This window comes from Ixodes scapularis, unplaced genomic scaffold (genome assembly GCF_016920785.2).
Source record: "Ixodes scapularis isolate PalLabHiFi unplaced genomic scaffold, ASM1692078v2 PGA_scaffold5__190_contigs__length_132052651, whole genome shotgun sequence".
NCBI classification, from domain to species: domain Eukaryota; kingdom Metazoa; phylum Arthropoda; class Arachnida; order Ixodida; family Ixodidae; genus Ixodes; species Ixodes scapularis.
In genome coordinates, this window is record NW_024609880.1 from 43,981,364 (window position 1) to 44,053,452 (window position 72,089).

Here is a 72,089-nt window from a genome sequence, read left to right on the forward strand (position 1 = left end):
ATGATAGGTATAGCCTACCGTTTGAAAATACGCAGCCGCAGACTCCTCAACGAGGGAAATAAAAACAAACGTGGCGTCGTCATCTAGCTTTGCCATTTCATCTGAAACTACAGCAACAGGAATAACACTAATGGCTCAGCGGATTCCGAAAAGTGTGAAAAGAGTGCGCAGACACCCGTGGTAAAACGAGGCAAAGAAAAAAAAAAAAAAAACAAAAAAAAAAAAACGAGTATTACTGAAAGGAGCGCAAAACGAACTATTCCGTCACCTGTGGAGCGTTCGTGCTGGCAGGACGAACAACGAACCCTCCGCGCCTACGCCAAGTATGAGGACGGCGCCACGAGGCGTGAAGAAGGGATGACGTAAATATATGACGTGATGCGCGCTCCGCGGAGGAACGTGGCGGATTTCTCCTTCGTGGGAATACTCTTAAAAAGAAGGCATAATCCATTTCACCTTGGTCGCGGCGCCAGTATTGTTTCGAGAATTGCAGCTGCGAAACGCCGCACCTTTGACGCTTTTTTTTTCCAGTCCATACACGTGTGCGTATAGCCGACAAACTTCAATAAAAAAAACGGCAGATGTGAGCAAGGATATTGTTCGCGGTTGTTTTCACTGCGGAGACGAACCAGCGAGGCGAGCCATGGGCTCCACTACGACCAGTACCGGATTAAGGCATTTGGGGGCCCTGGGCTAAGGGTTACATGAGGCCCCTTGTAATAATAATATTAGTAACGTTGGTGTGGCTGAGGATGATGATGACGATGATGATGATGATGATGATGATGAGGATGATGATAGTGGTGGTGGTGGGGGGGGGGTGTTAACAATGACGACACAATTGTGTATATTTTATTACCTTGTGAAATGTAGATATACTTCATCTTATGATTATTGTCGATCCTTTTCCAGATTCGCCAAGTCAATGGAAATCAAGTTTTCCTTGTTGGCTATGAGGCGCAGTCGATTAATAACTAAAAACTACTTCGCAAATAATCAACCGCTCTAGCACTTTACAATGCATTAATTTTTGGTACAGAACTGAAATCAATGACTCCGGAAAATTTTAAGACTTTTCGTTCACATCCTGGAGCTTCACGAAGAAAAATATAGAGCTTAAGTTTAAAATGTTAACTCATTTCATGAACTTGTTTGTTCTGAACTACAGTTAGATTTATAGAGAACGCGTCCATTCAAGTTTACAAAAATTTATCATTATGTCGACTTAGCTGACCCTTTTGCTAAGATGTCGAGTGCCATCACACAAAAATTGAGTTATGCAGCCGCCGAAAGCATTCCTGCCCAATTCCCATTACAAAAAAACAAAATTTCGCTTCCTCTAAATGACATGTCTCGGAACTTGACAACTGCCACGAACATTTACTTATTTTTGTAATTGCTCCGAATGACTGGAAGTCTTCTAACTAGAACACCGGCACCAATACTTCAAGACCACCGCTGCGGACGTTTGTACTCAGTGGCCTTGGTGGGAGCATGATGAACAGGCCACTGAGTTTGTTTGTCTTTTCTCTGCAGGTAGGATTTATTTGTAAAACTTTTTCTCTTAGATCCGACAACCGATTTTTACTGCTGCTACCTTGCCCACTGCTTATTGTTACACCTTGTTTTTCCTAGCTAGATTGACTTAGAGTTTTTTTTCTTTTAACCCTGCTCATTCGTAGCGGCGAAGTTGAGATGAACCCCGGCCCTGATGATGATACTCAAACCCTTCTTTAACAAATCCTGGAAGGGCAAGCTAAAATTGCCGCGGACATTACCCAAATAAAATGTAATCAGGCATCTCTGCAGACTAAACTTGATGGTTTCGAGGCACGCGTTGCTGTTATTGATTCCAGTTTATCACAACTACCGGCTCTTCATAAAAAAGTTGCAGTGTCTTCAGGGTAGAATAGGTGCTCTTGATGTTGCCGTTGCCCAGCTGACAGATAAGAACAAAAGCCTGGAATATTGTTCTCGTAGGAATAATAGGATTTTTTTCTGTATTAGTAGACGCTGATAATGAATCGCTCGGGTCTTTACTAAACTGTGTTGCCGATCTTTTGTTTTCAAGGCTTTCGGCTACCTGGGATGGTACTTAACGCTGTCATCGTCTTGGTTCTCATATCTAGGATAAAATTAAGCCTATCCCCTTTTGGGTGATATAACACCGTCACAAAATTTTAATTTTTAAAAACGCACGGAAACTGAAGGGCACCCGTTTGTTCATTAACGAGGACTTCTCCCCACCCATACGTAACTTTCGTCGCACTAGAAGACTAGACAACGACTCTAGAGCAGTAGCTTGCAGTCAGTGCCCGTCGAAACGTTTGACGGGCATCTCAAGAGCCGGCTCCCTAAAACGCCCGCCGGTGATTATGGAGATGGTAGACGGAAGGTCTACCGGCACCTTTTTGCTTGTTACAAACTTATCGTTCTGAAGTAAACTCCATATGGAGTTTCGCTAAAAGGCTGAAAACAACACCTGTGTACGATATGTGTGTCACTCGAGTAGTCTTTGGTCACATTTGCTTAACTTCCAGCCTACCATTGTCCTAAAACACACCAAGGGGGCCCCAGTACAAGGGAGAACTCCATGACCGTCTATCCCTTAAGCTTCAATAAAAAGAACCTCAACGGAACCTCCAGCGTCGACAGCTTTGCCCCCTCCAGCATGGGCATGGGAGGCCACTTTACATTATGTTGCTCTGGCACACTCTTGTACGAGCTCACAAACGGCACCTTATCTAGAAATGGCAACTCTATGGCATCCCTATATCCCGGCTGAAGAAAAGGAAGGAAACGAGAAAGCCAAAATGCCAGAAGTTTTTATGACTGTTTTTTTTTTCTCTTGGTCTGAGATGTCTTACTGAGCTGCAGCCCCCTTAGCCCGTTACTTAATCCGGCACTGGCTACAATATTTAAGACAACGGGCACCAGACAATATTTACCTTTTCTTGTTAGCACTGTCCAAAGATGTCCTTGGGTCGCCGTGATGCTAATTAGCTTTAGCTTTAAATTTATTGTTTCGCACCGATGAAGAGGGGAGGGAGAAAAAACAGACCGGTACCACCTGGAAACGCTTGTTACAGCCTTAATCAACACATAACTCATTATACGTAGTTGAGTGTTCGGCATTGTAAAATATACTAACAAAAGAGTGGTGATCATCCGACACTAACCACCGAATTCACAAACCTAACTTCGATTCAGCGGCGCCTCCTCTTCCTCGAGGAAGGCGCGAGGGCCGGCGCTGGCAAATCGCGACGAAGGATCCGCTGTCGCGATTGGTGAATTCGGCGGTAAATTAATATTCAATTTGACTTTTTTTATTGTAATCAAATTTAGGAGCACGAAGTGTATCGAACATGGGTCATGTATATGTTATGATTAGGGTTCCTTTTATTCGGTAAACACCGATAAACCCAGAAAATGAACACCCGAGTCAGTTTCATCAAAAACGGAAAAAGAAAACCGACAAACCCCGAGTTCGAGCTGTACTTGAGGGAAAACAAATGAAAGACGTTTACAACAACCTGTAACGCCGAATTAGAGCGCAGCTCTTGAGGAGAAGGATGGAAGGGTACTGAGGGGAGGGTATACCTCTCCTCCCTCCTCCTCACCTCGTCATCCTGCCTGCAACTCCTCCTCCACTCCTCCCTCCTCTTCCTCCTTTTCGTCCTTCTCCTCCCCTCCTCCTTCACCTCCTCCACCCCTCATCCCTCAAGCTTCTCCCCTCCTCCTCCTCTCTCCTCCCCCTCCCTCCTGTCCTCCTCCTCGTCACTCCTCAACTCCTTCTCATCTTCCCTCCTCCTCCCCGTGCAGTGCACTACGGGAAATGTCCCATAAGGCACCGCGCGGGACTCTCGTGACGTCACACGTGACGTCACACAGGACGTCACGAGTGACGTCCCGAGGGTCCCGCGCGGTGCATTATGGGACATTTCCCACAATGTACCGCGTGGTTACGCCGACGGCGAAGTCAATGCCGCCGCTAAAGCCGGAAACGGGAGCCCATAGAGCTGCGCTCTAAAAAAACTCGAGCTTTGTGAGAAGATATTTTGATGGACACCTTCATTTTCAGCTCGCCCGGAACACAGCCTCCAATGAACCGCCCTTGAAACTACTATTTTAGAGCGCAGCTCTTAGGGGCCCGTTTCCGGCTTGAGCGGCGTCGCCGTCGCCGTCGCCGTCGCCGTCGGCGTCGCCGTCGGCGTAACCGCGCGGTGCATCATGGGAAATGTCCCATAATGCACCGCGCGAGCCCCCCCACCGGGGTCACGTGACCTCGTGGGGGGTCACGTGACCCCCCCGAGGTCACGTGACTCCCCTGAGGTCACGTGACCCCCTCCTCAAGGTCACGTGACCCCCTCCTCGAGGTCACGTGACCCCCCGAGGTCACGTGACCCCCGCCGATGTCGCGTGACCCCCCGATGACGTCATCGTCACTGATGACGTCACCGGCATCCACATCGTCATCGTCATCATCACTGATGACGTCACCAGCATCCACATCGTCATCGTCATCATCACTGATGACGTCACCGGCATCCACATCGTCATCGTCATCATCACTGATGACGTCACCGGCATCCGCATCGTCATCGTCATCATTACTGATGACGTCACCGGCATCCACATCGTCATCGTCATCATCACTGATGACGTCACCGGCATCCCCATCGTCATCGTCATCATCACTGATGACGTCACCGGCATCCACATCGTCATCGTCATCATCACTGATGACGTCACCGGCATCCACATCGTCATCGTCATCATCACTGATGTCACCGGCATCCACATCGTCATTGTCATCATCACTGATGACGTCACCGGCATCCCCATCGTCATCGTCATCATCACTGATGTCACCGGCATCCACATCGTCATCGTCATCATCACTGATGACGTCACCGGCATCCACATTGTCATCGTCATCATCACTGATGACGTCACCGGCATCCACATCGTCATCGTCATCATCACTGACGACGTCACCGGCATCCGCATCGTCATCGTCATCATCACTGATGACGTCATCAGTGACGTCACTGATGTCGTCACCGGCATCCGCATCGTCATCGTCATCATCACTGATGACGTCATCAGCGACGTCACTGATGACGTCACCGACATTCCCATCGTCATCGTCATCATCACTGGTGAAGCCATCAGTGACGTCACTAATGACGTCATCGGTACCCGCATCGTCATCGTCACGGATGACGTCATCAGTGACGTCAGTGATGACATCATCAGCATTGGGGGTCACGTGACCCCCAAGGTCACGTGACCCCCCCCCCTGGTTAGTTTACCCCCCCCCGTGCCCTTCCCTCCTCCTCCTCAAGAGCTGCGCTCTAATTCGGCGTTACAGGGAGTTGTAAGCGGCTTTCATTTTTTTTTATCATTATTATCGGTACGAAGACATTTTCCAAGTATATAGTACGTGCATATTTCTTGAAGGTTGGGGAATATTTTCCGTGCACTATTTTCTTCCACATAAACCCTGATATTCCCCGATCTTTTTTAGAGCGCAGCTCTTAGGGGCCCGTTTCCGGCTTGAGCGGCGTCGCCGTCGCCGTCGCCGTCGCCGTCGGCGTCGCCGTCGGCGTAACCGCGCGGTGCATCATGGGAAATGTCCCATAATGCACCGCGCGAGCCCCCCCACCGGGGTCACGTGACCTCGTGGGGGTCACGTGACCCCCCCGAGGTCACGTGACTTCCCTGAGGTCACGTGACCCCCTCCTCAAGGTCACGTGACCCCCTCCTCGAGGTCACGTGACCCCCCGAGGTCACGTGACCCCCCGAGGTCACGTGACCCCCGCCGATGTCGCGTGACCCCCAATGACGTCATCGTCACTGATGACGTCACCGGCATCCACATCGTCATCGTCATCATCACTGATGACGTCACCAGCATCCACATCGTCATCGTCATCATCACTGATGACGTCACCGGCATCCACATCGTCATCGTCATCATCACTGATGACGTCACCGGCATCCGCATCGTCATCGTCATCATTACTGATGACGTCACCGGCATCCACATCGTCATCGTCATCATCACTGATGACGTCACCGGCATCCCCATCGTCATCGTCATCATCACTGATGACGTCACCGGCATCCACATCGTCATCGTCCTCATCACTGATGACGTCGCCGGCATCCACATCGTCATCGTCATCATCACTGATGACGTCACCGGCATCCGCATCGTCATCGTCATCATCACTGATGACGTCACCGGCATCCCCATCGTCATCGTCATCATCACTGATGTCACCGGCATCCACATCGTCATCGTCATCATCACTGATGACGTCACCGGCATCCACATTGTCATCGTCATCATCACTGATGACGTCACCGGCATCCACATCGTCATCGTCATCATCACTGACGACGTCACCGGCATCCGCATCGTCATCGTCATCATCACTGATGACGTCATCAGTGACGTCACTGATGTCGTCACCGGCATCCGCATCGTCATCGTCATCATCACTGATGACGTCATCAGCGACGTCACTGATGACGTCACCGACATTCGCATCGTCATCGTCATCATCACTGGTGAAGCCATCAGTGACGTCACTAATGACGTCATCGGTACCCGCATCGTCATCGTCACGGATGACGTCATCAGTGACGTCAGTGATGACATCATCGGCATTGGGGGTCACGTGACCCCCAAGGTCACGTGACCCCCCCCCCCCCCTGGTTAGTTTACCCCCCCCCCCCCCCCCGTGCCCTTCCCTCCTCCTCCTCAAGAGCTGCGCTCTAATTCGGCGTTACAGGGAGTTGTAAGCGGCTTTCATTTTTTTTTTTCGGATACCAAAACTGTGTACTGAAAAGACCCCGAATCCGCGGAGAAATATAAAACACCGAAAAAACACCCCTGAATTTGAAGAATAATAAACACCTAAAACACGGCACCCTATACTCATTTTCACCTCAAGAAAAATGAAGCTTTGCGCATTGTTCATACGCCGCGTGAAGAAGTTCTTTCGAGATTTAGTTGTCGGAGGAAGAAGCGATCTCGATAAGATAACATATATCTAACTTAAAATGCACCTACATGTATCTTAACTCACTTCATAAAGGGGCAAATTAGTAGCGGTCCGCGATGAGCTGGACGTTTTCTCTTCCGGTTTCTCAGGTGAAAACGGGTATAGTTATGATTTGTTATGTCTGATTAGAGGCAGCCTTGGGTGATTTAGGATGTAATGCACGCACGACGCACTCATGTGCTTTGTCAGAAGGATCAAGACAAGCTAGATGTTTTTCAGGAATAAAGTGTGTGAGCTGTACAGGTCTGCATTGGTTTGCTTCTCCCAAAGGTGCGTGTAGAACATTGATTTCTTCGTACTCGTTGATTGCTAGGAGCCCGTTACCTGGTACCACTGCCAAGTGCTCGCCGTCGTAGTGGTCCCTAATAACCTCTGCTCGTGCATTTGTGCGACGATGCTTTTTCTGCGTTCAAAGCATCACCCGCACGCTCGAAATCTTTGAAACAGGAAGAATCCAGAAAACAGGTGCCCGATAAAAGCTGCCTGGAATAGGAAAAAAAAATCGACACATTTCATACTTCTTGTATTGAAATATTTTCGTTTTGAATGTTTTTAACAGCTGGTAAGGATGCACGACGGGGTCATTTTCATATATTGGCGGGACGGGCATGTTAGCAATATATTCTTGAACACACTCCATATTCCTTTCGATTGTTACTTTACTTAGAATCGTCGCTTTTTTACACATCTGCTGTGGAAGAGAGGTTTGGGCCTTAAATACAAATCCCGGAAGTCGCATAGACGCAGAGCCGGTTGAACCTCTAGCGTACATTATAATAATTCTATGGTTGTGACACTCTGCGACACGCAGCGTTGGCAATGCTGACGCAAGCTGCGGAGCGGGTATGATCTAATACTGATAAAGTCTGGGGGAGGGAGGCTGAGGTAGACACTCTCGATTTCGGGCCGGCCACTTTGGTCCGCACAAGACAAGGGTGTATGACTGAAGCCAAAGCAGCGCGGGCACAGGTTCATGGAACGCGGAGCGCAAGTTCGGTTGCTTCGTTTTCAGGGGTCGTGGTGACGTCAGAATGCCAAGCTCTGATTGCCTCGGATTTGAAGGATAATGAGTAGATTTTAAAGCAAGCTGCATTGAGGACTTTTAATCAGAGCCGATAAGAACTCGGCATTTTGGCGTCCCCTCAACCCCTACAAAGGAAGCAGACAAACTTACTCTTTGATAGCTTCCTCGATCATCCACACCGGTGCGCAACGGGCACCGAGGTGCGCCCCGTCATTTTCGATCAAGTGCCCTGGTGCGCACCGGACGTCCTCGGTCGAAAGAGCCGGCCCGCCCGGTGCAGCTTTTTGTTGCCCCAACGCGCACCAAGAGAATCGAGGGTGCGCCGGGGTGCAGCCGCATCAGACATTCCGGCCAGGAGCGTGAACCGAGGAGTTGGCGGGAAGAGCAGTAGCGGAACCTATCGAGATGCTGACCTTGCGAAAACGAACACTCCTCGTAGCCGCACTCGATAAATACCTCAGCTCTTGAGAAAGCGAGTACGATGAGCTTCTTACAATCGCTGCGATTACCGGTGCATGCGGCGTGGCAGGGAGTGCCGGAAAGTTATGCACTTCGTTGAAAGCGTTGTGAGGCGTTTCAATGACACCGAAGTACGGCTATTATCTGGTGGTACTTCTTCTTGAACCAACAAGGATGGGCAAAATATGCCTGTGCAATTGTCACCGGCTTCGTGACTCAATCAACAATCATGTTTACGATGTTCATTTGTCTGGGACCGCTAAATCCGCTAGTACAGAACCAGGAGCAATTGACCGCTGACAAGGACCGCGCGTGGACGAACGCAAGAAAAAAAGAAAACATAAAAAACTCAATTTAACGCATGGTGGCCCTCGCTGCGGTGCACCGGCACTGCGAAGGTTGTCCTCGATGCGGCACAGACTGCCCGCTGCACCACCGAGGAGCGCTGTACTCTGTCCTGGATTTGTGGCGATTCCGGTGCGAGTTGATCGAGGATGTTATGAGTGTGCTCCACGGTGGCGGTAGGGAATTTTCCTAGACCGTTTCCGCCTTTTCGCAGTGCTCTCCGCAATTCTACTACAAAACTCACATCTCTGCAGACAAGGTAGCGGCGCGCATACGCAGTAGCTGCGTCTTTATTGTGGACGGTGGGAAGTAAAGAGCGGTCTGCGAAAAGTTCCTAATTAAGAGCTTTAGTCAATCGTTCAGACGGCTCTAAAAATATTACCCGATATCCCACCGATGCCTTTGCGCATGCATCGTTTCGTCATCACATATTGTTGTCGGATGCATGGGAATAGTATATACGAAAACTTTCTAATACCTCTCAAAACAAATAAGGGAATTTAATAGGAGCTAGCTGTACTAAAGCGACGAGGTGCTGCTGGGTATGACCGCGCTTGGCGTGCCAAGCAGATGCCTAAGGAGAGAGAGCGACGTTTTTCTATGTGCGGAGAACTTAAAGCGGGCTCGTTCTGGGCTCACGGAAGGTCATGCGAAGAAGCGAAAAGACGACAGAACGTTGTTTTCGGTTAACCGCTATAGCAGTGGTATCCAACTCATTTGAGTGCTCGGGTGAGATACCCCGCACCTGAAAGGTCGAGGGCTAACGTAAGAGGAGAAGGGTGGAGACCACGTGCTTTATGGTTCTTGTGAACTCACAGACTTGCCATTGACATCTTTTGATTTGATATGTTTATAAAACTTCTTTGGGCCCTGACTGACCTTAATTAAATTATATGACACCGCCCTGTCAATGTGCTGGCAATTTTAATATAACAAGTATACTGTCGTTCCCGTTGCTATATTTGGCCAGATATTAACCAAGCTCAAAATGTCTCTAAAACAACAATCAGTTACTATGACAGTTGTTGCTTTCGTGACAATTTTTACTACACCACTCGAGCACATACTTGTCTTTTAATGGCGATATTCTTTTAAAGGTGAAAACTCTGAGCTCGTAGCTTTACCTTTGGCAGTTGCTCCTGCTGATTGAGAGTTCGCGCGGCCGAAACTCTTCCTTCAACGAATAACTTCCGCTTGCAGCCTAGAAGCGGAATCGTTGAACATTAGAAAAAGCTGGGAAGCAAACATTAAAGCTAAAGAAAGGGCACTTGAACACAGATAAGTATAAACTATGTGAATGAGCTAAAAGAGCAAAGCTGCTTTTCGAGCGAAAAATAATCGACGAGATGAGATCACTATGGCGCATGCCATTTCTAAAGCTCGAGACACGGGAACCGGGACTCGTAGCCGGTTGCCTGCAGTCCGCGTCCCAGCGAGTAGCGGGCCGCATGCGGCCAGTGTGTTTGAGACCCCAGTGCTATAGGGTGCAACGCAATTTTATCAGCACAAATGACCTTCATAGAAGAGAAGCAGTGCTATTGCATTTCGACGTGGTCTACATCGTAGCACCGCGGAGATATAGCCCCCTCTTTTTAGAACTTTCGGCGTGACAGGCACACTATAAAGCCTCTATAAATACCTCAGAGCCGACCCAGCAACTGCGTGTCGCATCTTGACGGTTGGCTACAAGCCTCTCGTCTGCGTGTGTTATTTGTCTCTTTAACAAACCCAAGTGCCGGAGCACTATTTGTCTGCTCCAATGAACCGGTGAATTTAGCCTATTATAACTATTTAACTTAAGTATGTGAATTCAAATGAACAACAAAAGTTTCATTCATAAATGTTAGGTTATATATGATGAGGCTTGATCGATTATGTGCATATTATCGTGCTCGCTTCCCTGGAGCTATCTGAAAAAAAGCTGTATAGCGAGAAGAAAACGGTGACTTAAGCAAAGATTGCTTGGTTTTATTTGGTGTGGACGCCTTTTGTACCTGTACCAGCGGTCAGGAAGAATAAAATCCTGATGAAGGTCAGCGCTGTGGAGTGTTTCTTTTTGCGTCTCGTCTATTTCAATACATTTCTTTTAATACAGTCTGAGTTAATTGTTCTCTAATTTTAACTCGCCACGCCTGCCCTTTCGTCCACCGTAGTCGCCATGATTCACACCAAAAACAATTTTTTTTTTAAGTTCAATGTTGTTTTAGTCTCTTTCAGTTTAAATACGTGGCTGTCTTAGAAGCACAGCAATGGTATATCAACATGGAATAAGTCTACAGGCCTGAGCAGAGAATACATGGAAGTCTACGCAGCTGTGTGGATAGACGCCTCTGAAATGTGCATCTTGGGCTCTCGGTCTCACGATCAAGCGGAAATTTAATAAATATCCATTCAGCTCCACCCCCCCCCCCCCCCCCCCCCCTTAACGCATGGCGCGTGCGCGCCGGCACACGCAACCTGTTTGTAATATTTCATGAGAACTGGCGCTTTCCTGGTTCGGTCGGTAATATAGACTATTTTCTTTGGAGACGCCACCAGGTGGTACCCCAGTCTTCGACGTCCCAGCGAGCTTCCAGTTTATGAAAGGAATGAACACAGCCCTTCCTAACACCGCTGCTTGAATCGTCGATGAAACATTTAACCACCAATTCTCTAGGCGAACGCAAAAAAAAAAAAAAAACCAAGAAGCGCAAAATCTGTTCAATTTTTTAGAATATCCTTGTAAACCAACTTGTCTCCTCCAAGACGAAAAATCCCACAGCCGAAAGCCCTCGCTAAATCTCAAGCCTTTTTGCCCGTTTAGCATCGATGCATTCAAGCACTGGTATCATAAGTAATTAAATAGGCTTGGAAAAAGCGGAGCGACCGGAAGTCGCTTGGGACTCAAGTAGCGGTTCATGTTTGCGAATAGTAAAATATCCATTCAATCAAAGCCTTGTTTTTCCAACCCCTATTGAGGGACAGGACCCGCTTGCTGGTCACACCACGGATCTGGATGTCCGCATCCCAGCCTGGTTTAGTGCTGAGATGAGAAAAAGTTATGTGAAAACCTTAGCGCATTCTATTTTGAGGACAGAAGAGATGGTGCGACCGACTCCGAGCTTCGGTGAACACGTTCTGTTTCCTTTCAGCTCCCTTGGTTACGCTCGCACTGGCAATGTCGGTGTCATCGTAAGCGCGGCTGGTTCAAAATACTGCTATAAAACTACTTCCAGCACCCCCCCCCCCCCCCTTCCATAGTGCCGGTACCTACAGGTGGTTTGAATCCTTCCCAAAGTTACCCATGGCACCTCAATTTCCCCTTACTCCGAGGCTGTACTAGAACTGTGCTTGGAACGCGCCTTTCACTGGTGTGTTGAGCGTCCTATCCTGCACATACATTAAAAAAAAAGGTCCAGAAGTGGCAACAAATGACATCATGAAAGCCGGTATGTTATGTCTGATGTCGCGATCCTGGAGATTGGTGCCATACTCCATGTCAGTAGTTGCGTGCTGTGCAGGCGAAGGCAACGCCAGCCGAGGGGAGAAAGGGCAAGCACTAGAAAGGCTAATGCAGAAGAAAGAAACCTCCTCTCCTCTAACGTTTCCTAGTGCTCTCCCTTTCCCTCCTCGCTCTCCAGTGCCCTCCTCTCCCGTTCCGCCTTCCTAGTGCTGGCCCTTCCTATCTTAGCCAGGTGTTGCATTCGCCTGCACTGCACACAACTAGTGACGCGGAGTGTGAAAAGTACGAGCAACCGCCAGTGTCGCTGTCGTCGCAGCGTCCCACTTCCTAGCAAATGGCTGCTGATACTTTTCCGGACTGCCAGGCTGGAGAGCGACCTACAGGAGAAGATGCGTCTACCACGTCCACCGCCGCTATATACTGTGACTCTGACAGTCAGCGAAGATCGCAGTCGTGAATCACACGACATGTCTATGACGTCGTCATGCTGAAACCTAGGTGCCAGTTTTTAGACGCGGTAAGCACACCAGTCGGAGACGCGTCTTTTGCACCAATAGATACTTGCAGCATCTCACATATATTCCCAAAAAAGGTTTTTTCTTGTTTTTTTTTTTTTTTACACTCGAAAATAATATGTGCCGACACCTGTATCGCTGAATTCATATGCGGCTTTTATTTTTTTTTTTTTACGCAGGTAATGATATATTCTCGTGCATGATTTGTTAAAAACTCTACCCACCATATAAGTTAAGAATGACGACGCTTCAGCCGTCTTGGTGCTGACAATTATTATTGACAGTTATCTGAAGACTTATACGAAAAGGTAGAAAACACTTTTTAGTCCCACAGATATGTTAGCACAGTCGGTAACAGAGCAAGACGATATCGCAAGTGCTTCCTGACGCCGTGTTTAAAGCTCAGGAATTGGCATAATGGAATGTACCTTTTCCACATACCGACGGCACCAGGCGGTGGCTGCACGAACTAAAAATCGAGGAAGTGACCTACCTGCGCTACCAATTGATAGTGGGAGCTACGCTACCAGTTTCTTCGCTCACTGAGCTGCAGCGCGTGCCAAGGGGACTTTGAAGAGGGCATCCGTGGCGTCCACCTAAACCTCGTGTTTTTCTTTCTGTGCGATTTCTTTTTTTGTGTAACAGAATTATATATAGGCTGCAATTAAGTTTTCGACCCCCTGATCCACAACCTCCTTCCGAATTTCGTCGATATTTAGTGCCGACTTCCGCCGCTTGGCATCGGGCGCTCGCGCGTGCGCAGAACGCTTCTTGGAAAAGGTCCATTGTAACAATCTCCAGTGGCGCTCACTCTGCACTAAGCACGAAACTGACAGCGCCCACAAGAAAAGTCGCGCAGGGCCGATACTCTCTATTCCGTCTCACTAAAACCGTGCAGTGCAGCCAAAGCTACACGGGTTGAGAGCGTATCCCAACCAGTTCAAGATCAGGGAAAGGAGGAACAGGAGAGAAGGGTAGGCCATCCCAGCCTCTCTCTCCTGTTTCTCCTGTACCGCCTCTTGATCAACGAACACCTTACCTGGTTTAGAAGCTTAAATGCTAATTATGCTCTACGGTGTTCGAGGTATTGGTGGATTGTTAAAATATTTATAAAATAAAGAGGAAAGTTAAATCTGATGCTTCCACGCCATCAATGCTCAAAGAGTTGAATCCTGAGTTATCTTTATAAGTTTTAGTGATGTTCTGTACATTAATCCGTAAATATAAAAGTACAAAGTGCGCGCATGAATAAAAAAAAAACATAAAGCAATCGAAGGTTACAAAAAGGTGCTGTTGCTCACAAAAGATTGGTACCTTTCTGTAGCTCTTGTTTGTGTTTTGGCGTGTTAATACCACGTTGGGTGATTAACTGAATGCCATAAAATGGTAGATTCGAATAAGGTTTATGCGGGCGAACGTAATTTGAGTCATTCTCAAAGTTTGCTGAGCTAAGTTGAAAAATAATGCAGATTGATTTTTATCAGTTTTGATTTTTTTATATTTACAAGTGAGTAAACAAGAAAGGTTTCCTAAACTATGATTAGCCTGCTTGCATAGTATTGTCATGATTGCGTAAAATAAATATAGATACAATCCGTATACGGAAAACAATTTGTGATGTAAGTAGGCCTCCAGATCGTTGCTAAATATTGCCACGCGCGTCGGCGGGAAGCTTGCTCGCGATTTGCTGATAAGTATTTTCCCAACGCCGCTGTATCATGCAGAGTGTCGTTTGCCAAGGCGGTGAAGATGTGTTAAAGCCCGTTAAGCGTATGTGTGTTCCACCCTCGGTGAAGACATTATTTTTCAAACTACGCACCAATACTTTGCCCGTGAAAGCGTGGCTTAAAGAAAGAGGCGTAGATGTGCCATGGTCGACTGACTGTCTTCTATGCAAACAACCAGAAAGCATCGAACCTTTGTTCATTTTTTGCTGGGACGCAGATTTTTTTTTTTTTTTTGCTTTTTTTTTTTTGGTGGGGGGGGAGGGGGAGATGCTTCAGCGCAGTTTCAAAAAGCAATTGAGCATTTCCCCTTCAGGTATCCGTATCTTGAACGTGACTAACGATGACTGTGTCCCACAACTTATGTTTTTTTGTTGTTGTTGGGACTTTGTAGCATATAGCGATCGCGCATGGTAGTCAGGCATGCCGACGTCAATGCGAAAGAAGTGCGTTTTTATTTCTTCGGCCTGATTGAGCAAGGGGAATGTGTTTTTCCACCCGCGAGTTCAAGCCCGAGTGGCTCGGCATCTGTAAAGTGCTTCGTGAAATGCGCACCTTTTAATATGCCCTGTAAAAGTCTTGCAGTGCACGTTTAATGTTAAGTGACTTGTGATACTCACCTTTGCAATAGAGAAAAAAAAATCGTGCGTGACCGAGTGGTTACCTCGCTTGACTGTCGCGCGGAAGGTGTACATATATATATTGTTATAGGTTCGATTCCCAGTCAGTGGACTTTCCTTTTATTCATTCTTTCAACTTGGACTTCTGGTAAATTCGAGAACATTCTCTTCTGATTAAGTTCCGAATGTTCTACGCACCGAAAGTTCTACACTGAATGATCCAGAAACCTACGAGGGTGCATAAGCGACTCCGTAAGGCGAGCGGAGTCAGTCTCGACCCACCGCTCGATAGCGCTGTTACGCCGACTTCGACGCTCGCGACACTCTGCTATTATCTTCTATTCCCTTCTTGTTTTAGGCACAAGTTCGCCCCATTCAGCGTGTATTTATTCTTGTTTATTTATTGTACTTTTGGTCACTACCCATGACAATATTAACATGCAAAACAAACGTCAAGAAATTTGGATGGTAACAGTTTCAGTTTTGGGTATTATGCCTAACAACCTAATAAATTACAATGCGTTTCTTATTCTTTATTGAAAAAATGTCCACGCGCCCCGGGTGCATTTTTCTTTTATGATATGTCCTGGTTAAGCAAAAAAGCTCTTTAGATGAGCCTCCGAAAGTTTCCTTAAAAACTTCGTTTTCGCTTTATTTTATTCAACCTTAATTAAATCTACGTTGGTTCATAAATAAATTTTAGGTAAGTTGAAATTCTTTTGCATGAATTTGTTCTTCTTTCCTCGCTTTATAATAAAAAAAAATATATTCGACAAGTCTCAGGAATTCGAGAGGTTGCGATATTTCGAGGACGCGAACATTAATACGGAATGCAATGAGCTAAAGTTTAGTTGTTTTTTTTCAGTTTTACCAGGGAACGGAGTTGCGAAATGTAACCATCTGTTCATATAAATGAACTCCTCATGGTAGGCGAGAAGAGAAAAATCTCATCGTGAAAGCGTCCCAAGCCAGCCAAAAGATGAAGTTTCTTGCACATCCACTTCAGATGTTCACCGCCCTCGTGGGGCTGCATTTGGCGGTTAAAAATCGTTTCATAGACGAATACTGGCAGCGGTCTGTACAGCTCGGAAGCTTTGAAAATGCTTGGGAGGTGAGTACTTTCTTCTAGAGATGATGTTTTTCTCGTTAACGCGATATAATGACCGCCTGCCTGCAGAAGGGGTTCTGCCGCACGTACGTAATATCCCCTATATGAATCATACTAAGCGCGATAACCTTCAAGAAAAGGAACATAATAAAGCGGGCATAAACCCGAGCAGGTGTGTGACGAAGATCAGGCGATATAAAATAGACTATAATTCCTTTCTACGGTACTTACCTTGCCAGCTTTTATCTCATGCGTGTTTTTGCAAGAAATAATTTTTTTTTAAAGTATGCAACAAAAATAACTAATACTTTTTGTGATGTACCGGTTAATTTGGGATAATGCGAGAATGAATTTATTTTATTTGTTTTGGATACAATCGGTTGGTGTTGCGAGAAGCGTCTTGTCGGGTCTGCGACCGCGCCCAGTCTGTTGCTTTCAGGCGTCCCGTGCTTCTCCGTGGCTCGACCCCCGACTCTCCTCTCCCGGTGTCTCCGGTTGCATCGGCCATTAGGGAATTGTAGTAGACCGTTTCCGCAAACCGCTAAGCACCCGGATAGCGCTCCGTAATCCACCATAAGACCTTGAACTATGCAGAGAAGGCCGGCGGCGCGCATGCGCAGCTGCGGCGTTTTCTTCGGGGATATTGTAGCGGAGGAGAAAAACGATCTACTACAACTCCCTACTGTTTGTGCCCCATAGGCCGTGTTCGCTATACACGGCGAAAGCGCACGTAATGCACGGCCATACACGTTGGTCCAGCCTAGCTTACGCAGCTGGAGCCTTCGCAATAGACCGATGTCACCAGGAGTTGAGCGACGCCATCGCTGCCGCAGTGCATTCTGGTACCTGTAGTTCTCCCCGGTTTTCCGGCCTCGTCAATGCGTATTGTCGCCCGGCGTTTAGAAATTTTCAGGTTGCCACTAGATTTTTCGCCGGGTGTTTACTCTGATTTTTGATGGGTGGTTTCACTTGTTGTATGCCACTGAGCTATAATAACAGATATGTCTTCCCGAAAGAAAGAAGCGTGGCAAAGAAAGGTAAACAGAGCCGGACAGAGCGGGAGAAAAAATAGCGTTTTATGCTTTGTTTCGCGATTTGCTTCATAATTTATATCCGCCCTATTGCACGTCAACTAAAGTGTGTATGATTACAGGGCACAACACATAGAGCGTGTCGAAGTATTCCGTACGCTGAAGTATCTCTGAGTATTCGCTCCGTAGCGGTCTATCCGCTGGTCTATCTCAAGTAAAACTTCTGCACTGCTTTGCGGAGGCCGTTCTTAATACAGTCTTACTCGATGTATTTTTGTGGTTATAACTGTTATTGCAACGACATGTCTCAAGCACAACTGTGCTTCGAAAGATAAGGACCGCCACCAAAAAAAGAGCAGCGATTCCCGATATGCATCACTTGAAATAAAGCTACTTCTTCCGGAAGCAGTCTTCTTTTTTTTTCATTCAAACTTGAAATCACCACCTAATTTTATTTAGAAGTGCAGCACTTACCGCCAAAAATGTAACAAACAAACCTCATTCATTTTGTGGTGGTCTCTTAGGCTGACGATACTGATCCATTTTGCATTAACACCAATCGAGTCCGCAAAACAAGCTTCCCCCGTCGGGCGACTGTTAGCTATCGGAGATTGCGCAAACAAAATAAAACTGAATAGAAACTGTACACGAAAATTCCTCTCCACACCAAGCTGTCAGGTATCTGGCATGGTTGCCTCTTTTTGACAGATGCCGATTGTTCTGGCGCGTCAGGCAGGGCCTTTCTGTAGATAATTTCTTCTTTGTGTGCAGGTTTCTCCCGCAGTTCATCTGTACCCTGTCCTACAGGCTGTCAATTAGAATGAGACAACTTTTAGAAAACTATCGCTCACAGAAAAAGTCTATTAGCTCCTCTTACTTCATTTTTGATTAAACGTTACGCACTAGACTGAGCACTACCAAGCTCAGTTTTTCATCAAAACATTTGATGCTGTTCCATGGTGCTACACCAAGCCGATGGTCCCTCGAATTTTCTTGTTCTTTGCCATTGCACTAGATGTTCACTTGTTTCCAAGTTAATTCAGACGTCCGAGCAGCCGGAATGCTCGAGTGGTGGCGTCTTTGTTTTTCTCCCATGGCGCAGTGGGACCTCCGCGTGAACGGTAGTGGGCTCACGCGTTCACGAAGGGAAAGAAGCAGACGAAGACGAAGCAGTGGACAAAGCGATTCTAAAGCGATAAGGTGACTGGAACTGCTCTTCTGCGCTTGCTGACAAACTAAGGCATCACAAACAAGACGATCTGATGAAGTACAGAGATGCAGGAGAGTCAGGCTGACACCGCGGCGTCCCAAACGATAATCTACAATGATGTACGCGCAGCTCTATGTAGGCAGAAAGCCAGAAAAGGGATGACTACAAGTAGCATGGCGGCGGCATCACTTCCGGAATGCGCGCGCCTGCGCAGTTCGCTTGGTGACATCGGTGTATTGAAATGTGCTCAAAGAGCAGAAAGAGAGGAGGAGGAAGAAGAGAGGAGAGTAAAAAAAAATAGGCGCGCCACGGTAGAAGGGAAAGAGAGAGAGTTTGCAGGAGTACTTCGCATGCATCACGCCAGCCCTTAGAGGCGCAAGTAGTCGGAAGGCAGAGGGTGGATGAATAAATATGGGTTGCCCCATTACCGGGGTCTGAAACGATTTTTTAACTTCTTGCTTTTTAGCCTTCCTCCTCAACTCAAAACTAGCGCATTGTACCAAACAGTTCAATATGAAGTTTTCGTAGATCGCGTTTCCCCCTCCGCTAAGTCCTCCGCAACGAAGAAGTCGCTACTGCGCCTGCGCGCCGATAGCCTTGGCTGTAGAGTTCCCGGTATCGTAGCGGGTAGCGGAGAGCGTTGCGGGACGGTGAAAACGATCCACGAAAACTCCCTATTAAGACGTAAAGGAGGGACTCCCCCCATGCTCGGACCCGCGTTTGTGTAACCGGACCCCCCCCCCCCCCCCCTCCACGACCATTCTCCTCCTAGAAGATAAGCCCGTCGCTCATAACTGGAACAAAAGTTGCTGTCCCCACCCCGTTCACCCCTAGCCTGACAGTGCTGTGGGTACTACGTGCTCGTTGGACCAGCCTCACTTTTGCCACGTGATCACGCTCCCTCACGCAGAGAATGTGGTGGTGATGAAATGGAGGCGGCTGATTGGTCCGGCAAGTGCGTAGCTTCCACCGCACTGTCAGCTTAGAAGTGAAGGGAATAAGTGAGGTTCGGTGTCGTGTGACGTGCGTTTGGGCCCGGGACGCGCTTTGGGTACCGCGGATGTATCAAAGTGAAAAGGTGGAGAACTTACGAAGGGAAGGAGGTACAAAATAGTCCGCAGTGTTTTCAAATTTTCGTACCGAAAATCAGAGGCCAGATTCACGAGACAAACTTACGAACAAAAAAGTACTTACGACAAAACCTGGGAACAAATCCTTATTTACAAAACGAAATGTTAGTAACTTTTGCGTAGTTTACGAAGGAATCCCACGACAGCCTCCGAGCTGTCTCACGAACGTTTCTTCCAACATGGCCGCGTATGTCGGTTGGCTGCTTCGCCTCGACGGACAAAGGACTTGGAGGCGCGAGCGGTTGTTCCGCCCTCGGATCACGGTGAACGACGTGCCGGAGCACATTTTAGAACTATACTACCGCCTGCCGAAAGAGGTGGTGCTTCGGCTGTGTGATGTGGTCGTCTCAGCACTTCGCCGGCTGACAAAGCGGAGTTGCGTGCTGCCGGTCGACGTGCAGGTGCTGGTGGCGTTACGCTTTTCCGCAAGCGGGAGCTTTCAATCCGTGATAGGCGAGGTGGGCCACCTGAGCCAGGCGAGTACCTCACGAATCGTCAACAACTTGGGCCAGGCCCTTGTCCTGATAGCCGGGGAGGCGATTTGCTTTCCGACGACACAGCGAGCAGCGTCCCTCACTTCGATCGGTGAGTACACTACGGCGTTAGCGAAGGCGTCATTCCGCCGGAGCAAACGTAACCGATTGCGGGCATATCAGTCGTTGTTCTACAAACGCGCTAAATATAATAGCACGACGGGAGCGCGTATGCCTGTAACAATATTGTTTTGTAAGTCCGAATAAACGGGGCAAGTAGGGGGACAAAAGAGGAAGAAGAGGACACAGCGCCCAGGGGATCTCAAAACGTTCTACACGTAGTGTTGCTTGTTACCCGGTACGACCGGTACAATCAGGTAAATACTACCACATGGTGTCAGAAGTGCTCCGGAAATGGAAGCCTCATCGAACAAGGAGAACGTAACGGCCCCAACAACACTGCTAGCAACGGGTTTCACGGCGCCCGCAGCCTTTGATTTCAAGCGCCCAGAAGAATGGCCAAGGTGGATCACCCGTTTTAACAGGTACCGTAGAGTTTCGAAACTCGATAAAGAAGACGAAGGATCGCAAGTAGACGCATTAATCTACTTTCTCGGTGAGGACGCGGAAGACATTTTGTCCGCCTCGGCTTTGACCGACACCGAACAGCGACAGTTCGAAGCAGTTGCCCAACTCTTCGAAAGCCACTTCGTCGGCAAGAGAAACGTTATCTACGAATGGGCCAAATTCCACCAGAAGAAACAAGAGCCGGGTGAATCGGTTGAGAGCTTCATGACTAGCCTGCATCGCCTAGCAACACATTGCGGTTACGGCGCGTTGAAAGAAGAACTCGTCCGCGATCGTTTTGTCGTTGGATTGCAAGATTCTTCGCTCTCAGAACAACTTCAAAGCGACCCAAATCTGACACTGGAAGCTGCGTACACTCGAGCTCGACAGAAAGAAGCCGTGCGTCGACAGCAAGCCGTTGTCAGAGGCGAGTCCCAAGCAGAAGACATGACGCTAGATGCCCTCCACAAAAGAATGTCAGCAAAAGAGAAAGGCGCAAAGCGGCGAGAATACACGCCGAAAAACACTGAAAATAATGCGGCTAGAACACAGACGTGTAGAAGATGTGGCAACAGTGCACACGAAAAGTCCAGGTGCCCCGCAGCGGGATCAATCTGTCGCAACTGCGGAAAAAAAGGTCACTGGCAACAAGTTTGCTTTAAGAAGCTTAGGAATGAGGGCAAGAGCACCCTAAAAGAGGTGACTCTACAGGACCCATATGAAGCGCCAAACTGGATGATTGGAAGCATCCACGCAGCTGAAGGAAGTTCGTGGAAAGTCAAACTGCGAGTCAACGGAACGCCTGCTACGTTCAAGCTAGACTCTGGTGCACACGTCAGTGCCATGCCTCCAAGCACTGTCCCAAGCAAGGTGACCCTTGAGGAGACAGCTGCCAAGCTCTACGGTGCGAACAGGCAGCAACTCGAAGTGTTGGGCAAGTTTCAAGCGACAATACAACATAACAATAAGTCTATAGAGCACGTGATCTACGTAGTGAACGGCCTGGAAGAGCCTCTTTTGGGAAAAAAAGCCAGCAGCGAATTGGAGCTGATCCAACTTCTGTGCACAGTCTCGGGCCAAACAGCCAAGAGGTACCATGAACAATACCCTGAGTTGTTCCAAGGTCTCGGAGAAATGGCAGGAGAGTACAAAATCAAACTCGCGAAAGACGCCACGCCAGTCTCCGTCCACACATCACGGCGTGTACCCCTGGCACTAATGACGAAAGTACAAGAGCAGCTCGCAAGCATGCAGAAAGATCGAATCATAAGGAAAGTTGAAGAGCCTACACCATGGTGTTCTGCAATGGTTGTTGTGCCCAAGCCGAACGGAGAAGTACGGATCTGCGTGGATTTGACGCACCTCAACAAAAACATAAAACGCGAAAAGCTAGTTTTGCCCTCTGTCGAAGAAACACTGGGACGGTTGTCACGCACATCACTATACACAAAACTAGACGCCAAGTCCGGATTTTGGCAAATTCGGTTGGCAGAAGAGTCACAAACTATGACCACCTTTATCACACCTTTTGGCAGATTTTGTTTTCAACGATTGCCATTTGGAATTTCGTCCGCCCCAGAGTATTTTCAACGAAGGATGAACGAGATCCTGGAAGGAATCCCAGGAGTCCTACGCCATATGGACGACATCCTAATCACTGGTGCCAACGAGAAAGAGCATGATGAGAGGCTAGAGGAAGTCCTTAAGAGGTTGAAAGCAGGAGGCGTCCGACTCAACGACAAATGCGAGTTCAAGCAAAAGTCCATAAAGTTCTTGGGACACATCGTCAGCCAGGAAGGGATCAAGCCAGACCCACAAAGGGTCACAGCCATCTCCAATATGCCAGCGCCAACGACAGTGACCGAGGTGAGACAATTCATCGGAATGGCAAACCAAGTAAGACGCTTCATCCCCCATCTTTCCGAAAAATTGAAGCCTCTACGTGACCTTCTCAAGAAGGCAAGCGAGTGGACGTGGGACACTGCACAGAAAATAGCATTCAATGCAGTGAAGAAGGACATCCAGGAGGCAACAGCCCTAACACTGTATGATCCGCAACAAAAAAATATTGTTTCAGCAGATGCTTCGTCTTACGGTTTGGGGGCAGTGCTACTACAAAAGGACAAGAACGGAAACATTCGACCAGTAGCCTTCGCTTCGAAAGGACTGAGTACCACAGAAACAAAATACGCACAGATTGAGAAAGAAGCGTACGCCGTGACATGGGCATGTGAACGATTCGAGAAGTTCCTGCTAGGAACGCAGTTTCACATCCAAACAGATCATCGTCCACTTGTACCTCTTCTTGGGTCCAAAGAACTGGATGCGATTCCAGCCAGAGTTCAGCGATTCAAACTGCGGCTGATGAGATTCTGCTACACAATCTCACACGTGCCTGGAAAAGAACTCTGGACGGCCGATGCCCTGTCAAGGTCACCTGTTGAACCTCCAGACAATATGGAAGAAGAAACCGAGGCTTTTGTGCAAGTCGTCCTTCAGTCAGTCCCTGCATCCCGAGAGTACCTGATCGAGGTAAAGAGGATGCAAGAGGACGACCCCGTCTGTACTAAAGTGAGGGAGTACTGTGAAAAAGGGTGGCCAACTAGCAAGCAGCAAGTGCCAATCGAGATCACCCCATATTTCCAAGAAAGACACAACCTCACGGTACAAGAAAACCTACTCGTGAGAGGCAACCGCCTTGTGATACCAAGTCAAATGAGAAAGCAAGTCTTGCACCGACTGCACGATGGCCATCAGGGTATCTCGAGATGCCGGCAAAGAGCCAAGATGTCAGTTTGGTGGCCAGGACTAAGCTCTCAGATGGCTGATGTTGTCACAAACTGTCTCAGCTGCGCACACGAGCGGGTACCAAAAACACAGCCGATGATCGCGTCTGAGCTACCAGAGAGACCATGGCAACGAGTTGGGACCGATTTGTGCGAGTTGAAAGGAGCCCAATACTTGCTCGTCGTAGACTACTACTCGAGGTACGTGGAAATAACCAGACTGAGACAAACCACTTCAGAAGCAGTCATATCACATCTTAAGGCTCTATTTTCACGTCACGGAATACCTGAGGTTCTGCGGTCAGACAACGGTCCACAATTCAGCTCCAAGCCATTCGAAGGCTTCTGTAAGGATTACAAGATCGAGCACGTTACAAGCAGTCCACGTTATCCGCAAAGTAACGGGGAAGCTGAAAGAATGGTCAAGATAGCCAAAGACATCATCAAGAAGTCTGAAGATCCCGAGCTTGGATTACTGGTCTACAGAACAACACCAGGACCTTCTGGATACAGTCCGGCACAGCTTCTGATGGGAAGGCAGTTGCGAACCACACTGCCAGTATTGGCCTCTACACTCTTGCCAAGACTGCTCAACCATGAGGAGTTCCGGAAGAAGGATCGAGAAGAAAAAAATAAGCAAGCGGAAAACTACGACAAGAGACACGGAGTGTGCCGAAAACAGGAGTTAGATACCGGCAGCGAGGTATGGGTAAGAGACAGCAAAGCTACTGGAACAATTACGGGCAAGAGACCAGAAAATCGATCCTACACTATCAGGACAAGGTCAGGATATCTCCGCCGGAATGCACATCACCTGGTTCCAACCAAACCCAAACCAACCGACCAAACACATCCTGAAGCAAGCACACCAGAATTCAGTGTTCCTCCTACAGAAGAAAACATCCCAAAGACCCGGTCCGGACGGACCATAAGAAAACCAAAAAGATTTGGCGAATGACTTTTGCGTGGGAAAAAGAGATGTAATAATATTGTTTTGTAAGTCCGAATAAACGGGGCAAGTAGGGGGACAAAAGAGGAAGAAGAGGACACAGCGCCCAGGGGATCTCAAAACGTTCTACACGTACTGTTGCTTGTTACCCGGTACGACCGGTACAATCAGGTAAATACTACCACATGCCTACCGTCACTTGATATCAATCCAGGCGCGAAGTCCACCGCCGCTCATGTGTACAGCACGCGCAGACACAATACTTGCTTGAGTGGCTCAAAAATATCTATCTTGACTTCGAAAGCAAATAGCTGAACCGCATGTAAGCGATTTAGCGAGCGATGAGACAAGCGACGGAGAATTCTCACCGTTGCTCGTCGGATCGTTTCGTTTTAGAGCGCAGCTCTTAGGGGCCTGTTTCCGGCTTGAGCGGCGTCGGCGTCGCCGTCGCCGTCGGCGTAACCGCGCGGTGCATTATGGGAAATGTCCCATAATGCACCGCGCGAGCCCCCCACCAGGGTCACGTGACCTCGTGGGGGGCACGTGACCCCCCGAAGTCACGTGACTCCCCTTAGGTCACGGGACCTCGAGAAGGGTCACGTGACCCCCCGAGGTCACGTGACCCCCGCCGATGTCGCGTGACCCCCGATGACGTCATCGTCACTGATGACGTCACCGGCATCCACATCGTCATCGTCATCATCACTGATGAAGTCATTAGTGACGTCACTGATGACGTCACCGGCATCCACATTGTTATCGTCATCATCGCTGATGACGTCACCGGCATCCGCATCGTCATCGTCATCATCACTGATGACGTTACCGACATCCGAATCGTCATCGTCATCATCACTGATGACGTCATCAGTGACGTCACTGATGACGTCACCGACATTCGCATCGTCATCGTCATCATCACTGGTGAAGTCATCAGTGACGTCACTAATGACATCATCGGTATCAGCATCGTCATCGTCACTGATGACGTCATCAGTGACGTCAGTGATGACATCTTCGGCATTGGGGGTCACGTGACCCCCAAGGTCACGTGACCCCCCCCCCTGGTTAGTTGAACCCCCCCCCCCCCAGTACCCTTCCCTCCTCCTCCTCAAGAGCTGCGCTCTAATTAGGCGTTACATGGAGTTGTAAGCGGCTTTCATTTTTGTTTTCTAGATATGTAGCCCATCGCCTTGGTCATTTGCTCCCGTCGCTTTCATTTGGTGTGCCCCGTCCCGTGACTGACCAAGCGCGGACTACGAAGAAGAAGAAACACGACTGAGCAATGCCGTTATTGAAGCGTTGTCCTGTCGTGTTTGTTCTTCATCATAGTACTCGTTTTCTGAGCTGTTTTCCCCATCATGCATTACAAGTCCACAGAGCACAGAGTCCTGTGCATACAAGAAACAAGACTGCATTTCTCGAGCATGCCAGTTTTTGCATCACTATATAGGGGCATATCACAAGGTTGTGTACACCATTTATGGCACTAAACGTTTTCACATACTGAGCATGTAATTATAACTTGTCTCAGCATAACTTGATAACAAGCGAATGCTACAGTTTTCTTGAGCTAACCTAAGCAAAACCTAAGCAAAAAGGCGAAGAATACAATTCCTCTCCATGGGAGGAGTACCGATACATTGTCACATGCCTCGCACCGGGCTGGCCTTGTAAAGTTTTGGTTGCATATCAAATGATCCCCAGGTGGCCAAAATGAATTCTCAGTACTCCACTGGGCCATGACAGATGCCCTTCGGTGGTTTGGCATGTAAACCCCCAAATTCACATACCCGTGCCGACATTGTGATTGGCTTCCTAGGGTCACGGCATTATCTGTTCACCATGTTGTGGTGAAATCAGGGTTGGGCAGAAATACTCAAAAATGTATTTAGAAATACAAATACTGGGATACATTAAAATAGTAGCTAAAATACTGATACTGAAATATATCTGTAAAAGTGTATCGGCGATACGTATCGAAAATACATTTTAAATAGAGGCAAAATCTATTTGAAACTACAAATACAGGAATACATTTTAGGGAGGGCAGAAATACAAATACAGAAATACTGATACTGCAATACATTTTTCGAATTTGTTTGAGACGCCAAATGAGACGAAGCTTGAAGTTGGAAGTGGAAGTTTTTTATTCTGAAATTGCTTTCCCGTAGGCTTGGCACTTTGCCTTGAATGTAGTGATATCGGACGACGAGTAGTCTTCACTGGGCTCAAAAAAACGTTCCATCAAAGACTGACCGCGGTTCCTTCCCTGACATCCTGTCTTTCTGACGAGGGATGCGAAAAGACTTGGACCTCTATATAAATTCTATGTCATCCTAAATTCCATCAAAATGTCACCATGCCCCTGTCCAATAAGGACGTCCCTGTCAACATTTATCACATGACGTCACGGTGAAATGAACTGGAATTCTTTGTCTGTAGGTGTGGCCTTGAACATGAACCTTTACCGCGCTGTTGTATGAAAGGGCAGTACGTGCTTTCGTTGTAGGTTACCTCGTTGAAGATAATGCAGGCAGTGTCATTTGGAATTTTCGAGAATCGTGGACCATCTGAAGCATTCCGTAACACATTTCTTCTGTTACGATTGATAAAACGATACGGCGGCACCCCTGTTGTGAAGGTCCTTCCTACTGAACCTCCGCCACCGACGCATGGATTGCAGTCCTCAAGTTTCGTCTTGCATACTCCAGATAGAGACCTCGTGGATTGCGACCTGATATTGCCGGCACAGACGCGAGCCCTCCGAGAAACAGCGCGCTCGAAACGAGTCGCAGGTGTACGAAGTCTGGGTCGGCACAGTCAGTGGGTCGCCACGTCTGACCTCCGTCCTGGGTTTCGGATCAGCAAAGCAGCGGGTCACTTTCACGTCGGCTGATGACGTACCATTGAGCCAGGCAACATTACGGGCGCAGCCGCAGACGCATTCGAATATGTGTTGAACTTGACTGCGTGAGTCATCCTACTATTTCAAATCAACCACGCCAGGCTCGTGCTGCAATGGACTGTGTATCAGCTTTGCCGGCTGGGTGTACTGTGTACGCTGAGGCAAAAAAGACGGTTAGCAGCTGGCTTTGGATGCCAGCAAACAATGACTCAAGAAACCCCTACCCACGAACCTGCGGCACAAGATGCTCTCACTCCACTCCTGGCACGACACCTGGTTCGAGTCCCCGACTACGCAACACTTATCAGAAGAGAGAAGAGGACGTATAGAAAATAGTTTGGAGAATCGGAAGGAACCTTGATCAGCATGGTAACAATGCCCCAGCACCTCCTTGACCCTAATGTCCTCAGAAGTAAAAAAAAAATTCCTTCGGATTTTTTTTTAGAGGGGGTGTATTTTTCAAGAAATGTAACGAAATACATTTCACCCTGATTGTATCGCGATACAAAAAAGAAACATTCAAAATGTATTTCGATGCAGGAATACTGATACTGGTGAAAAAAAGGTATCGCGATACAGAAATACTGATACAAAATGTATTTGCGAAATACTATCGCGATACATTTGTATCACGATACTGCCCAACCCTGGGTGAAATAAAGTGTATCAGGATTACGGTTGTACCATACCTTCATGTCTGTTTTCTTTCAACTCATTCTACAGGCTTCCTCGGGATCGCTGGCTTCCCCAGGGTGCTCGGCTGCATCGTCGGCACCCATGTGGCCGTCAAGGTGTCCAAGGAAGACAAACCGGTTTACCTCAACCGCAAAGGATACACTTCGATCAACGTCCAGGCCGTGTGATGCAAACAACGTAGTGACCCAGCTGACCGTCAAGTGGCCAGGCAGCACTCATGACAGTTTCATGTGGAGGAATTGCGATCTCTATGAGAAGTTCTGTGCTGGCACTGCCCCTGATGGCTGGCTGCTTGGTAAGTTTCTTTTGAAAGGGTGCAGTAGAGCATTGCTGCAAACAAAGAAAGCCTAATACAAAGGCAACAATCTGCACTATGACTGTAACAGACATCGTTCAGTGGTCTTAAATTTTTGGGAGTGTGCTTCGAAAGCAGTAATGATCAAAATGCATTTCTTTACAGTTTTGTTTTGTATTCAAGATTGCAGCGCCACACTATACATGGCTTGCACCGACCTCACTGCAGACGCCCTGTTGATGGCCACAGACACTATCCTCTCTCAGTGGTAGCCCCAAATACTGCCTTCTCTTTCTCTTTCCATTCTGAATTAGTGGATGAAGGGGGAGGATTGCTTTTCTGTGTGAAGTTCGGGGTAAAAAGATAACTCCCGAGGGGGACAAAGGCGAGTTTGAGGGGAGCCTCATCTATAGTCGATGACAGGACAAAAACGAAGCGGAAGCTCCTCCCACCTCTTTCCACTTCAGTAGATCGAACACTGGAGATGAGGCGACCTTCTCTCCACCGTTCGCAGCGCTGAAGTGGAAAGGGGTAGGAGGAGCTTCCACTTCGTTCTTGACCTGTCACCGGTGTATGTAGGTCATGATGCCTCAGCGAGCCATCAGGACGTAGTTGTCGGAACGACCCCCAGTGTGGTCTCGTGACGTCACATGAGAGTCACATATAAATGTATATGTGCCACATATGCACAAGTATTTATTGCAGAAACCGTGACACTAAAATGTGGGGACATTAAATTACCATTCAAGCTGTCTTTGCATAATGCAGGGGATGCTGGCTACTCCGTGCAGCCCTGGCTAATGACCCCAATCAGGGCACCGAAGGATGAACCGGAGGAAGAGTACAACAAGGCGCTGGACGAAGACCCGACAGGTCATTGAGCGGACGTTTGGGCTCTTCAAGTCCCGCTTCAGGCGCTTGGACAGATCTGGAGGAGTACTGCAGTACAAGCCTCAGATCTGCTGCCGCATCACTGTGGCCTGCGTTGTTTTACACAACAACTGCATGCGCCACCATATGTCCCTCAACGAACCACCAGGTAACAAAATAGGCCTTTTTCACAATTTAAGCGCTCCTGGCGACAAGGCAGTGTAATTGGAAGTTCAATAGACCAATCTCACCGTCGAAATGTGCTATGCCGCTACTTCCGCAATGCGTAAAAAAAAATTAGTTTTGTGTACGCATGGCATTGCAGAGCACCAGATGTCACACACAGCAGTTTTTCGCTGTGAGCTAAAGTTATGGCGATGTCACTTATGCACTGTTTGCATTACTAAAATATGCACAAATGTATAAAGCTGTAGGCATTGCTGAACACGGTACGCCAGCAAAACTGGATATTTGTGTGGGTTGTGTCCGCAGCGAAAAAAGAATCAGCAACGACTGGGAAAGTAGGAGGATCAGGGTGCATGATTGGCTCAAGAAAGCCAAATGTTATGTTCTTATTTCATTGTATACGACATACACTGTCGTTTCAGTCATTCTGAATGCGATGAACGTAAGTGCCTGAACCAGGCTTCGCGTAAACAAGCAAGCTCGGCGTTTGAACATAGGGGTTGTCACAACATGTGTCGTCTTCGCTGCAGATAACCAACTTAGCCAGCAAAGTATGAGTGCAAGCCTGGGGCCTGCACTCATATTTTGCACTAAATGCTTTAATTTGCATTTAGTGCAAAGTATTATGCACTAAATGGTTTAATTTGCATTTATGGTTTAATTTGCATTTAGTGCAAAGTAAAATGCAAATTAAAGCAAAATGCTTTAATTGGCATTTAACTTTAATTTGCACTAAAATGCTCATCTAGATTGAAACAGGCAGAGGATGAGATCAACCCTAGGATTCTGGGATTCTGCACAGATAAATGTGCAGAATCCAAGAATCTCCAATGATTGCCTGTATCAGGCAGTATCCAGTAACCCGACTATCCACAGCTCTCAAAAATAATCTCGCATGGGAACAAAAGCGTATGGAAATGGAATAATCGCTATGTGTATGTATTTTGTCTGTGCCTTGGAAAGCTGTCTGCAAAAAGTGCTAAAAGCAAGGTACCCTTGAAGTGCCCACGAGAATTAAGCCATTTCTTCGTTTACCAGCTAACAGAGTTTGTGTAGTTGGGTACCAGCTAGCACGTTATATACAATATACAATTGACATTCTTTGAATTAATGTTACTAGGAAAGCTTTAATGATTCTTCTTTTGTTTGCAGTTGACTTGTCCGAGGACGAGGAGGAGGAAGAGGAGGAGGAGGACGACGACGGCGTTGAACCCACAGGAACAAGAACTCGTAGGGCACGACCCATGGCAGTGGGTGCATCTGTGAGAGGTGCACTTGCTCGCCATGCTTTCACTTAAAAGGACAATGAGGTTGTTTTGATTATTTTTATAATGTGTGTTCTTGGAGATCTTGGGTCACGCATGTGACACTGGTCTAATAAAGTTTCCCCCAGTGTCGTGTGCTTCGCTCTGGCATTGTTATCAGCTCACTGGGCCATTAGAACTAGTCCACTGTTATGCAAAATATGTTGATATGGGGCGTTATAAATCGTTCATTTTTTAGGAAGACTTATCGCCAAAGTACACTCCGCATTTGTGCGCCTTCAGTGACAGCAGCTGCTGCTGCGTCACTAGGAGCTGCTGCTGCGTTACCAACAGGCCCTGCTGCGCACTAACGAGCAAATCGAGCTTCTCTACTATCGTCATCTGCGACTTTAGGTTGTCGTCGCCGACCTCGTCGTTGTTGCCTTATGGGGTAGAATAAAGGCCGGTTCACACATGCAGCGGAGCGCTAAGTTAGCGCTACGTGAGCGCTCTAAGGAGCGCTCATGTGGCGCTTCCTAGCGCGTGATGTAGCGCTCGGTTAGCGTTTCAGTAGCCCTCTGTTAGCACTTCAGAAGCGCTTTGTTAGCCTCTGCTAGCGCTACAGAAGCGCTTTGTTAGCGCTCTGTTAGCGCTACAGAAGCGCTCTGTTAGCGCTCTCATGCACGCTCCTTGTGCCGTGCTTGCTGCTGCGGAACAGCTCGTGCACGGCGATTCCTTTGTTGTTGGTTTTCCTTTGGCATTGAAAGAAGAGGAAGTAAAACAGCCGCTCTCCAAGCAAAGGGTCGGGCGGGCCACCCAGAGTCATGGACTGTGAGCGACTAATTGATTGGGTACGACCTCATCGCTTTCTATTCAATATGCGTGACCCTGGTTTCAAAGACACTTAGTTAAAAATAACCGCCTTCGAAAGAGCTCTGTGTCTCGGTCCCTCAGCCTAGGAACAAGGTTCACTAGGAACCTGTCGGTATCTCTTTGGCGAAAGATGTCGCGCACCCAGAAGGCTGTTCTGGGCGTTAAGCCGTCCACACAGATATGCACTAATCGCGTATGTAAGAGCATTGGTCGCATTTCTATTTCAGCATCCCACATGTCCGTCACGGTGCTGCTGATTCACACCCAAGCACAGGAACCGGACCCGCAGTGCACGCGCTGCGGGTCCGCTCGCAGATTTAAAGCGTGACATTCTGGGAGCACAGAACATTTCCCGGGAGTCCGGTATGCGCACAGCTTTTAAGTGGCGAGGACTCGGAACACACTGTTCGCTCGGGAGAAACCGATGCGACCGGCTGCAGATGTCGAGGCTACGGCGATTGCACTCGCCGAGGTCTGTGGCCTCGGCGTCGCAATTAAAACATCCAGTAAAATATCCTTTAACGTATTCTTATTTTCGTACTCATTCTCTTTTCGTTTTTACTTCCCGGCATGGAAACATCTTGTACTACTGAAAATCATTCGGGAGAAGACTTTTTTGGTATTCCTAAATAAAGAAACTTGTAAACGTCCTCAAGACGTCTTTGAAAGGACCAGAATATCCCGACTAGTTCCGGACGTCCTCTCGACATCTTTGTCGGGACGAAGACGCCCCGACCAGCTGAAGATGTCCTCAGGACCATCTGCGTAATCTGAGCAGTTGTGTGCCCTATGGCGCATAAACCGCCGAAAACTACAAGCAGGGGATAGCCTTCAGCCTTTGGTCCTTATTTATTTGGCTCCGGAGAGCCGCCGCACCGCCAAAAAGCAGTAGCCCGCACCATGGAGGCCCGCGATACCGTGTCTAGTGAACATGATAATCTGCTGAATATATACATGCAAGATGACGACGACATGCGTGGTTGGTATTGGGGAGGATGGCAGTCCGATTCGCAGAAGTCCAGATTTCGTAGAGGCGGGTTGGGCGGGTGAGCAGCGAGCCATTTGGATCTGGCACGCCGTTCGATCGGTGCATAAAGGAGCGTCAGGAACATGAAGGCCTATTGCTCACTGGGGTTCACTGGGGTCGAAGCACCAAACTCCAAGGAGGTAGCCCAGCCGAAGTCAAAGCTGCCCCTTCCGAGGAACCAAGGCCCAGGGCTCAGATTGAGGCACCGCCTTCGCCCGGTGTGTCATCCTTTCAACGTCTTCGACGTCATCTTGCATACTGACCTTTTGACGCTGTTCCCGTGTATCAATATCTGTAATCTGTAATCAATCAGCCCCGGCAGTTTGCCGTACAAGTTTGAGCGCAACCGAAACAGACGAACCCTAATTAGAGGAACGGGGAAAAGGGGGGAGTTTCATTTACCCTTGTCAACAGGAGAAAAAAAAAATAAAGTATGTCTCGGCGTCTCGCCTCAGCGGGGCGCGCGTTACATGACTCTCCTCTTATCTGTTCCTTTCCGCTCTACCTTTTCATCTTCGGCGGCCGCGTCACGTGACTATCTGCCAAGTTTTGTCAGTTTAGAGGACGCTATGGTTGCGTGTAACCTTGTAATCCCCGCATATGCGTACTGGTCCATTTGCCGTCACTAGGGGAACGCTTGGAGTCGCCCACTCACTCCTTATCAAAGGAGCGATCATTGCTCTTTCTCAAGACGATCCAGCTCCCCTTCGGTCTTTTGTCGGAGGGCGTATGGAACTGACGTTGGTCTCAGAAACTTTGGTTGAGCATCTTCATTCACGCAGAGTTAAACGACGTCGTCCTTCAGGTCTCCCGGACTTTTAAAAATGAAATCGTGTTTCTCTAGCACACTTGCTAGAGTTAAGGTTTCTGCACGCACGTAGTGTATGTCCTTCTAGTTCACTTGACAATCCTGCAGCCATGCCCTTCCTAGTATGGGAGGTCCCCCTTTGTTCATCACTTGGAGCTCATGACGCCTGACTTGCAAGTTGTACCGCATCTCCATTTTAGTCATCAATTCTGACACGATGGGCTTGCCGGTGTACACCTTCAGCGTTATATCCGAAGGTTTCAACTGGATGCCTCGAAGAATTTCTTGAAACGTTTTTAGGTTGATCACAGTAACGGGTGAACCTGTGTCGGTCGCCATCAGAAGAGGTTTGTTGCAATTCCTTGCAGTTACTGTGATGGGTTTCGGTTAGCTTGAGTCGATGAAATAAAACGGAGTATCGTCTCCCGAGTTCTGTATGGTGACATCGTTGGTAATGTTTCGTTTATTCTTTCTTTTTGAATTTTTTTTATCTCGCTTCCTGTCACGGCAAACCATTTTGAAGTGTCCTGCTCTTCCAAACAATTTGCAAGTCTTGTTCCTTGCAATGCTGTTTCAGGGTCATGATTGCTTTTGCTGCAACGGTGAGATGGGGTACTGCTTGTGCGAGATTTTACTTTTCCTTGGCTTGCCTTCTTCGGAAGTGACGTCTTGTACTTCCGTCCTTGCGAGAATCGATTAGCATCTTGTTGGGTCTCGCTCCTTACTTTCTTTCTATCCTTCATGGCTACCTCGATCGACGTTGACAGATCCACCGCTGCCTTGAATGTCAGCGTCGGTTCAGCCAGCAGCGCTTCGAGAATGTTCAACTTCAACTTTATTGTTTCTCTACAGGGGAGAGGGGGAGGAAGAAAAAAAAAGCTGAATGTTGTCGCTTGACAAAGTTTTTCCCCCCACCAGCAACGAAAGAAACTATTTTACATACTAGTGACCCGTAGAACAAGGTTTACATAAGATCAAAACACATAACATTAAACAAAAAACAAAACAAAAAAAAAATCTGACGTAGATTACGAACATTTTATGAGGGTCGGAGGTCCCATCAAGAATAGGCACACATAACACTAGAGAAACAATGAAGGAATATCCTCTCTGCTCAAACCCATCAAGTCCACACCCAGTCTATGTGTACTATTTTTAACATTAGGCAACAAGTACTGCAACACCTGGAGGCCGTAGCCTGTTCTCGAGCGAGGCGTTGACCATGTGTCAACACAACGGCCTGCATATGCAGGCACTCTCCGCTCCATTGGGGCGATTGATAGAAAAACAAGTTCATTTTGCATTGCAGACGTTTGATATGTTAGAAGAAATTTATAATTATAATGCTCTGTAATGGGAACTATATGAAGGCTTTTGAAAAGTTGTAATGTGTGAGCGTTGAACTCCGCATTGCACATAATTCGAATTATTCGCTTCTGGAGAACATGCAAGTGAGGCACGTTTGCAGCCGTTGTGCCACCCGAAACAAGGAAGCAGTAATTATAGCAAGAGCAAAAGAGGGAGTTATAAAGAAAAATTAAGACCGAAAGGGGTAAGATATGACGGGATTTATAAATAATGCCCAGAACTTTTGAAAGTCTGCCAGCTATGCATTGTACTTCGGCGTCCCAGCTCACGTACTTATTAAATACCACACCAAGAACCTTCACAATTTGTACAAAGTCAATATTTCGTCCTTAGAGAGAGAGCCCTTGTGTAGATGAAAACACCGTATTTTTGGATCGAAAAAGTATTGTTTTCTTATCTGTATTAATTACTAAAGAGTTTGAGATTGTCCAGTCACTTGTCTTTTGCAAAACGCTATTTGCCGAACATAAAATCTGGTGGACAACATTCCCCGAAAAGAATAAGCTGATGTCGTCTGCGTAAATTATAAAATCAGCACTGTCGTCTATATTTACTATATCATTGATGCATAAGGTAAACAGAAGGGTTCAAAGGATGCTCCCTTGTGGCACCCCTGACGTTAGTTTCTTCAAGCTAGAGCGCTGACTATTAATCACGACACACTGATGCCGATATTTAAAAGAAAAAAAAAAAAGAAAAAAACTCTCGATCTTCGTTGAGGCTACTCCTCGCACCCTGTATGCATTTAAATTTTGAAGCAGAGTTTTATTATTTAGACGGTCGAAAGACTTTGATAAATCAATGAAGACCCCCAAGGTGATAAATTTTCTTTCGATGCTGTTTAAAATTAGTTCATTCAGATTTAATAGCCCGATTTCCATCGAATGCCCCTTCCTAAAACCAAACTGGCAAGTTGTTAGGATAGAGTGTTCTTCGCAGAAGGCGTATCATATGGCGTGTATTATTTTCTCTAGCCCCTTTGAAAGCACTGGAAGCACATAAACAGGTCTATAATTTCCCAGGTGGTTTTGATCCCCAGACTTGAAAATAACCGTAACCATTGCAACTTGCATTTTTCTAGGAAAATGGCCATTTTGAAGTGCCAAATTGAAAGTATGAAGTATGGGTTAAAAGAGGAGCAATTGATTTAATTACATATTTCAGAGATTTCGTTTCAACACCATCTATGTCAGTACTTTTGCTATTTCCAAGGTTCATAAAAACTGACGCCACTTCCTCCGCGTCGCTCGGGGCAAGAAAAAGTGTGTCAGAGACACCTTTCACAAATGAAAATTCATCGCCATCGTTACCATTCTTTACAATGTTTACGAAATATTTATTAAATATTTCAGTCAATGCCAAACCACTCCTCCCCACCCCTCGATGTTAAGCTTCATGGCTGTAGATTCGAAAGGGCCACGCCGCACAAATGAGTTAAGCTTCTCCCATATAATATCTATTCGTCGCTCATTTTCAAACGCAGCATAAAAATACGCACGCTTAGCCTTACGTAAAGCACTTGTCGCAGCATTTTGCTGCTTTTTAAATAACGCCAGCACACCTGGTTTTTTTATTGAATGCATTTGTGCTAGAGAGCGTCTTTTTTACTCATCATTTTGATTATCTCCTTTGTCGCCGAAGGCTTCCGAGCCTTCCTGTGGGCAAGTTGCTTTTTGTACGCGAAACGTTTTTCATATATCGTTGTAAAAATCCCAATAAAGTAATCATATGCCGCGTCAGCTGAAACTCTGGAAGACACCGTGCTCCAATCAGTACGGCAAATCTCAGCTCCAAATGCATCTAGATTTTCTGCAGTGCTATTTCGATAATAAACTGGGCAGTCATCTCCATCCTTCTGTATCCCGACCTTCGAGTCGACAAGCATATAAATTGGTAGGTGGTCACTTATCGTGGTTACAATGACACCTCCGGACACGTGAGATTCGTCGGCATTTGTTAGAAACAAATCAAGTAATGTTTCTTTCACAGGAGTTATTCGCGTGGCTTTAGAGACTCGGTTAAAGTATCCGTACGTCTGATATAAGCAGAAAAATTCTAGCTGCCTCGGTGATGAATAGAGCATATCAATATTTAAGTCTCCCCCAAAGAACAAAGTGAGATTATTGTCACCAATAAACACAAACAAATCGGCAATGATCTTTATGAAACAAGAAATATCACCATTCGGAGGGCGCTATATCACGCAGTACTCGCACTTGGAATGTTTGACCGTTAAAACTTCATAATCGCGTTTCACTGTCGTGAAGTCACTAATTTCGGTGCAGTTAAGATTAGTTTTTACATACATAAAAACACCGCCTCCTCGCTGTGAAGAGCGGTTTACGGAGTACGTTTTGTATGGTTCTAAAATTGGAACATCAGTTTTCGCGTCAGTCCACGTTTTAGTGAACATAATTATATCAAAAAGAATATTGAAACCTTCTAAAATGATGCTTAGGCCATCATGCTTATTTCAAATGGATTGTGGGTTTAAATTTAAAAGAAAACTAAAGGGCGCACCTGAGCGGTTCGTATACAGTTTCCACACCTCATTGGGCAGGGAGAAGCATTGCTGTTGTTGTAAGACATAAAAGCAGGAAAAAATAATTTACCCCCGATAATAAGGTAATCCCGAAACACAGCAAATTTACCCCGTCAGCAGGGATGGCCCCGCTCGCAGTGTCTGTAATTGCTGCTATTTTAGTAAGGTTCATGATCGTGCTTAATGCCGTCAGTGAGCTTGTCTCGAAGTCGGTCTTTGAGGGAAACGCCGAAATTGCTTTACAGTGAAAGCTGTTTAAGCTCAGCTATAGACTGTCAGCGATAGTTTCGGATTCCAGCCGATTTCGGTGATAGAATTTGCAGCGTTCAATCGTTCCATTGGGCGTGGGGTCGATGTGGTTCTACGCTAGTTGAACGATTTGTACGCACGTCTTGATGCTTGGTTTGGCAGGTGCCGCCAAGTTCCGTATCAGTCCGTAGATTTCTCGTCCAACGATTGTGAGATGAACATCTGCTAGCTTTGATTCCGGAATGTCGTTCGCAGCGGAGAACACTTCGATTCTTTCGATGTACGAAAATCATAATTCCAATTTCTGATCGAACTCTTCAATTTTCCCGATGCGATGCATTCTTTAGGTTTCAGATGAGCGTCATTAACGTTACCGCTGTCTCCTTTGTTCCGATGTCGCTCAGTTGTTTACATCTGTCTTTGTTGCATGGATCCCATCCTCGACTCCATTGTGATGTACCGCTTAATTTGGGATAATGCAAGGATATATTTATTTAACTTGAATACAATCGGTTTGTGTTACGAGAATCGACTTTTCTAGCCTGCGACCGCGCCCAGTCTGTTCTTTCCAGGCGTCCCGTGCTTCTCCGTGGCTCGCCACCAGGCTCTCTTCTCCCGGCGTCTCCGGTTGCGTCCGCCGTTATTTGGGCCCAATAGGTCGTGTTCGCTATACACGGCGAACACCCACGTTATTCACAACCCTTTCTAGGTTAATCATAAAACAAATACCGTATCCGACACATCACGCATTTTACCCAATGGCTACTATACTCTTCAAAAACAAATAGGCAAATGTCATGCTTCATGTCCCAATTCAATTTGCAACTCGCAAGCAGCCAACGCACAACGTACTCTAAATTTAGGTGAAACTAAAAAGAATGCTGCACATATTTTAATTTATTATTTTTATTCTTGCAGGCCATCAACAAAGAAGGAGTATATTACCTCATGCTTGGAACAAGTCATCGTCCATACGATTGTGTGGCTCTTAATGTAACGGAGACGTTTCCTGGTGTAAACGTTATTCATTATGAAGTTTATATGTATAATGCATCATTACGAATAACGTGAGTAGAAGAGCGAACAGCAATGCTAAAAATTTCCAAAGTATCCCAAAACCGTAAGAATATCTAACATTTCAGAGAAAAATACAACGGGTCAGCTATTGTTCTTAGAGACGTACGAGGCATACAAAGTACTATTGAATGGATTAGAAAGGGTAAGTGGCCAATGTTAAAGTATATTAAACATATTAATTTACCTTCACGGGCAAACATTAGACAAATCTGTAGGTCTAATAATACATTTCCAATAATTGCAAATGTCTCATGCATTACATTAATTCTTTGAAATCATTGTCGGTTCTGATTAAATAAACTCGCTGAAACTAGAGGGGGGGGGGGGGAGGGTGTGAATGAGTATGTTCGTTTTCCCCTTTCGTTGATGTAGTATAAATATCTTAAAAATGATCCCTCCCTTAACCAATGTCAAGGCGCATGCATACTCTTATGAAGATTTGCGAACCAACCTGTTTCTTGGGTAAGCGAGATGGGAAGCACAGTCGTTATTCGTTAAATGTTGAAAGATGGTACTTCTTAAAGCTATTACTTTAAGCGACTGCGAATGCTTAAGTAAAATATTTACCGTCCTTGTCGCTTTCGAAGCTTCGAAAACGTTCTTTTTTAAGATTTTTTTTATTTGTTGGATCGGGAAATTTCTAAGTAGTGTTTAATAGCTGTGAAAAATATCTGAACGTGCGTTTCGACGTAATCAGAGTGAAATTGAGCAGAGAACTGACTAAATAAAGAACAATGTTTGTAGTTCAGAATTTGTAGGGAACCTGCTCTTTCTGGATAAGACGTAACGAGCTAAATATATACTTATTTTGTACTTTCATGACAAGCTTCATATACTATCCCTAAAGTGTATTTAGTTTACTGATAATACATTATACTGCAAGAGTGTAGATTAATTGATTGGATGTAATGTAAGGCAAATTGGAGTCCCAATTTTTGTTGTCATCTGCAATATACAGGATAATTATCTCGCCTCGTGTATGATTAAAGCGTTCTCTCAATCGATTTGTTTGGAAAGGATAGGCAGTAGTAATGTGGTGAATCGTGCTGACAAGGCAGCAGTTTTTCTAAAGAAGGTTTGCAACAAACGGTGTACCGCGATCCGTGATGATAGGCCGGGGAGCGCCATGTCTGAGGACGGTACAGCGCAGACAGAAATCGACTGTGAAAGGCCGTGGCAGCAGAAAGCGCTTTGGTTCCGGCGTACCGTGTTAAGTTGAAGGTGGCTACAACTATCCATTGATTCTTCGTTTTTCACTTTTCATTGGCCGTAGAAATTTGAAAAAAAAAAAAAAGTCGTTGTAAATTATGTTTTTTTTTTTGCATGAGTGCGATGCGCAGACGTACTTGTTACTAGTATTACACATTCGGATGCAAAAACAAAATCGTAGATCCTGAAACGTTTTCGAAAATCCCAGGAGACCTGTTTAAGGCTGTCGTGATTAGCCTCGACAACATTTTTGGGTGTCGAGGGATCACTAGAAGCTCGTAGTTACGTCGGTAAAGAACCTTATTATAAAGTGTGAAGGGCGTAGGTTTTGGTGCGATGAGGAAAACGTGTTGTTAGTCCTTTCAAGAATTGAATCAGCGGCTTGAGGAACTCGTCAGACAGTTGTGCTGCGCACATATTTATGTTATGGTTGTATGTGGTATCTGGTGTATGTACCCGCTGAGGAAGAAATGCGTCTTTGTGAAGAGGCATTGAGATAAGCTGCCAGAATTGAAGTGTCGCGTTCCTGATTTATAATCGACCGCAAAACGATAGTCTTGGAGCTTCAGTGATTATCGAGGAATAAGCTGCTCTAAGACACTGATGTGTTGACTTGGAATAAAGATCGCGTAGGTCCAACCTTTTGACCATAATGCAAACCGCGTTGCATTATGGGCACTTGTAATCATAACTGTTATATGCTCTACATGTGTTTTAATTGTTTTCAAGCACTGCTCTTTCTAACTCCTAACGGCTCTGAGACTAAATAAATAAAGCAATGATCTGTTCGAAGCAGCGTTTCGCCAAACACGAGATGCACGCGCTTTTCCGGCGTGAGCTCCACTTCGTCTTCCTTTCTTTCTTTCTAACAATACGTTGTCTTTTGGTATATACTTATTTTTTGCCAGGCGAGGTATACGCACGGACCGCACTACTAAAATACGAGGCATACTAAAATGTATTAGATCTGTACTTCTAATTCAGTAAAAAATACACCGAAGTGTGTGTGTGTGTAAGTGTGCGTGGGTGTTTTTAAGTACAAAATAGGTATAGTGTTAGTGCACTGCCTTTTTCAAAACACGATTAAATTGAGGAAGTGAACTAAATTGTTATCTCGTTGACGAAACCCTTGCTACTGACAGACATGCGACGCATACGGAAAAGCCAGGTTTTGTACACAGAGAAAAAAAACAAGTGCTTTGTATTGTACTACCCCGATACTAGTGGTGAGTCTTCCTTTGTTTTGGAACGTTTACTATATCAAAGCTAATGTTTTCTTCTGGCTTATAGTCAATGTAAAATTCGTTTACCGACACAAATAGGCTGAGTAACTCAGCCTATTTGTGTTGGTATCTTCAGCGAAGCATTCTACCTCTCATTCCAAGTGCTCTTTTAAAAAGCGATAGCGTTAAGGAGCTCGCGAAAAGCTGTCCTTGGTGGCGTGCCAGAAAATCTGGCGTGACGCGAAAATCTTGACTGGTCGCTAGCGTCATGACGTCATAGCCACATGACCTTGCGCGGAAATTTCTAACCACACACTACGCTCCCTTTAAACGTAACTTCCCGCGTGGAATGAAAGTAATTAAAAGACGACATGTAATGCGAACTAAAGGTTTCCGCGATTCTCAAATAATTCCACTTTAAAAAAGTAATTCATCTGCATTTTAAAAAAAATCGGAAAAATTGTAAGCGAGGTTAGAACCCGCGACACTCCGGTTGCGAGCCAGAGTCCAGACACGCCTGACTGACTTCTGGGTCCACCTCACTTCCTGCTCTCTGGAAGAACACGACAAGCGAATGAGAACGGGGTGCGTACAGGGCCCGATAACGCTATCGCGTTCCACTCTTAAAAGCGAAGCTTAAGTGTTTTTCATGTATTTTCTCTTCACGTGTTTGACCATTTGAATTTTTTATCAATTAACTTGTATATCTTTTTTTTTTTTTGCATTGGAAGAATGTGAAGTGGTCCTTATGTTTCATAATGAGCCAGAGTACTTCACAGCAAGTGATTTTATTTTAGTTTGTTTCCGAGATTCTTTAGTATTCGCAATACTAGACGTTCTTAAAATTGTAATCCCCGACAATTGGTCAATTGACTAAGCACTGTCGACAATCTTTGACTTTGCAACACTGTCAAGTAACATTTACCTCATTCTTTTTGTAGATTATGAACTCTGGGCGAATACAAACGAGACCAACTTTATTCCCAGATGCTGCGAGTTTGCCTTCACGTTCGTCACCTACGAACTGGAGACGTACCTCAACTTCAACCACGCAATCTGTAAAAACGTTGTGTAGGTCACCGGGGATTAACAGGCATCCTTGTTATGGGTTCCATTTTACGACGGCTTGAGCAGAGGAAATAAATAATGTACATGCGGCATCTCTTCCATATTGATTTTATTCGCACGCAAAAATGTTTGGTAACTGTAGTCCAAACATGTTCGCTATGGGTGAGCACCTCCAGAGCGCATAAAAGCAGAGCACGCGACACGAGGTCGCTTGCCATTAGAGCGCGCGTCACGAGAGCGCTAACAGGAACAATGGGTGGGTTGCAGAATCGCGAACTGGAGACTACATTCGAATGCATGACGCAATTGTATGACGCGTTGAAGGTTGACTGAATCCAACCAAGCCTAAAAACTCATTCACACAGTTGCGTTCGAGTGCGTCTGCAACCACTTGCATCTCTTTAAGACTGCTTGCGACGAGCTGTTGCTATGGTGACCCTAACGACGAACCAATGGGGAGGCGCTGGGATGCACGACGTCACGCAGCGCGACGCAGTCGACGCAACTGTGTGAACGAAAGTTAATATCGGTGCGCCATTCTTTACGGGACAATTTGGTACGGGATCATTTTGCTCAGAATCTTTTTTCCTCCCTTTGGTCGTGCCGTGACAGAATTAGCAGACTGGGTTATTAATAACCAAACTAGACGATGTGTTTGTAGTCGGCGTTTAAATATATAGATAGCCACAGCTTATGGAGTTACTTTTGGGTCATTTGCAATTCTTGCTTGTAAATGACAAAAAACGATGCCCTTCAATCAATTTTGACTGGTAAAAATATTTCACAAATTTGTTTTTAAAGATACAAGATATCACCGTTTCCGAAGTTTCTAAATTACAGTTTCTAAAAAAAAAATACGCGAAGAACTGTCCCATCAATTAGGTTCAGACGGGAGAACACGACCTCGTAAATGCTGCCTACTTCATCGAATAGTAACCACTTAGGTACAGCTTAAGTGGAATAATAGTAGGTGTGGTTGTTTGTATATTTATAAAGCGTGTTGTTCATCCGTCATTTTAAAGTTGCGACGAGTCACTCGCTGTAGATGAGCAATTTAGCCAGTACAGTACAACCGCTAGCCTGGCCTATTTAACGTGCCCCACGCAGTAGTGATATACGACCGCACGCGGGTACGAAGCTCATCCAGATCGAAACGGGCAGGGGTGGGGATTGAACCCAGGATTCCTGTGTTCTGCAGCGCGAGCTTTCGCTCCACGTGCTCCGAGCTGGTGCGCGCTAGCCCACTCGGCCACCGATCCCCCTAGCTTAGGTAGAGTGGCCTAGGTATCTGCTCAGTCACGAATACCACCTTTGAAACCTCCTACAGCGCGACCATGCGCTCTTGTGACGCCTGCACCCCCGTCAGCGGTCTCGTGTCGCGCTCTGTCTAGTTATACAGACGTTTGCTTTTGGCGAAGAGATGTTTCCATGGATCCTCCGTATGTTTCCTATTTCTGACGTCACGACCACAATTATTAAGGCGAAAGCCTTACATGTCTCGTCGTTCAGTTGACCTTCAAAGTCCTTTAGCGAAAACACGTAGACGACTGCAAACCTACCAAAACTCGACGGCGACACGAAACGTACGACAACCGGCGCCGGGAAATGTACCGAAACCCGTGGTTTGCCACTGGACCACGAGATGGCCTTGCTTGTGCCTGAATAGGCGGAGGCACTATATTCACATGAGAAATAATTGAGGCCCAAGAAATTGGTAGATTGGGGCTGCAGTGTGTGGGCCACCCTCCATATACTTGTAGGAAACAAAATAATTGCTGTTCCTCAACAAGAGATGACTAGTTTGAGATGGTGTGATGTGTGATGTCACAGTTTTAGCCTTTTTAACAATGTGCGTTTGTATATCTTTCTTAACTTGTTTTTAATGGAGCCGGTATATATATCGACTGCCAACGAAAATAAAGTTCAGTTGTAAGTAGTGCTGGTCCGTGTCTTCCTTCTGTCCGATGTCCTGTTCTGCTTTTAAAACCATTATGAATTACCAACTCCCCGACACTCCACCTCGGCGCTATATTCCTCCGAAAAGACTTTTCGCTCTTGTCCCTCGGCCAGCGACGAGCCAGCGACCTTTCGCTCAGTAATCCGACGCAGTGCCTCTCCGCCACAGCGGAGGGGAGCCACCAAATCCGTTAATCATGTGTCTGTCTTTAATGCATCGGCGCTTGGGCTTTCGCCTTCTAGTCGTCTTAGGGATAACATAAGAGACCCTATGTTTTGATTACCAGCGAAGATTTTGATGGTGTCATTAAAATGCACGGTTGAACCTTGTAATCATCGCGTCTTTGAATCAGTCTGACATTCCTCGTATTTACATTAGCACAAATAGCATTATTCTTACTCAAAACATCATAGTGAGCGTTTGGCGATTCGTGGAAGGCCGACCACAGCGACGCTTTTCGTCGCCCGCTTCGCTAATTGCACCTTGCGCCACGAAACTGGGAAAGGAGAAGACGAGAGCGCGTGGCGACGGGGTGATGTTAAAACGCCCGAGCTTTGACTGGATTGGTTTGTGGCTAGACACAAAGCTAGCTGCCTTCGCCTCTGCTCCCTATTCGATCGCGTTCGAATGCAAACGCGGAAAGGTGGACGCCGGCATCTGGCAATCAAACGCATTCGAAGTGCGAGTAGAGACAAAGGCAGATGGTAGCTTCGTGTCGAACCTCTAATCATCCCGACCAGGGGCTCTAATATGGAGTCTTGGCGAAAATGTCGGTGGAGGATTTGACCACCGGGATTGGCCAGCGTCAGGGTCAAGCGCGGCACCGGCCAATCACGGCAGCCGAATTCCTCGCCAAGTGTCCAAATCAGGGCCCCAGGTTTCGTCAAACTGAGGTCCCCATGCGCTCTCGCCTCCTCCACTCCCTCAGCTTCCCTGTGCATAGAGGATTTCTCAGTGGATGCAAATTGTTTTTAAATAACGGGCAACTTTCGTTAGGGATTTATAAGCCCTGGAGTTATTTTGGTGGCCATCTCCGTTTTCTGGAAAAAAAAAAAAATAAAGCACTCAACTCAACTTGGTGGCCATCGGGGCCGCTAGAAAAGAGGCGAGCTAATTGGTTGGCCTAAAAACTAAAAAGGGTTCAAAACGTCATTTTTTTGTTTGGTTTTTCGGGCACAATATTGGTGATTTCACGCTAGACCCCATTACACTGTGGCCGTGACGGGAAAGTTTGATGAAAAAAAATCGTGGCTAGCGCTACGGGTCAAAACATCTTACCCTTGTATATGGCTTTAGATTGAATCTAACCCGGTAAAGATTATTTGTGACGTCATTCCTTCGATGTGCATCGGCTCTGCAACCCAGGTGTCCTCACCGCAAGTGATATCAGCAGTGCCAAGCTGGCGCCAAGTGAAGGGATCGACGTCCCAGGCGCTCTTTGCCCGCTTAGTTTTAGCGGCGTTCTTCAGTTTGCTACCACGGTCAGAAAATTTCAGCCAAAGGTTAATACAGAAAATAATTAATTACATATTATCAGGTTCTCTACAAAGAATGTTTAACGCTCAGGCCGCACTTCGTTACATTTGTAACCACTAAATCTAGCGGCCAGTCGCGCAGGCAGTGGAACACATACTCCTCTGTAACGATGCTTAAATGATTGCAACACTGCAGTTGGGGAGGGTTTGACTTTAGTTTCACAGAATAATAAATGCTACCGTTGGAGCATCTCTCGTTCCCCCAGAGTATACGGGCTCATTCTCGAAGTTATCGTGATTTTCTCCCGCAAAAACCATAGTATTTGTACTAATGTGCTTAACCGCCGATATTCACAACACATTTTCTATTGTATTCCCACAATAGTTCTGGTATCAATGAAAGTCATTTTTCTTAGGCGCACACCAAAAAAACATTGCTACCAGATGTCTGTATGTTTGCACGACGGCACAAATTATTAGTACATGTTGACTGCTTTCTGGGAAAACACAATTGAAGCATCGGTCGGAAGGTACCACAGCCTGTCTTTGGTAGGCAATGCATCCCACCCGTACTGCCACTGGAGGTCAGGTGTCCTAATGGACATGTCGGTGTAACCAGGCTTCCCCATAGCAGTTGCGAGCATGGCGCTCGATGCCGAAGAGACTCTGCGGAAGCACAAAGGGCTTCGCACGATTGCGAAACAGGCACGTGCTGGACGTCTACGTCCGGCACCCCTTGTCTGATACGACGATGCATTCCGAATACATTGTAGTAGTTTGGCAAATGAGTAGATTGGCTAACAACTCAAACATTTCTGTCTCGCAGCGTCTGCTGCGGGACGGAAATTCGCAAGCCCTCGAGTGACAACTGTACGAGGAAAATGGCATCTCCAGTAATATAATACAATCGAAAAAGTTTGTAATATTTACTAGGCAAATGTTAGTAACCGCTTGTCACATATGTTACTAGGTGCCTAGTAACCGTAGTTAGAAACGGTCAATCTAGTCACGATTACTAGGCCAAGAAGCTAGTAAAGGTTACTAACAAACCTAGTAAAATTTACTACCGTTAGCTAGTAACTGTCATTAACTGTCGCAAGACCCAGGTGACGCTAGTCAATGTCAAACTCAAAATTGTAAAAAAACATTATTGTCCCTTGGTTACATTATTTTCTACACTAGTTACATTCACATTTGCATAAGATTAATTTTACATTTGCACACGAATTTTACATCTAATGCAGAGAAGGAATTTGAACACAGAAGACCCACAAACGCACATTATACACGCAACGACACGCTAACTCAATCGCTCCCCCCAATGGCTATAAATACGTCTTTTATACTGATCATTCGAATGATATCTGTTGACCAGTGACAACCTCGTCTGTAAACGATGTTACAAATAAGGTGCTGCTTTCGCACCAAGATTGTTCCCTAATATTCCTGCTAAACATTCTAAGGGATGTTTTTCTTACTAAGAAGTAAGGTTATTATTAACGTTACTCCTTAACGTTAAAATACCACTGTTATTATTTGCGACAGTCTTTAAAACAGCGTCCCAATAGATTCCCAGCAGCCATGTTCTCTCTTCCCCGCATAGATAGCCACACTTTGCGCATGCGCGTCTCCGTGGCAACCGCATGGTCTCTACACAGCCTTTCCGCTTTCTGGTCAGTACCTTACGCTTTTACGGTCACTGTCACGACCGAAGACATCTTCATGATAATGGCACAACTAGCGTGCACACAAAGACTAAGAAGAATACTTTTTCGGGATCAAGTAGGAACGAAGCAGAGAAGCTTTTTCGACGGCGAAAGCCAGGCTAGTAAGCCGGACGAAGGATCGCCGTCTAGCGGTAGATCCGGTGACGAGCGGACACTCGTCTTCGGCTGTTAGGCCATATCCTCGAAGCACTCCACATCTATGCACCCACTCCTGAAGTCGAGCGCCCGAACGTTAACTATGCACAACAACACGGGAACACGATAACAGCACACGACACACGTCAAAAATGGCAGGTTCAGATCGCAGAAATGAGTTTCTCTCAATTTCCGACTGGCCCCAGCGGGACATCGTTTTCGCACGTCGTCAGGCGACAGTCAAGTGACAAAAGGGATAACGGGACCACATCGGTCACCTGATCCCTGTTGATCCGAGAGTCCCTGATCTTTAACCCACGGACTCTCGGACTTTTAATTACTACTGCCACCTGCCGGGCCAGAATGCTTTTATGCAGCATCGACAAGAAAATCATTCTCGAAAATGTCCGAAAGCTTTTCAAGGCTATTGCACCGTCACAAGGACACGCAATACGAGTGACAAAGATCCGCAGGTCAGAAACGTGGCGCCAACAACGTCTTAATATTGACATTCTGCGTGGTATATGCTGTAACCACAGCGTCTTTATGAAGCACCTGGCGATTGCAAGACATTCCACATAAGCATGTATAAATTCTGGTTACTTCCTGCCCTGAAACATCTGGCACTGCGAAAGAAGGAACACATCAAAAGCTGGCCGCTCCAGACCTTTGGTGACGCCCAACTCTTAGATAAGACCATATCCTCTTTCGAGCAGGCACCTAAGTCTGCTGTATCACCACAGCTGAGAGCCGTTGACAAGGTTGCCCTTGTTCGGACCATTACCTACAGTGCTCACGAAAAGCAGGAATCACAGATTACCTATGAAGGCATCGAATGCTTCGTAAGCGAAAGGGGCCTGGCACCTCCAGGCATGGGCTTCGGCAGTGCTGTACAGGAGCTACGAAGGGAAGGTCTCCAGCTTTTGTGTCTCAGATAGAAAGGGAGGTTTCATAATCCTCGATGGCGGGACCTACAGATAGGAAGACACAGCTGCCTCAGCAAAACACTTCACCTAAATTGATACGAAACGGAGCCAAATAACTAAGTTCGCCGTTAAGCGGATGCTAGAAACTTATAACGAAAAAAGCCTGGGTACCAAATGGAAAGACAGAAAAGGTAGACATTTTTACGTTTTCATCTCGGCAAAAACGTAAGGTAGATGTACCGTTTCTTGCCAGCGTCTCTGAGAGGAAAACCTGGCAAGTTCATTTGTCAGCTTTTCTTGCAAAGCACCTGACGCAGGTGCACTGTGATGAACCACACAGGATTCGCAGCTGAGAACAACTCATTGGACATTTTGAAGAACATGAATCCAATGTCGTACCTGGATTTTCCATTGATATTTAAGATATGTATTATTCAAAAACACATACCAGTCTCATAAATATTCTGCGACAAGTCATCGAGGAAGCTGGCCTAACGCCATTTCAAAACGCAACAGGGATGAACATGGATGCCTTCTTAGAACTGCCCGGTGTCTATTTGATGGCGACGATGACTTTGTATGAGGGTCAAAACTAGGTTAAAAAAGTGGAACTTGCACTGGTTCTCGGGTGGCGCCAGATCTATGCGAGCTATTCTTGGCGGCGTCCGGGATGCACACCCAAACTACCCTGAATGATGCCAGGGTCCAAGCCATCTTTAGTCACGTGGACGACTTCCTGATTCTTTGTAACCTAGCCAGCGAGAATCAAGAAACCGAGTGCAGAAGCACGGTCGTGGGAAGCTCCAAAGGATGTTGCCCCGACTTGATCTTCACTTACGGACTACCTGTTGACAAGTCCATTACGGTTCCTAGACCTCGCACTGAAGTTTAGTGAATGACATATGTGCTAGAGGTACGAACTTCACTCCAGCAAAGGTTTTCTTTCATTTTACATCTGGCCAGTCAAAAACCATCAAACGAAGTGTTGCCAATACGGCTCTCATATCCGCACTAAGCAAGTCTTGCCACCATCAAGCTGACGTACGTTTTCAAAAAACAGATCACCCGGCTACGCGACTCTGGGTATCCAGGTGTCCCGCAAGGAGCCCTGTGTGAAACCATATGCAAAACAAAATTATCACAAAAAGCACCAAGTACTGAGCGACAAAAGCAGACAACACGAAAGAACATCGCAATAGTCCCTTACATCTATGGTGTCACCCACCAACTCAAAAAGATCGTCGCGCGACAGGATGTCCAGGTCGTCTGCTCGGCACCAAAAAAAGCTAACTCCATGTGCCGCAAAGTAAATCAGGTCAAAAACAATCAGACACCTGTTACACCGCGCACCGGATGCAATATGCGGCGTGTCAAACTGGCGTTGTGTACCAGATCCCAATTTCATGCGCGAAATGCTACACTGGGCAAACGGGCCGCTGCATTAATGACCGAGTCGAAGAGCGCGCAGCGTCGGTAAAAGGCACAGCGACTAGGTATCTCTGAGCCCATTGCTGCAAGGGCAGGTGCTGTCCAAGTTTTAACAATATTTCAATTCTTACAAAACACAAAACCGCCTTTGCGCGCGAGATTCTAGAGGCCATGGTCATTAAGGAAAGCGCGGATGGATGTGTTAACAAACACTCCATCACGGTCAGCAAAAAGAACTGTTTGCGGTGTGGCACGTTCCCGTGAAGGGAAATAAGAGGGATGGGCTTTTAAAGGTGTTAGGTAAGTCGAGGTGAGAAGGGAATGGCCAGTGGATTATAAAGTAATAAAATTTATTCGCTATATTTCATGTGCATATTTAAAAAAAAAGGGGGGAAACGAATTCGGCTAGAGGTGATGAAGAACAAGTATAAAGTCTTAGTAAAACATAAAATCGCGCAAAAAAGACAAGGACGAGAAGTATACTGGACAGGAGCTGTCCTGTATACTTCTTGCCTTTGTCTTTTTTGCGGTATTCTATATGTTTCACTAAGATAAACCAACCAGCCCAACAGCGTACCCTACTAAAGTATAAAGTCACAGTTGATAGTCAGCGCTGTGTATGTCTGTTTCTTCTCTGTGTTTCTGGCCCCAATGTTCTAGCTGACCATTTATTATGCATCAATGTAGAAACTATACCCGTTTTCACGTCAAGAACCGTAGTAAAAAAAGTCCGGCTCCACGCGGAGCATTACTAATTTCCCCCTTTATGTTGATAATTAATACATATGTAGGTGAATTTTAGATAATATATATGTTATCTTATCAAGGCGTACACGTTCCATACAAGAAAAGTATCGCTTTTTCCTTCGACAACCAAATCTCGTAAGAACTACTTCATGACGCGTATTAACAATGCGCAAAACTTGCTTTTTTCTTTAGGTGAAAACGGGTATAGCTCTATTTCAGCCGGTTATTCAAAAGCAAAGATCATTGCGTATACAAGTAGTCAACGAATACAAGAGCTTAAATATATGACCCTCTGCATTCTGATTCCTAAACATTAAAGCAAAAAATTGAGACATTTTTTTTCTGATGCGAATATTTTCGTCCCGTATCAAAATATTTGAAAGAGAGGCACAGAAAATAAATTTCGATTGTGTAAGTTCGTGAGCCCTAGAACGCTCCGGTTACTCCATTAACCATTATCGATGTAAAGCAGCTTCCAAAGTAAAGTAATTGGGAACAAACTTTATTTGTCATTTTAGGTAGAGTGCATGCATATGTAATAAACTACATGTGGCCATTAATTATCAACCCCTAAAATAATACTTGTTATATTCAGTTACTTTGTTTTTAGAGCGCAGCTCTTAGGCCCCCGTTTCCGGCTTGAGCAGCGTCGCCGTCGCCGTCGGCGTAACCGCGCGGTGCATTATGGGAAATGTTCCATAATGCACCGCTCGGGAGCCGCGTGACGTCACTCGCGACGTCACGTATGGCGTCACGAGGGTCCCCCGCGGTGCATTATGGGACATTTTCCATGATGCACCACGCAGGGAGGAGAGGGAGGAGGAGGGGAGCAGTAGGGGCAGGGTATGGAGAGGAGGAGTGAGGAGGAGGAGGGAAGGCGAGGAGGAGGGAGGAAGAAAAGGGAGGAGGGTGAGGGGAGGAGGAGGAGAAGGGGAAGAGGGGAAGAGCAGGACAAGGAGAAGGAAGAGGAGGGAGGAGGAGTAGCAGAGAGAAGGAGGTGAAAAGGAGGAAGGAGGGGTATACCCTCCCCTCAGTACCCTTCTCTCCTCCTCCTCAACAGCTGCACTCTAATTCGGCATTACAGGGTGTTGCAAACGTCTTCCATTTTTTATTCTTCCGCTCGAGTTTAATTTCTTTTTTTTTCCAATTTATTACCTTAAGGACATCATGCGAGGCATTGGATAAGGGAGGTACATCAAATTCTCATTACTTATAATAGAATTGGGAAAACACTGATGAGAACAAGAAAAAAAAACTTTATTACACTAGAGACTAAAGAACTTAACAAGCTCCAGAGTAAAATAGTTGTATTCATTTGTTGTAACCAAGCTTGAGGGCAGGCTGTTTCAATCTGAAATGCATAATGGAAGAGATGAGTACTTCTAGGAGTTAGTCCTGGAGAATACTGGTTCAACTTTACATAGATGATCTAGGCGACAAAAATATGATAAGCTGGGGAAATGAATGTTCTGGGTGAACATGGGTTGTAGTACAGTCTGGGCATGAAAGAGAGCTGGTCAATTTTTCTGCGAGTGTCGAGAATATGGAAAGATATGGACTGTTTTAGAAAAGAAATGCTATTTCGGGAATAATCGCGTGTGATAAATCGAGTGGCACGATTCTGAAGAGTTTCCAGTTGGTAAGCGAGTTCTTTTTGATGAGGTTTTTTTCCATATGATAAATGCATAATCCAGCTTAGTACGGACTAATGCAGTATATGCTAATCGTTTGTCATATGAGTCTGCGAGATAAAGATATGATTTCTTATCAATCCTAATGTTTCGTTATTTTTGTAGTAGATGTAGACAACGTGATTTCTCCATGATAAGTCTTCAGAAACGTTAACTCCTAGGTATTTAAATGTCACCACCCGTTCAAAGTCGCAAGATGAAATAGTATATAGAAATTATAGTTTGTTTGTTTTTTATCTGGAAAAAGCCATAATTTTATATTTATCTTGGAAATGATCATGAGACAAGATTCACACCCTGTTTTCAATTTTTATAGATCACTCTATAGGATGACGCAATCATCAATGGAGACAATTGTGCGATAAAACACAAGGTCATCAGCACATGGTCTTATGGTGGAGGTTAAGGAACAAGCAATGCCGTTTATATAGACTAGGAAAAGAAGTGGGCCAAGAACTGAATTCTGAGGGACGCCGGAGATGACATTTATTGGAGAGAAAGGAGTATTTCGAATATTAGTCTGTTATGAGGAACATGGTCAAAAGCTTTTGAAAAGTCTATGAATATTGCATCAGTTTGTTTTAAAGAGTGCATGTTACTATGAAGATCGCAGGTTAGTTCTAATAGTTGGGTAATACATGATAGGTTTCTACGGAAGCCATGCTCATTAGGGAAACACAGGTTGTTTCTATCCAAATGTGACATTGTGTTGCTGAAAACGACATGCTCTAAACTTTTGCATGGTACGCTAGTCAATGAAATGCAAAAATACTCCAAAAGCCGGGATGCGTCATAATTAAAATAAGAACACCGACTTGACATAACAGAAAAAAAACAAGTTCATTAAACGTTTCGCCTCCCATGCGGGAGGCATCATCAGTAGTTACACAGAAAATGCAAAGTTCAACCTCACGTCAACGCTATTTATCACGAATATCCGTGTAAGCTTCGTGGAGAGGGCCGCGGTTTTTGTTGTACACGGATGTGTCCCTGCGAACAAACCACGATTCTAGGAGCTTTCTAGGCCCCCATCTATCCTCCCTCGCCAAGGTCGTCGCGGCCGGAAGGTCGAAAGAATGCCCCATTGTCCACGCATGGTCCACCAGTTCAGTCTTCAGCCGCGTCGCATGGGATGCGTACGTGACGTCACGCTTGTGTTCTTTGAGTCTGGTATCTCTCCTCCGTCCGGTTTCACCAATGTAGGACGCTGGGCAGTCACTGCAGGGGATCTTGTAAATAACGCCTCTTTGGACGTTTGCCGGGGTTGGGTCCTTTGGTTTGGAAACGGAATTTCTAATAGTTCTGTATGGCTTGAAAACAGTTCGAATGCCAAGGGCGACTAAGAGGTTCGGAGACTCCTTTGACATAGGGGATGCACACTACATTCTTATCTGTTTCCCTTTCGCACGGTTGCACATTTTGTTTCATTTTGTTTTTGACCTCGTCAACAAAACGCTTTGGGCAGTGACGTTTCACTAAAGCTCCCTGTAAATGAGTCATATCATTTACGCCATGCAGCTCGTTAGATGACACGGTATTTGATCTCTGTACAAACGATCGCACTACTGATTTCTTGTGTTGCACTGGGTGATGGGACAAAAAATAAAAAAAAAAAATTATCTGTTTCACATGGTTTGCGGTACACACCCGTTTCAATCCTGTGGTTAGATTTGCCTGTCCTCATTACAGATACATCTAGGAAGGGCGATTTGCCCTGCTGTTCTGCCTCGCAAGAAAACTCTATCGCGGGTTGAAAACTGTTTAACTCCCGGTGAAAATCATTAGCATGACTTTTATTTAAAATGACGAAAGTGTCATCCACATATCGGCGGTAAAATTTGACGGGGAACAGAACTTTGTTCAGCACTTTCTCCTTAGTATGCTCCATAACGAGATTGGCAACACTGACAGCTACCGGGCTCCCCATCGGACACCCGTTCACCTGATGATACGTCTCCCCACGGAAGGCGAAAAAACATTGGCTTAAGCAAAAACGCAAAAGTAAAATTATATCATCAACGTGAAGTGACGTGCGTGCTTTTAGGCTTCGATCATTAAGTAGACGCTCGCGTGCGACATCAAGGGCAACATCGTTAGGAACATTAGTGAAAAGGGGAACTACATCAAAAGAAAACATGCCTTCATTCGGAAGGAGGGTCTGGGCGCGGACTAACCGAACGAATTCTTGCGAATTCTGCACACAAAGACCATTTTTGCCTGTCACCGGCGCGAATAGTTCTACCAAATATTTTGACAGGTCGTACGTGGGGCTACCGATAAAGGACACAATCGGGCGCAGAGGACATTCTGGTTTGTGCACTTCAGGTAGGCCGTATATTTTAGGTGTGCATCCGTCGGAGGAAAAAAGGCGGCGGTACAGAGGTCCTAGCTTCCAAAGCAAAAGACTCAAGACTTTTATTAGCATTCAAAACACCTCCTCCTCAACAATCAGTTGGATTTTTACGGTATATTGTAGAGACTTTGACCCAAGAAGCTGCTAAATTGGAACGTCACTGTTCAGCCATGTCTCTGTGCCTGCAATGACTTGAGAATAGCACATGCACGCATTTTCAAGCAAAATGTCTTGTGTATTAAAAAGGCTGCGAAACTTTGTTAACAAATAAACGCCTCTTACATTGATTAGAAGAAATGAAAGCCGTTTACAAATCCCTGTAACGCCGAATTGGAGCGCAGCTCTTGAGGAGGAGTAGGGAAGGGTACTGAGGGGGTCACGTCACCTGCGGGTAGCCACGTGACCCCGGGGGGTCACGTGATCTCGGGGGAGGGGGGTCACGTGACCTCGGGGGGGGGGTCACGTAACCTCGGGGTGGATCACGTGATCTCGGGAGGGGGGTCACGTGACCTCGGGGGGGGGGGGGTCACGTGACCTCGGGGGGTCACGAGACCCCCCTCCGGTTACGCCGACGCCGACGCCGACGCCGCTCAGGCTGGAAACGGGCCCCTAAGAGCTGCGCTCTAAAAAGAAAAGTCATGTACGGGAGGTACGATCCGTTGACCATCCCTCTGGAAGTCGTAAACAAACACATTATAGCCTACGTACAATATGTTATGCGCCAGTCTGGTTCTGACAAGGTCTGCTCAAAACGCAGCTACATATTCCCAAAACTTTCCACGGGTGATGCGTATTTTCGGAGAATAGTCATTGTCTATTTATACCTCAGTGTCAAAGATTTTGAGCTTGAGAGCGTTTTCGAACATAGTAATCTTGTCCCGAAAGGCTAAAAGTTTTATAATATTTGGTCGATGGAAATCTCCACGCTTCTGCCCCAAATGGTGGATGCGCTCAAAAACGTAAGGCGCTACGTTTAGATTATTTTGCAGGAATGCTCTGACTGCTGCCTCCAGCTGTCCATGGGTTTCTGTGGGTTCCTCCGCGATCCCTTTAATGATGATATTGCTTCGTCGTAATCCGTTATGAAGGTCCTCAACCGTTGCGGTTAATTCTTTATTAAGATTTTCTTGTTCCTTGGCAGATCCAAGTTCAGCTTTGACAAAAATGAGGTCCGATTTCAGTGATGGTATATCCTCGGTAGTCTTGGAGAGTTCAGTAACCTTATTTTCAAGCGAATCCACCCTCTGTTGAATATGAAAAACACCTGCCTCAATTCACTTTAATCTTGAAGTGTTATCAGTTTGGTAGTCGCGAGGTGATTTCCTCAAAAGATCGACAGACTGCATAATAGCATCCATTTTAGCAGACTCAGCAGTGTTTGGTTAAGGATTAAGTTCCACGTCACCCGACATCATTAAATAGCATGCGAGGCAAAAGAGGATCACAGAACTGGGTCGCGGGCCGAGATAGCACGCAAGGCATAAAAGGGGTTCGAACAGTCGCGTCTTTCCGCTCAACAATGCTGTCGTTGATTGACGCTGGCAACAAAAAAGAGCCATGCGTGCACGGTACAGATACATTTCCACAAGTGTGCAGACACGTGAGGTTGTAGTAAAATAATCAGGTATACCTGTTTAGCCTAGACCAGGGGTCTGCAACTCTTATGACTGAGGGGCCGGATCAGGTTTCTGTCGCAGCCTCGTAGGCCAGAAAAGAAACAATTAAATACAAATGCATAAATAAAAAGATCGACAACGGCATTTCAAAACAAAAAATAAGTATATTAAAATTTGAATACAAAAGTTAATCCAGGGTATAATAATAGAAAACCTACATGCGAATAACATGTCAATTGCTACTAAGGCAGTTCAATATATAGTATTATTTAAAATGCCACTAAATATGACATTTAATAATTGCAGCCCAGAAACCTCGCCGGGCATAAATCGAGGCATTTAGAAAAGTTGGCAACTTTGCAAATGGCAGAAGAATAATGAAAGTGGTAGGAATGATTATAGGAATTCGTTAAACTTTTCAAACAACGAAAGTGAAGATAATTTTAAAGCAATTACTCAAATATAAATCAGGTTACTAAGAATAAAACTGTCAGTAATAAGAATGTGCAAAAAGTGTGTCAGAAGACTCTCAGCGGGATAAAAAAAAAACCGAGCGGATACGAAGCATTTAGTGAGCTCGTAGCGCCATCTCTTTAGACGCTCTTATTTTTGCGCCACAAAAGCAGTGCGCTTGCCAAAGAAACGGGTCGCGGGCCGGGCGTCACTGCAAGGACCGCGGCCAGCCGCGGTCTGGTGAGAGGGCCTCCGCGGGCCGGGGTTTGGAAACCCCATCTCTAGAAAATAAAAGTGGACAATACTGGCATATTAGAGCGCAGCTCTTAGGGGCCCGTTTCCAGCCTGAGCGGCGTCGGCGTAGCCGTCGGCGTCGGCGTTGGCGTAACCGGGGGGGGGGGGGGGTCACGTGACCCCCCCCGCCCCCCGAGGTCACGTGACCCCCGCCCCCCCGAGGTCACGTGACCCCCCCCCCCCCCCCCGAGATCACGTGACCCCCCCCCCCCCCAAGGTGACGTGATCCCCCCTTCGAGGTCACGTGACTACCCGCAGGTGACGTGACCCCCCTCAGTACCCTTCCCTACTCCTCCTCAAGAGCTGCGCTCCAATTCGGCGTTACAGGGATTTGTATACGGCTTTCATTTTTAGACAATTCATCTATTTTGTCTCCACTACAAAGCTAAATGAAGGGATAGAATAAACGTTTATTGCTTAAGGCTTACGTTCACACTTGGGCATGGCAAGCTAAAGCTAAATATTTGTAAAAATTGAGCTTTAAAAAAACTCTGTCGGTTTTTTAAGCTACCCAATAAAAAGGCATAATCTAAGTGCAGATTTGCTTCCTGATCCCAAATTCTATCGTGTTCCCCCTAATTCACTCTAGCTAAATGGAAAAGTAACATTTTGCTCGCTTCCGAAACATAAACTTTGTTCTCCCTAGTTTTCCCCAGTTTTCCTTGCAATCTCAACATAACGTAACCGGAGGGAAACCCCTGGCGCGTGGCCAGCAACCAGGTACGCTCGCGCCTGCCCTTCACTATTTTCTGGCTTAGCAATTTGAAATTTTGCTGAAGAAGAGTTTGCTATTTGTTGTATATAAAACCGCGAAACATTTGAAGTGTCCAAGGTAGAATCTGGGCTGCCAAAATGCGCGTATATGTTTAAACGTGCGCTTTTGAAAAATATGTAAATCGTAGAAATGCATTACGGAGTAATACTTCCTGGATACCTTGACATTGTAAAAGTTAGCAGATTGATTAAATTAGTGTTTTTCACATTCAGACGAATGAGTACAAAAAAGATGTGAATTGAGGTATTCCGGCGCATATGATGAAGAGCTAAGAATATTAACATTATTTTTGCCTTCCAGGGACGTGGGTACTGAAGGTAGGAAATGGACCCAAGTTAAGTTGTGTACCATACCATAAAAATGTGGAGAAACTTTAAATAAAACTCGTACCCAATAGCTCAGAGTAGGGAAAACAAACATTCCCTTTTCTAGTATCCGTACCAGGGGTGATCGGAGGCTTTTGTACATGAGTACGCGCATACCTTGGCGGCTCGTCCATAAGCTCATACACTCAGACTTACCCACACTTTCCGCATAGTTTTGAATGAACATGAGTAACCCCGTGAAACAATTCCTAGTTTGCAAAATGTTTTGATTGGCCCCCGATTATAGGTCTGAGTTCGTGAGGTGGTGCCGAACGACTACATGATATGACTTAGTTTAACGTGAAGTGACTCCATATCATTGCCTCAAAGCAACATGAGTGTTCGTCCACTTTGACTTCTTGCTTTATAATCACCGAGATTGAAAGGGGCCCAGGGGGTAATGTGCTCGTGCGCTAACGCGGGTGATTTGATGTTGGAGCTCCGAAGTAAATGGTTAGTATATCACCGTCGCTTGTTTTCGGCACAGATATTGGTAGAGCTGCGGAACCACCACCATTCCAGTACCCCCGTCCATCCAGCTTCATTTTACCCTAAGGCTGTTTTACGGACGTTGCACGGACATGGTTTTTAAATCATATGGCCAAGTTTATGATTGGGAGCTATTCCCAGGTCGTGCAAAAAAAGTATTTGGTCACCTTTGGCATGAAGACCTTATTCATGCGAACAACCTCATGAAATGTATTCCGCTTGGATTGCTCTCTCCTGGACAATAAACACCCACCTGGTTCCCAACGCAAACCACTTCACAGCGACTGCAAAAATGTTTTGTTGTTTTTTGTAGCCCTATGCACTGCAAGCTAACAGCATCCTAACATAACATTATATATCTACCCTCTTCCTCCCTCCTGGGAAGTGTGGGGCGGGGAGGGGGGGGGGGGTTGAGGAGAGAGAAATGTGGCGAACCAACATGATGGTGCGTTCACTTCATCTTCCAGTATCATTATAACCAAAATTAAATGGGATCTACGGGGGATGGTGTCCACAAACTAACGCGGGCCATTCGATGTTGGTGACCCGATGCAAAAGGTTAGAAAACTACAGGGCTCTGTCTTCGGCACAACAGAGAGGTAAGTCTCTAAGACGGTCGGAAGTGACTCCGTGATTTGACTCTAAGTTCATGGTTAATAACTCGCTCGACTTAGAAGTCGACATGTTACTTAATTAAGTTCAAACAAAAAAGACGCCGTTTTATTTTTATTTGTTTTAATTTCTGTAAAATATTTCAACTTGTTAAAACCTTTCGTTTTTCTCGAATGTATAAGTGTTGGATATCATTTGTTACCTTCCTTGTTGTGGTCACGGTACGAGACGTTGTCTTCCCAACGTTTTAGGAGGTAATTTGAAAATGACTTAACACCTTTTACTTATTTTTGTTTCAGTTCGAGCACCAATGGTAAAGCCATTTTTATACGACATTTTGCGATCAATCTTGGGTATCAAATCTCTGTCTTTTTGGCCCCTCGTTCGCCCAGCAGATTCGATCTCCAATTGCCTCATCGTTTACATGTCCACTTGGGAATTGCGTGCCCTACCGTGGTTTATTTTTTATCTTAGCCGCTCGCAATATTTTAAGATGCCTTCTCTCAAATTTTAAGAGATTGCTTTCTAAACGCTTGTTTGTAGGAAAACCAAATTTGATCGCGTTTCCGGTGCTCCATTTTCAAATGAGAAGTGACGAGCGGCTTGAAAGAAAAGCCATGCTTTTGTTTTTGTGCCCTATCAGCGCAGTTCCGTTTCGTTTTGCTTAAGTGGGCGCAGCTGCCGCATTCTATTTCGATGTTTTATTTATTCTATTTCGCGTACGTTCGAACATTAAAAAACTCAAATTTTATTAGTTCGCCTTGATTTGCACGCAAGGATTTGAGTCTCCCAAACACCGGCTTGAACGAATACGTTTGAATGCTTCCCCCGCATCAAAAACGCTGTACGTGTGGCGCAAGGATGGAATCTATACGCGTAGGTAAAGAAACGATTCCATCTAAAATCTATGCTTAAAGATTCACGCGAAAAGGAAGGGTCTTAGAACAGCGTAAGAGAAAGATAAAACATGAGATGGAGATAAAGTGATATGTAGAAGGGGACACAAAATTCGTTTTAAAAGCGGGGCTTACAAAAACGTGAAGTGTTCTGATGCATTCCTTTGCCCATTTGCATTTACACAGCGCTGTAATGACATATTTGTTTGTTTTTTTTTGTTTTGCTCATTGGCCGAGCAGCTGACAGAGTTGTATTTCCTATTACCATTCTACTGCTGCGGTTGGCGTTCCGCTAACTCGAAACTTCGAAAGCGCTCTACGGTTTTGTCACTAGGCATCTTTCTCTCCCATCTTGATATTGATATTCCTAAGTGTCAGATCAATATACAGAGTCACTCTCTTAGAGTTCCGGGGTAAGTCAACTGCATGTACGTGAAATCTCTGGTTACTGCTGCTGGGAGCCTTTACTCCCACATTAAAGATGTGTTATTAACCAATTCGCGTTGTGCAAAACATGAATTTTTCTCCATGAGCAATAAAAGACAATAGCCTTCACGGGGTCGTCATTGTTATAGCTTGTTATTGCTTGTTATCATTCCAATGCTTAAGATCGCTTTTCTATATGAAGCTGGAGAGATTTTCTGAAATGAGACGAAACGCGCACACTGTCTCCTTTCGAAACTTATAATGGAAAAAGGCCGATTTTTATATCTCCATTCTTTACCTAAGCGAGCTAAAACAGCAAACAATTCGCACTCAATTTCTCGGCAGAGATACACTACAATGGCTAGCATATTATTTCGTAATCAGCACATGGCTCCTCTTTTATACTTTTACTTACATAAATACTGCTCCTCCACAGCCTCAGTCATAGTCACCCCCGAGGATAAGGCTATGTAGGCCTCGAAATGTCATTTCTCTAACTAAGTGAATTGTTCTGACATGGTCGTTTAATCCTGTTTCAACCCCAACTGGAGATATTTCTGTCAAATGCGCACATTGAAATGTAAAGGCTATCAAAAAAAGCTACTACTATAATACACAGATTTTTCGACCCGAATGCTCAAAGACTGTTGACTGTGGATACAACCCATGTTTAGACTTATTCAACGTGAGGGTAGATTGTACCGCAGAAGGCAGGAGTCTGCATAAGAAGATTTCAGTTCGCGCATCAAGAAGCTAAGCGATAAAAATTGGTACGTTTGTGAGCAAATAACAAAAAAGCGCTGATCTCGACTCGCCACTTACAGTGGCACACAGTATATATTTTAACTACTAAAAAGGTAGTCCATCATTAGTTCGAGCTACCTGATCAAACTAAATATTCCGCTATCCTTCGAGGGTATTTGGAACACTGTTTGTTGTATGCAAATAACCTCTTGTCATCTGAAATTCGTTTGAATCAACTAGGAGTACAAAATATCCAAGTTTAAATGATCACAAGTTCACTGTATTTGACAATCAACTTTACGAATACTAAAAAGATGACTGAATTGCAGCGAGACTGCATCTCAACTATTAATTATCTGGGGTACCTAACTGAATACTGATATACCGATTAAAATCAAATAAATTGTTTTCACACGAATTCTGTTTTTTCAACAGGCTGTATTGACTCCCCAATTAGTCGAAAGAGTCAATGCAGAATAGGGCAATACAAACACTAAAAATTCCTTTTTCATCCCCCAAAAGATGTCTTTTTGCAGGCTAGATGCACAAGGTACTTGATTTAGAAGGTGCCGCAGGTGCAAAAATGCATACGCAATGAGGAGGCTCGCCAAGCCTAGCCTCCTGAGCCTCTCTTCGCGTTAAGCTGGGGTAGAGTACAGAGGTTAGGCGCTCTCTTACAGAATAAGAACGGCAGGGAAAAGTCTGAGTTGCTCCGCATCCAGCACGCCTGCTACCTTCGATGAGGTTTCGGCGTCTCGCGACACTCCAGCCTGCATTTGCAGCCAAAGTAGGGTGAAAAGTAACAAGCGCGTGCTCGAGGCCGGGCGTTCGAAAGAGACACCCACTGATTTCTATGACAATTGCTGGATCGCGTTTGCTCGCTCCGCGAATGCGGCCACTGGCGGCCATCTTTTTGGTAGAGTTATATTACTTCCAGCCAAGGTACAGCTGTTGCAGCCACTATCATCCATCCATGGCGGACAGCGTTGTGGCAGGTGTGGAGGCAGGCTGCCATCAAAATAGCGTGGGTGATATTATGTGCTTGATTGAAATTGTTTGACGAAACATATTTCTGAAACTTGACGTGAACGGTAGCCTGATTTTTGAGGAGCCGGTGAACGTTTCACGAAATTGTAGCACCGGGGAAAGCAGCACAGAACGGCATCGAAAGTCGTATCGAAAAAAGCGTCGAAGCAGACGTCGGTGTGGAGTCTGCTTTCGATGCGAGTCGCGCTGCTTTCCCCCGGTGCTGCGCTTTCGTAGAACTTTCGCCGGGTCCTCAAAGATGAGGCTACCGTTCACGCCAGGTTTCAAAAAATATGCTTGGTCGAATAACTTCAATCATCCACGAACTATCACCTACGGTACAGTGTACTAGAGCCACGGCTATTTTATGGCAGCCTGTCGCCATTGCACTGTCCGTCATATTACTATGATGGGTAGAGATAATATAACCCTACCAAAAAGATGGCCGACCCTGGCCGCATTTCCGTCCACAGGCGGAGCTGGTCAAACGCGATCCAGCAAACAGACATACAGATCAGTGGAGACACCCGACAATTCTCATTTTGTCATTGACGGCAGCTGCATATTTGTAGTATGAAATATTTTAAGTGCAAAAAAAGCATGCCAAATGTGCAGTCCCCCTTTTGTAATAATACGAACTTCTGACACATATAATACCGTCGTATGTGTATTGGCATCCACCATTTTTCATGTAAGTGATCCCGCCTGTATACGGACACCTACACATGTGGGTGAGCGAGTGGGTTCAGGCCTTAGAAGCTAGAAAACAAAGTGCTCAAAAGGCTTTTCTGGCCCTTTCGACCGTGCTTTTTGGGTACATTCGTCGCAGTTCCAGGATTTCTAGCCAAGAATTATCAGATTTAGCGAATCTCGGTCAGGCCTGAGGTAGACCACTGGGTTGTGATCGTAATTTTTCCATATAATACGAACCCTTCGCAGGACTGCGGTACGACCTGCAAACGAACTCTTCTGCTGCGGCACGAGTTCATGCTGCCCGCTTCAGAGGAATAACACTGTTAGCGTAGAAGACGACAGCCAACACCGTACAGGAGAAAATGTTTAATGAAATAAAATAAAATTCATACCATTCAATAGACACAAATAGGCTAACAAAGTGACAACACCACGACTATTATTGGTTTTACCCTTGCATGCGACCAAAAGCGACTTTCTCTTCCTTTCTTCAATCCACTTCCGTGTGTCATCTGATGTTAACATCTCAAAGAGACTGAACGTAAAGTTTTAAAAAACAATTGGTTTATAGAAGGAACCGCCATTCACAAGGTTAGGCAAGCGAGACCCCTGCACACTACGTATAAGATGGCAGATCTGTTTTGGCAAAGGTTTTACGGAGTCTCAAACCCTGCTATAATCGGCGTCAACTATTTTGTACAGCATTGTCAAGGCTAGAGTAGCTTCCATAGTGCTTCAGACCCGCACTGTTGCGAAAGAATAATGTTCAGTGCTCCATCTAATTTGCATAATCTAAAGAAACAAGCTTTAAAAAAGTTCTAGCACTGAAGAACCTGCTCAAACCTTGTCAGCATAGTACAATATAGCTGATGCCGAATACACAAGCATCGAGGGATACGCAAATCCAAACAGTGCATTCCTAACTTGAAGTGGATTCGAGCTAAGGTAAGAACAATATGTTTACTTACGGAGGCCTTACTTAACGTTCTGAGGCGTGTGGGGCTCTTTATGGAGGTCGCTCTACTAATAATCGCCGCCAGCCGATCGGTATGTACTTCGTTCGTCACCCAGGGAGTGATATAACACAACGAGAAGACAGCGAATGGGTTTACTGTACCTCCCGCTTGCCTGTCGTCGAGAGCCGGCAGCCCGGGCCCGCCGACCCTTGTTGCCGCCCGTCGATCAGACCTCGCAGTCGGAGTCCGTGTCCAGGCCTGCGGATCGCCCTTCCCACGCCAGCGCTGCGTAGGCTGGCTGTCCCAGGCTATGATAGTCTGAGTCTGGTTGGGGAACCACCCCGGGATCGTCATGGCCCAGGTCAGTATGGCCAGGGTTCGTCGTTTCCATCGGTATTGCTCTAAACCACGCTGGTGAACCGCTCCGGGGTTCGCCATGGGCCAGATCAGGCAGCCCGGCTCCGTCGTTCCTGCCCAGCTCCAGCCTCGCTCAGCTCGCACTGTCTCGCGCCAGCTCGTGTCTTCTCCCCCGACCGCCTTTCACGTGTCCTCTGCCTCGACTTCCACCCTCGACCACCAAAAGCCTGAGCACTTGTCTCTCGATTGCGGCACTCCTTGAGAAGCATCAGCAAGACACCCATGAAACACTGCTGATTCCTGGATCGAATGACCAAGATGCGCCCCAAGTCTTACCCCCGAATTCATAGATGTGACTTGCTCTGAAGTCGAGCTTCAACTTGCTCAAGTCCGTCTTGCGACGAGCAAGCGCGCTTCATAAACGCACCTTAACTTGAACCGATCTTGAACGGAGCTTGAAGCGAACTTGAAGTGCCCAAAATCAAGACTGGGTTGGACCTATCTTGAACGCGACTTCGTAGTCATTTCAACATGGCGGCTTGGTGATGTGATGTCGCATATGGGATCGCCGCGTTCAATATTTGTGTCCTGTAATGGCGGTGTTGCCCTCGGTGACGGGTATTTTTCGCCGAGAGAAGCGGCCATTCCTCCGTGATTGAATGCATCCCACCGGGATATGCCACGACGAACGGCAACGGCGCGGGAGCTGCTCGGCCATGACTTGACGGCCTGATCCGAACGGCGACAACAGGCGGCTGTCGCTGATACCCAAGCTACAGTTGCTCGTCACGCTGCGACTTTTGCTGGCAAGATGTTTCTAGCTGTCAACATTTCACAACAGACGGCGTGCGGCGCAATCGGGAGAGTGACGCGTCTCACCGTAAGGCATCTGTTGCTCGGACTGCTCGGACTCGTCCACTTCCCCGGCGCTCCCGAAATCATCCGCCTCCTTCGAGTAACCGGGTTCACGCACGCGTGTATCAAGAGCCCGGGCCCCGGTGGCGATTATGCGGACATTTATGAGAACTTCAAAGCAGTTGCCTGCATAAACTATCAAGTGGGTTCCCCCGCTTACCGAAAATAAACAAGTCTCCAGAGCTTCTGGCGCGAAGGGCCTGAGCAAGCATGTGTGGTGCGCACACACGTTTGCTGATGCAAGCTCTTGACCCCTAATATGTAACGTTCCCTGTATGCATGCTAGCAGTTGTTAAAAACAAAAAGCGCCGAAAAAATACAAGGACACAGAAAAAGAGAAACAGGACAAGGCGCCTTGTCCCGTTTCCTTTCGTCTGTGTCCCTGCATTTATTCGGCGCTTTTTGTTTGCAATGAACCAACTGCCCCAAATATCCACTTTATTGCAGCAGTTATTCCCACTTCTATGTTGTTTGTGCTGGATTACTTGTTTTAAAAAAATGACGTGTAGTATGTACTTGCCTCCTGCGTCAGTTAAATAAATATGAAAAATCAGGAATGCTTTCTAGTTTGGTGTTGCCATGCATTTCAACTTCTCAAGTGATCTCTGAAGGGTCAAATGGCTGCTTAGAGCAAAATTGGTCATATAGCTGCTGAAAACTCACTCGAATCCATTTACAGATGCGACACATTTGAACAAATGTTTTTTAACAAGTTTTGATGTGTTTTTTCGCTACTGTATTTGTTCAGTAGCTGTTCACCACAAAACATTATACTTCTCGAATTACATCTCGCTTAAAGTTAGTCGAAAGGCTTTGCTAAAAGAAGGCAGATCTTCTTTTCTTAAGATTTCTGCAACATTTGACAAGTGGATGTGTCGAAAGCATTGTTTAGTACTATGCTGAGGAGTGTTTACCAACTTTCCCCGAAACAATATCTAATGAAACAATAGCCACCGGTTTATTTATTTTTTTGCTCTAAAAGATTTATTACTATGCACAGGTTTGCACCAAGCTCGATTCGCGGGCACAACACTTTTGTGCCCACTCCACAATCAAAATATTATTGCCTCGTGAAGAAAAAAATACATCACAATTTTTCCACTGCAATAAAGGCGAGACAAAGTGAGTTGACCTTTTTTATGATTGTTCACTCGCACTAAACTTCACACCCATGCACATATTATCTGCATGCAACCTCCATAATGAAGATGTTGGTATGATAATTTGTCAAATTCTTGAAAACATCATATATTGTCTCTCTGACTCGTAACATTTATTAACTCATTCAGGTACAACACCGCCCAAATAAAGACTCACAACACTGCTGAAAGAAAAAGACAATCCCTATGCCTCGTTGGGTAGTTGAAATCGTCACTATGTGCGCAGCATCACGTAACCTAGGGTAAACGAGCCATCGTTGCTGCTCTGCCAGTCATACTAGCCAGGGGACAATGCTGAGAAGATCAGTGCGACTGCTAGCTGAAAGGGGTAGAAAAACAAGCAGTCTGAAGCCAGAGTGGTACTGTATAGGTATGGTGCCTGGAATGCAATTCCGACTTGTGTGTCTAGAGTGCCCAAAGAAGTGGTCCCTCAATTTCTGCCCGGTGCGTCATACAAGTGTCATACTGTCGCCGGTCGCAATCCTCCCAGCGGCGGTGGTTGATGTGGCAGACGCCTGTTCTGCTGCAGGTCACTCTCCAGTTCGACAGTCCACTGAAGCTCCAGCAGCCGGTGGTTGGGACGCCGTGACAACAGCGACACTCGTGTTCGCCTCGTGGTACTCGCAGCTGCTCTTTAACTTTTCAATGGCCAACCGCCAAGATCGCAACATGCAATAGCGTGACACTTCGACTTCTGTGACGTCATTCGTTGCCTCTTCGTGACCACTTTTGATGTATGGGCAGTAAAGGAGGCTAAACACACCAGTCGAAGACTCGCTCCAGGCACCATACTCGTCGGGTAGTTGAAATGGTCACTCCGTGCACAGCATCACGTAACCTAGGGAGAATGAGCCATCCTTGCTGCTCTGCCAGTCATGCCAGCCAGGGGGCAATGTTGGGAAGATCAGTGCAACTGCCACCTGAAAGGGGTGGAAAAACAAGCAGGCTAAATTCAGAGTGGTACTGTATAGGACCCCCCTTCCTCGTGGCACCAATGAAATGGGGATAATACGTATGTTGCACGGTGTGCACATTTTCAAACTTTTGAGCACATAGTGAGCCACAGTTCATTAATCACAATCATTCATATAATCCCTAACTGAAATGCTTTGTTTAACTGACGTTTATGTATATGATGTTTATCACAAATATGATGTGATTTATGCTTTGCTTGGGCATAATTACCTAAACCTAGAACAGTCGAAATAAGGTAAAGATGAAGGAAGGTATGCAAAGCGACCATCCATTTCATATGCGCACCTCCCTCCATCCTTGTCTTGTTTGCATTTTTGTGATCTTCTCATTTATTATGGGATCATGCTTTTTTCGTTATTTTACAAGTTATTTTCTCTTTGATTCTTGCATCTCTAAGTGGCATGCCTTGTGAATGCTGTGTCCTGCATGTTTCTTTCCCCAGTGAAAATACCCGTTTTCTTTTCTTGATTGTGTTTAGAACTAATGTGAACCCTGTGCTAAGATATGGTGGAACGTATTGCTTCCTTTGTTTACGTTTCATTACTTGCTGCACACTTAGAAATGTATGAGCCTCAATATTGCTGTCCCACTTCCGAAATAAAAGAATTTTAATGGCTGCAACCTGTGCATTAGACTCCTTGTTTGCCTTGTAATCATGAAACACTACCGACATAAAACCTGCAAAAAGGGAATGGCTCAAGCTGTTGACAAACAAACAGACAGACCAGAGCTGCTTATTTAGATACATATCCCAACATGCGGCTCTGACAGGCAAACACAAAATAATTTTCTGGAGGCGGCCCTGCACATCTAGAGGCCCTGAAAGACTCCAAGTTTTGTTTACAGATAGCTGAGATGCTAAATTATAGAAAAAAAAATCATTCTGACCAACCTCGTATAGCCTACACCAAATGCTGCACATACATTTGGCAGTTGAGGAAAATAGAAGGAGTGCAAGCTTGTGCTTATATCTAGGAAACAACTGTGCTGGTGAACAATTTATCTCCCGGTGGTCCACAATGAGTGCATTTCAGTCATCAGTTTAAAATTGTGCACAAATAGAAAGGAACAGAGGAGAGAGAAGAGACAAGCACAAACTCACAATTCAATGTATTGAAGGAAGAAAAAAGAACAGCCTGTGGCAACAGCTCGAGCCGAGGCCACACCGGCCTCGGCTCGAGCTGTTACTACAGGCTGTTCTTTTTTCTTCCTTCAATACATTGAATTGTGAGTTTGTGCTTGTCTCTTCTCTCTCCTCTGTTCCTTTCTATTTGTGCACAATTTTAACCATGTTCTATCATTACCAACTCGCCCAACTAACCACCTTAATTCAGTCATCAGGTTTTCTAGTTTATGCAAATTTTCATAGTCACTAAACAGCCTTCTGAGGTTGCTTATATATTTCCAAGCTTAGACGTTGTGCGAGTCGTAAGCTTGTGAATGCAAACTAGTGTGTCACAAGCTTCATGGTTGTGTGGCGCAGAAGAAAAACAATGTGACGAGGACACGAGAAGAGTAACAAAAACGGCTCGGGTCCTAAATGACTTCCTGTTAAACAATTAGAGTGGTGCGAGCATTTACTGCCGTAGCCAAAGATGTTCAAGCAGCCAAATAAACACGGCACTGAAGAGTACAACGACGAACTGATGGTTGTCACTGAACTCGATAAACGATCAGGGTGTCACAGTTGTCTTGAAACAGTCCGGCATATGTTTTTATGAACAAGTAGAATGTCTGGCCGTACTGAAACATGTCATACCAATCTCTGGAACAGTGTGTCGCATGCAGAATTGGGCAGCCACAACTTTTCAATCAGTGAAGCAACTGCAGCTCTGAGACATGGTCGCACAAGCGGAAGAGCGATGAGCGGCCTTTCACATCCAGATGACGGTAGGCCATAAAAGCAAATTTCTGCAGTCACGTCAGCGGGAAGAGATGCTTTCTGCTGTTCGTCCACTCGTTTGCAGCATTGCTGACATTGATGTGGTGCTCCCAGGCATCATAGTCACTCATTTATGAGAAGACAATGGGTACCGACCTGTAGTGCTTGATAGACAACTAACAGGAAGTCGCCAAAGCCCTAAAGTGCCCTTTTACGAAACCACAGCATGCAGCTGCATTCAACAGCTTGAGCGCTTTACTCATGTCCTCGTTACTTCATCGTTCTCCTGCTCAACAGACGGTTCCCCTTCCTACCAGTGCACCATTGGCTGCAGCAGCACACTGACTCGTTGTGGACAGGGGGCACTCACTGTGCAAAGGGGGCACAACATGACCATGCTCATTTACTTGCCTGGAAATTAGGTCCAGCCCAGACCGCATTCACTGGCTGAAAAAGCAGTTCCCTTCCTAAAAAAAAAAGAAAAGTTTATGTAAGGCACTTACATGAAATATACAAGATGTAACCACAAAGCTATTATTTCCTAAGGTGCTACTCCTGCTCTTGGACTTCATCTTTAGGGAAGAGACTTCTGCAAACCGTATAAAATGGTTTGACTTCAATCCACGGCTGTCACAAATGAGAGAGTGGCAGCGTCGAGACTATTAACAGCCGAAATAATCAAATAGAAATTAGAAAAAAACTAAAATTTTAAAGAGAGCTTTTTGATTACAGAAGGTTAACAACCCTGCCTCTGCGCACCAAACATCAGTGACAGTTCCACTGCCTCATGCACAACATGTTCTGGGCCAGAGTTTTTTCCCGCGAAAGCCCGACGAGGTAAACATAGCTGCGAAAACTATGATGCCCGGTAGCTACTTCCTGGTTTCGATCACCGAAAGCACAGGCACCGCGCCCAGCGCTTTATGTAGTGGCGCCCATTAACACAAGCCTTCGTAGAAACATGTAGGCAACACAAAATAACGTTTAAAACAGCCGAAAGAGCGCTTAGGCCAAGCCGAGTAGTTTACAGTTTACATATCCGAGAGTACTACGCCGCATAGTTTGCAGTAAGGAAATGTTGTAGAACACTTACCTACTTTGAGCACCACTTCAATTCACAGTCCTTTACCTTCCGCATCGGGAGTTCCAAGCGCTTTTTCGTTACTAGAGCCCCGTAGGAAGATCCTATGAGGATTTTAAACTTTCTCGTTGAGGCGTGTGGACGCGGCACCGGAGTCAGGCACTCACTCGAATACCTTTTCATGCTTGTTGAACCCAGATAAGCATTTGTTTCTCGTCTTCAGTGAATCCTAGTTCAAGCTTTTCCCGAGTTTTCATAATGAAGGAGACGTCGAAACTCACTTGACGCCAAATATGTCCACAAGCGAGGGACGCCAACGAGCAAAACGAAAAGAAACAGGCCAGGAGCCATCGCTCGAATGAGCCAACGTTGCTAGACGGAAAAGCACATTTGTCTAGAAAACGCGTACAACGTTAGTTTCGAAACCTGCTAAACAGCATCTTTCACGATTTGCGTTTCGTAAAGACATGCTATGAAGAAAATTTTAAGAAGCAACTTCTTTTTGACGTTTGAAACCCTTTTTAAGAGAAAAATTGCAACCTAATCTCGCTCCCAGGCGGGAAGCAGCGCGAGCGCTCGCGACTTGAACGGGACTTGACGAAGGAAGTTCGCGGGAGCGTCTATGAAACGTAAAAGCCAGCTTGAGCGTTTTCAAGTCGAACTTGGTGTTGAGGCAGACTTGAGCAAGTCGAAGTTCGGCTTCAGTTGAAGTCACATCTATGAATTCGGGGGTTAGACTTGGGGCGCATCTTCAAAGCATTGCTTCATGCCAGATGTTTTATCTGGCAGTGCAGGAGCTAAAAGCACAAATTAAAAATGTTTCAGAACAGATAGACTCCTATAACATAAACTCTAGGCTAAGAGCATGGGTATTTTTATAAGTCAGCTATGTGTTTTAATCAAATACACATATGGCTAGGTGGTTTAAATGATGAACCATTGTAATGGTAAGCTGGTTCATGTTAAACTGAATCGTATTTTAGCAAGTCGCAATTTTCGGACCCGTTTTGCACAAATGTAATCGACAGTGTGGAAACAAACGCTGGTATCAGCAGGCCAAAGGAATGCTCGCGTTATTATCAGATATGTTCTTGAAGCCGACACCACCAAGAGTTACATGGACAATCGGTCGATTGTTTCAGCTATGTCGTCGGTGAGTCGTTTAATTTAGAGGGGTTCTAGCTGCTTACTACTTCATTGGGAGGAGTTTTGCATTCAGACATATTCATAGTTTTCTTTTCTAACGCAGCACAGGTAGAAGTCAACATCGCACAACGTTCCTAAAATGAACTTCCCTTGTCAAGCAGCTCGCTTTAGAACTTCGTTGGGTAAATAACAGTGTTCAATCGCAATTGTTTTAGTTCAAAATTGTCAGTAGCACTTTCACACATGCTTATATTGAAGCGCGCTAAACGTAATTTGAAAGAGGAACGAAAAGGGGACGAGATTCACTTAGCGCTTCACGGAAAGACGCCTTCAGTTTGGTGATGATCCTAGGCCTAACGTCGAAGGTACGGCCAGCCTTTCACCGCGCTACCCAGGCTGACCAGGCCTAGTTGAATTGGTAGAACTTCGAGAAACGCCGTCGTGTGAAATATAGAGTCGGGGAAGAACCGGACCACCAAGCATCTTTCCCGTATACCGTGGAATTACACTCGAGGCGCCGACCCGCTAGCTCCTATGCGAGCACGGAAGCCGCGGAAGCGGACGCCACTGTGGCGGAAGCATCGCACCTCGTCGACGCCGGCGGCGGTGGCTGGGGCGAAAGGCGCTCCTTTGCTCGAGGTACCTCGGTGGCGTAGAAAAAGAACAGGTTCACTCTTCTCCTGCTCT

The 72,089-nt window shown here is 46.1% G+C and overlaps 1 protein-coding gene across 1 annotated transcript; it reads left to right on the top strand.

Moving 5' to 3' along the window:
- Positions 1–16,184: 16,184 nt before the first annotated feature.
- LOC115313711 (male-specific histamine-binding salivary protein-like) lies at positions 16,185–42,112 on the top strand. The gene is made up of 5 exons (XM_040215641.2): positions 16,185–16,316; positions 38,444–38,592; positions 38,668–38,744; positions 40,954–41,037; positions 41,976–42,112. The coding sequence occupies exons 1-5, from the start codon at positions 16,185–16,187 to the stop codon at positions 42,107–42,109; spliced, it is 576 nt and encodes a 191-aa protein (XP_040071575.2). The 3' UTR covers positions 42,110–42,112.
- The last annotated feature ends 29,977 nt before the right edge of the window (positions 42,113–72,089 follow it).

Excerpts from the sequence above, each read along its gene's own strand:
- LOC115313711 (XM_040215641.2), top strand. The coding sequence starts at position 16,185 with ATGAAGTTTCTTGCACATCCACTTCAGATGTTCACCGCCCTCGTGGGG. Across the intron at positions 38,745-40,953 it reads TATTGAATGGATTAGAAAGG|ACATGCGACGCATACGGAAA; the intron begins GTAAGTGGCCAA and ends TGCTACTGACAG. Across the intron at positions 41,038-41,975 it reads GTACTACCCCGATACTAGTG|ATTATGAACTCTGGGCGAAT; the intron begins GTGAGTCTTCCT and ends TTCTTTTTGTAG.